At 35.9% G+C, this 60,948-nt stretch overlaps 4 protein-coding genes across 4 annotated transcripts; 2 read left to right on the forward strand and 2 right to left on the reverse strand.

Moving 5' to 3' along the window:
• The first annotated feature begins 6,325 nt into the window (after positions 1-6,325).
• Positions 6,326-12,009, forward strand: il7r (interleukin 7 receptor). The gene is given in 13 exon segments (XM_056447016.1): positions 6,326-6,507; positions 7,212-7,277; positions 7,280-7,322; positions 7,447-7,595; positions 7,799-7,932; positions 8,029-8,189; positions 10,712-10,761; positions 10,764-10,812; positions 10,887-10,924; positions 10,927-10,958; positions 11,059-11,151; positions 11,154-11,328; positions 11,331-12,009. Coding segments are annotated over 13 exon segments (1,122 nt in total). The 5' UTR covers positions 6,326-6,437; the 3' UTR covers positions 11,393-12,009.
• Positions 12,010-15,646: 3,637 nt separating this feature from the next.
• On the reverse strand, positions 15,647-18,656 carry capslb (calcyphosine-like b). Its single transcript, XM_056446692.1, is given in 6 exon segments — positions 15,647-15,805; positions 15,998-16,154; positions 16,156-16,205; positions 16,288-16,465; positions 16,540-16,698; positions 18,578-18,656. Coding segments are annotated over 5 exon segments (627 nt in total). The 5' UTR covers positions 16,677-16,698; positions 18,578-18,656; the 3' UTR covers positions 15,647-15,700.
• Positions 18,657-19,059: 403 nt separating this feature from the next.
• lmbrd2b (LMBR1 domain containing 2b) lies at positions 19,060-44,225 on the reverse strand. Its single transcript, XM_056446298.1, is given in 19 exon segments — positions 19,060-20,760; positions 21,610-21,736; positions 23,847-23,961; positions 24,057-24,103; positions 31,315-31,418; positions 31,581-31,678; positions 31,777-31,882; positions 31,979-32,112; positions 32,814-32,995; positions 33,072-33,089; positions 33,092-33,254; positions 33,326-33,439; positions 34,772-34,846; positions 36,769-36,979; positions 37,066-37,233; positions 39,443-39,541; positions 39,626-39,738; positions 39,825-40,042; positions 44,146-44,225. Coding segments are annotated over 18 exon segments (2,112 nt in total). The 5' UTR covers positions 39,999-40,042; positions 44,146-44,225; the 3' UTR covers positions 19,060-20,696.
• A 1,791-nt stretch (positions 44,226-46,016) lies between these two features.
• Positions 46,017-60,512, forward strand: si:ch73-112l6.1 (uncharacterized). Its single transcript, XM_056446621.1, has 10 exons — positions 46,017-46,179; positions 47,670-47,754; positions 47,831-48,291; positions 49,416-49,731; positions 51,458-52,223; positions 52,307-52,489; positions 54,994-55,358; positions 56,080-56,330; positions 57,499-57,699; positions 57,791-60,512. Exons 2-10 carry the CDS (start codon positions 47,701-47,703, stop codon positions 58,263-58,265), a joined length of 3,072 nt encoding a protein of 1,023 aa, XP_056302596.1. The 5' UTR covers positions 46,017-46,179; positions 47,670-47,700; the 3' UTR covers positions 58,266-60,512.
• Positions 60,513-60,948: the final 436 nt, after the last annotated feature.

Below are 60,948 nucleotides of genomic sequence, written 5' to 3' on the forward strand. Positions count from 1 at the left end.
TTTCTCCCCTTTCTCCCCACCTCGTTTTCTCGTTCTCACATGACGATCGCTGAGCTACGGTGTGTTAACCGCAGTTTAATCGCCCACGGACGCATTCGAAAGCAAGGCTGAAAACCCTCCTCTTGCTCTCACTGATGCTGCGCCATCCTACTCTCTCAAAATCTCTTCAGTGCGTGGGACCTTTCTGCGTTTTAACACCTTTTTTTATTAGCTTCTTATATAACTTGTTCTGGCTGAAGCATTATGTGTCAGTAAGTTGAAGGTCAAAAGTTAAGTTTTAACAGAAGTAACAGAAGTGAAAACTGATAATATTGTATTCTCTTCTGAAGTTTTTTTTTTTTTTTTTAACATTTTAGGTTTTTATTGGAGGGATAGTTCTTACAAATGTACATTTAATTACTATTTACTCACCCTCAAGTGTTTTTTCAATGTGTTTCTTCCTTCTTTTGAACAAAAAAGCAGTTATTTTGATGAATGTTAAACGCCTGTAATCATTCCATGGTAAGAAACACCATGAGTAGATGATGACAAAATTTTCAGTTTTGTCTGAATTATTCATTTAATTTAGTTTGATTTTATTTTTAAAAGATTGGGCTGAACTAATTGAAAATGAGAAATATCTCCTTGGCAATTAGCTTAAATTAAATTTAAATAATAATGTTTTCATATGTTTTCTTTAATTTCAGATAACATTTATTTTAGGTAACATGTTAATACCCCTACAATGTAAAACCCCACAGTCATCTTTATCAAATGAAATGAGTTTAGTTGACCTTAAAATGTACTGAAATTTAATTCTACTCATTTGAAAAGAGTTTTGAAGTCAGTGTTAAAGGTAATGAGTTAATTAAATACCTCATAACTTCAACTTAAATGGAGTAAGTTCACAGTACTCATATAAATTCGTTTTTAACTCAAAGGGTTTGTAGCAATCAGTTTTCTTAAACGGTTTGAGTTGCCTAAACTTATTGGGTTTTACAGTACTCAGTTAGTTTGAGTTCTCTTAATGTATTGGGTTTTACTGTGCTCAAATTGCTTCGTTTACTCAAATGGATTAAGTTCACAGCACTCATTAGGATTAGTTTTTGAACTTAAATAGTTTGTTGCAATCGAGTTCCTCAAATGGTTTAAGTTATCTTAACTTTTTGGGTTTTACAGTGTACAGTTATTTTAAATAATTTATATTTTATTTTTCCAACTGTTAAGATCATGTATATAAAAATATATAAAAAAGGTGATTTTCAAGCATTTTACATAGTTATCTTGCCATGAATTAGCCATAAGTTGCTGAAGTGACAATAATTAAATAAATACAAATCTTTTTACATAATACAATTGGACAAACTTTTGCACTAGAACTTATCTATACACTGATCTATACATCTATATAAGAAATGCATGATCAATTAGTCATGATAGCATGTTTTTATTTCATTGTAACTTATTAAACTAAGTATTGTTCTAAACTAAATTAATAGTTTAATTAATAATGTTCTAACTTAATTTTATAAGTTATGCAAGCTGTTTTAAGTCAGTTTAACATAATATGAGTCCAATGGACTCATAAATTAATTTGAAATAAGATCGTATTTATTTTTGTTAAAGTTTTAAGAACTTTGTTGCATATTATTTATTGTCTATTGTTTGCATTGGAGGGATAGTTCATACAAAAATATAAATTTGGAAAAAAAAAATGCCAAAAATAGTTTTAGTTTGATTTATTTTTAAAAGATTGGGCTGAAGTAATTGAAAATGAAAAATATCTCCTTGGCAATTAGCTTAAAATAAATTTAAATATACATTTTATCATATGTTTTCTTTAATTTCAGATAACATTTATTTTAAGTAACGATTTAATAGCCCTACACTTATTTTTAATTGTTTATATTTTATTATTCCATTTATTAAGTACATGTCAAATATATAAAAACGTGATTTTTAATCATTTTACGTAGTTATCTTGCCATGAAATAGCCATACGTTGCTGATGTGGCAAAAAATAATACACTATACACTGTAAAAACAATTATATGATCAATTAGTCATGATAGCATGTTTTTATTTCATTGTACACTGTAAAAAAAAATCCATAGTTTTACAGTTTATTTTATATTTATCTATATTAAAAAATGTAAAATAACGGTCATTAAATTACAGAAATTTACCGCAAAATAACAGACATTAAATTACAGAAATATCCTTAAATTTAAGTTTCTGGTAAATCTCTGTAATTCAACCTCTGTTATTTTACAGTAAATTTCTGTAATTCAACTTCTGTTATTTTACAGTAAATTTCTGTAATTTCACGGCCGTTATTTTATGTTGTTTTACCGCATGCCAGCTGCCAGAAATAAATCGTAAAATTACGGATTTTTTTACAGTGTAACTTATTAAACTAAGTTAATCATGCTCTAACTTCATTTTATAAGTTACACAAGCTGTTTTAGATCAGTTTATCATAATATAGGTTCAATTGAGTCATAAAGTTAATTTGATTCAACTTAAAAATTTAAGGCAACCAGGATTTTTTACAGTGTGCTTTTACCTATTGTAGTTATAGCATTATGTCAGTATATGAATAGTCAATTTTTTTTATGTTGAGCTGAACATTTGGACTTGGTAAATTTGACAAAAAATCCTTAACCTTAGATGAGAGGTTTCAGTGTTAATACTGAAAATAAACTGGTAACAAATGACCTTTGTCCTCGTTTGAAGCAGAAGATGTGACTACTCTACTGATAACCCGATTAAACCACATGTTTTCTGCCAGATTCAAAACAGCAAGCTGATTTTACTGCCACACCACATCCATTTATGTGGTTATTCGATGGGTCAAAAAATGAATTATGGACTATTATCGGTTGTAAAGACCTTTCTTTGCTACTTTACAGAAAGTTTGCCAGATTACCAAGTTTTGCCAGATGTAGAGTCATAGGATATTGCTCATAGAGTCCTGCAATTTTTGCATATGTGAAATCCTTTTAAGTTTGGAAACTACTTGAATCACATCTTCCTTTTTATCATTTGACTGTTGTATTACAATAAAAGGAATCAATGCTCTCTGCATACAGGATATATGCAGATAAACAGCTGAGTAACCACAGTCTCTCCACAACACAATCACACCAAAATAGACAACACTAATATTGTTGAGTATCTTCAAGACTTGAAAGAATTTAAATTTTCAGTAGGTCTTGCGTAATGAAATCCACACATGTTTATGGCAGGATTCATTCAAATGACTTTTAAAATCAAACCTTTGTGTCAGTCTGTGTTAGTGATTAATCCAGTGTCATGTACACTGTAAAAATTGCACACAATTTCTTCATGTTGTCACAACACAAATCGTTTAAGTTAACTTAAACTTTTTCACAAATTTAAGTGGATTGAACATAAAACAATTAAGTTGTTTATCAAACTTAACAATTGGGTTGTTTCAACTCATATTAAAATCATATCAAAAGTCATTTTGAGTGTAGTTTGTATAGTTTGTTTACAGTACAGGTAGCAGTTCAGACCGACGATCTGTCGGCCTCATTTTTTTGCATAAAACCATTCTCGGAGGCGACAGGAAGTGGGTTGTAATAGGTTACCACTTGTTTTTGCTTTTTAGACTAGAGGTTCATGCTGAGAGGGGACTTTTTTGCTTCATATTTACCTGTACTTTTTGCATATAGTCTGAAGACAATACTTTAAAACATGATTAAAGTGGAAAAAACACTGCAAATCATGGTCATTACATCTTAGATAACATCAAAGTAAAAGGAATGGTTATGAAGGCTTTTTGTGCATTAATCTAAATCAAACTGAATCCTCTTCTTAGTCCCCCCATCCTTTACGTGTCATTTTGTAAATTGAGGAAGTATTGCGTGTATTTACTTGGAAGCTGTTTTTCTAAGCCAGTAGTTTCATTCTAACTACTGAAATGGTCATAACGTATTTTTGTCTCAACCACAACCTGCTTTGGTCTTCCATGGTCTGACCTAAATAAAGTGCTGACAATTTTTTTCAAAGCTTGACGAAGCTGCTATAGTAGAGCAGATGTTGTGTATGGTACAGTGCGGTGTTCCTCACCTGGTGGATGGCAGCTCAAAATTATGTTGCAGGTTTGTTATGCTTGCAGACAGCAGCCAGAAAAATAAGTCAACCAATTATTTACAAGATATTTCTATTGTTGTTATCATAAAAGCCTATTTCTGGAATCTGTTATTTTAGACAACTTTGTATTTTATTTGATTTCATTTTGGGTAATTTGCATATTTTTAATGCTTTTTCAAAATTGCAAATTTGACTTGACTCAACTTGTGTTGAGTTTATGTTCATTTCACATGAGCTTTATTTTTGATCTTGTACACATAGGTGTTTACCTGCTTTTCTGCATTAAAGGCATCATGAGATGAGAAATCAGTTTTCTCTTGATCTTTTGACACATAAGAATCATCATGTTATAAAAACATCTTGCAGATTTCCTTGTTACTCCAAAAGCAGCTTTCGTAAATTTACACTGTAAAAAAACACAAAGTAATCAATTAAATTACATTTTAAGTTGAAACAAATTAACCTTATGAGTCCATTGAACTTATATTCTATTAACCTGACTTAAAACAGCTTATAAAATTAAGTTCGAACACGATTAACTTAGTTTAGTACCCTTCAATAAACTAAAAATCAATGTTGTCATGACTATCATATAATTTTTTTACAGTGTAAGCTTCCAAAATGGCTAATTTCAGATTTTGTTGTTCATTATTTATGCAAAACTGTTGAGTGCTGTGCTGAGTAACATGTCTGAATTCGTTGTACCTAGATGACTTAACACTTACACAGAGATTGTTTGCATTCAATAAACATTTTGTTCCACGGGAAAGGATTTGTGAATGAATGTCATGTAAAGGAACTAGTAGTTCCACAACATTTCTCTGGCCCAGAGCTGGCCCACACATTCAGATTATGCTTGGCCCAGATGCCACAGTGAATTACGGTACATGATTGAACCAAGTCTGGCTTCCATATAAAGACCAAACATGGACCATATCTGGGCCAAGTCTCAGCCAAGTTAGTAACACATAATTGGGCCTGAACTGGATCAGATATGTTATTGTGTCACGACTGCAATGAAATTAATAAACCCATGAAGCATTTCGCTTTTTTCTCAAAGCGATTTGATTGGTTGAATTTTTTTCTTTACTCAAAAATAATATAAATGTATTTTAAAAGTGGGTCAAGATAGGCCAAATGAGTTTGGCCCACATATTCAACATCTGGGTCAAACACTACATTTGATAACAGGCCCAAGTCTTATGTGCCGCCTTAAAGGCGTGCCACCTCTGCCAAACCCGGGCTCTGTTTGGCCCACATACTGTATGCCAGTGCCGGACAAACGCCTGCTGTGCCAGCTTTATGCTAAATCTGGGCCAGAATTGTTGCTTCCTGGGGTGTTAATGACAAAATGGCGTATTTACATCAGAATTTCATTCATTTAACAGATATTCATGCTATATAACACACACACACACACACACACACACACACTCACACACACACACGCACACACTTTTCTAACACACTTTTTCTAAGTCGTAAAGTGAGTTCAAATTCAAGACGTTTATGCCATGATATGCAATATAGCTTACGCCTTGAACCATATTAGAAAATGTTGTATAGACATACTTATATTTTCATAGCATAAATAGGCTATTATTTAGATTACACAGTAGACTATTTATTAATATATATATATATATATATATATATATATATATATATATATATATATATATATATATATATATATATATATATATATATATATAATTTTATTTATATTATTTATTTTACACAAATATTTCAATGACTTTGATAGAAGGCTCCTGTAAACATCGTTCCTGTGACATTTTTGTAGCTTGTCCTGTTTGTTATTTTTTCGTAATGTGCAGTTCAGTTAAGTCACATATGAAAGATATTTCTCCCATACAGAAACTTTATGTAACAAACTAAACCAAAGCAAGCACATTAGCAAAACGAGCATGAGAAACATACATCAGCGTGACAAGAACTACCTAAAACCTTGGAAATGATCTTTCAGAAACATATATTTGGACTTTTAATTTGCATAACTTATCTATCAGATTGATTTATGTTTAAGTTCGACTCATGTCTAATTTTTTTAACCTATACTACATCCACCACCAGGGGGTGACTTGGTTTTGACTTCAGAAAAGCAGTGTGAGGCACAGTTGGGGTTCACACACACACACACACACGCACTCTCTCTCTCTCTCTCTCTCTCTCTCTCTCTCTCTCTCTCTCTCTCTCTCTCCCTCTTTCGAAAGTTTCACAGTAAGTGTTGTGAGCTGTAAGTTGTCAGTAAACGCGTGTGTGAGTAATGAAGACGTCTCTCTTGAGTGATCTGTGTCTGTTCTGCTGCTGGATGAGAGATGGCGGGACTTTTGTGGATTATCTTTGTTGTTTTCTGTCCTTTGGGCCTGTCTGAAAGTGGAGATGGCGGTAAGTTCAGATTTAACGCTTTATATAATACACTCAGAAGGCAAAGATTATTATTGCGTTCACTTTTTAAATGATTCATTTGATTAGTCTATATATCTATATAGTCAAATCACTGCCTTGTGACATAAATGTAGCTAGACTTTGTGTAGTGATATATGATTATAATGATAAACAGATCTATGCGTTTGGTGTGTGTGGGGTGGGGGAGTCCTGGGGGGTTGCAGACATTTTAATAGTGGGTGGACAGCTGTAAAGAGCCGTCCACCCAGTTTTAAAATGTCTGAGATCCAAATGTTTACTTTCATATAATTATTAATCACCTGTTTCTAAATGGTCTGTTTCTAAAAATGAGGGGGACGTATCCCCTATCCCCCGGGTTGCTACGCTCCTGGGGAGTCCAGTAATTATCAAAGGGGTAGATGACCCATGGCCATAAGCGACTATTTACATACCATCTATTCACTCTCATGGGATTCCAAACCAATGTGAGGTTTCTTCATCTACATATTTTGAGGAATGTTGGAAATCTGTTGCCACTGAAATCCACAGAAGGAAAAACAATGTAATTTGAAACAATGGCTGCCAGGATTTTCAAAATATGTTTTTTTGTTCATTTTTCATCAACTTTCCCTTCATGCTGACACACAATATAATGCATGAAGACTTAAGAGGTACTAGAGGTTTTCTCCTATTGATTCGTTTAGATTTGCCTGACAAAGAAGTGACCTGCACATCCATTATGACTCTTATGCAGAATAACCTTACCTGTTTTTTAACGATGAACCCATTGAGGAGGTCATATTCGCAACACTCTGGTACTTCTTTACACATATTTATAAATGGTCGAGTAATCTGTTGGTAATTGAATAATTCAACTTTTGTGAATGTGAATTTATGTGAATAAGTGTTTGCTCTAACACTGAACTTTGTTCTATTTAGCAAAATGAAAGAGAAGCGTAAGTGTACGAACGCAACTCTAGGACCAAAATATTTTTCTTTTGAGAATTTAGAAATAATAGTGAAATATGAGCTGCAAGTACACTTAAGAGACGGCATTATTGAAAAGGAAATTGACCTGACAAAAATTGGCAAGTATCTATCTATCTATCTATCTATCTGTCTATCTATCTATCTATCTATCTATCTATCTATCTATCTATCTATCTATCTATCTATCTATCTATCTATCTATCTATCTATCTATCTATCTATCTATCTATCTATCTATCTATCTATCTATCTATCTATTTTTTTGACTCTGCTACTGTCTAATCTGTCTTTGTCTTTGCAGTCAAAATTCCAGCTCCTGAATTAAAAAGTGCCACTTTTTTGAAAGACACGGATGAAATTTTCATATGGTTTGAACACCATCATGATTATGTTCGTGAATGTCAGTTCCAAGTGGAGATCCGGGGTGAACATGAGGTGTTTCTCACAATAGTTTGACCACTTGACCTTTCTTTAAAATTAAGATGGAATCATTTCTTTTTAACAACTAAACGTCCCGTTTCTGTTTTGCAGCCCATCAGTTTACTCGTTGACTATAGGAACATCAGTATGAGCAGAGACAGACTTGGTGGAGATGGTGTTTACAGTACACGTGTCAGAGCAAAACCTATAAACTATTTTGCCGGTGACTGGAGTGAGTGGAGTTCAGATGACAATTTCACTATAAAAAGTAAGTGGGGATCATGGTTTGGAGGTCAAATGTTGGTTACATGAGAGAATACATGAATATTAAATTAATCAGTGGGGTTATGAGTCGGTGGTGTATAAAGGGCTTTAAACCCTGGTTAATCGTTGTTTCAAATCCCACTTTTAACCCTTAGTAAAGCTACAGTTCACAACTGTTATTTAGAAAAGGGATTAATATCCCTTTTACCCAAATTCTTGACACCCTGCTCCAGAGAAGAATTAGCACTAGTTTTGCATTATTATTATTAACATTGCAGTGTAACAATGCTACAGCTAGCAATTGACAACCAGCTTGGGGGACTTCATATTCACATGCTTTGACTAGTTATGGTAGAAATGACTAAACGCATCAATTGGAGATCTATTTAGGATAAAGTTAGCATTTAGCGCATTTAAACCATATCTGAATTACCATGATCTGAAAAATCAAGCATTTATTTTCTTGTGGAACTAATTACAACTTGTAAACTGTTTTATTAAAGTTATGACCATTGTACCATGTGATTATTGTACTGTTGCATTCATGTAATAATTAAAGAATTTTGGGATGACAATAATTGACTTTCTACTCAGACGTGTCCAGCAGGCTTCCAAACTACCAATGCCTAAAATATATCAGAAGCAGTCAGGTGATACAACAGGGTGTCCACGTGGTCTTAAAATTACTTAAACTTCAAAAGCAAAATTTTAGGGATTAAAAAGTCTTAAATTCACTAAAATATTGTGTTGTAGGCCTTAAATCATTTTAAAAAGGCTTAATTTTCCTATGTCCAAGTAAAGCTACCCAATCTGTCACCTATAATTAAGGCTAGACAGAATCTGCAAACATTTTTAGCTATTTCTGTGCAGAATTTTGTTAAAAATCTGCAGATTTATGTGGAATGATTTTGGGAGTATCATTACTAAAAACTTAATATATGAAATAAAAATAAATTTTAAAAAAAATTTATTTAATGTTTACAATGCAAATCCAATTAGAATCCAAGTCTCATATAATATATCTACCAAAAGAAAGAAATATTACTTTACAAGCTGTATTGTAAATAAATCAAATGAACATTTTTATATTTGTTAATAATATTACTGAAAGTAATTTAAAAACTGAATAAATTTAAGTTGACACACATTTACACAAGTAAATAAATAAACTCAACGATGGGCTAAAAATTATGCACAGATTCCGTGTGGGCCTACCTATAATCCATCTCAAATTTATATATATATATATAATATATATATATATATATATATTATATATATATATATATATATTCATATTCAAGTTTTTTATTGTAAAGAGAAACAATTTGCAACAACTGTTAGACATATTTTTACAGCAAATTTTCCAAATTAAATTCCCTAATCAGGAAAGAAAAATGAAGCAACACATCGCTTAACATCAGTGATCTCAAACTCAATTCCTGGAGGGGCCACAGCTCTGCAGATTTTAGCACCAACCACATCAAATCACACCCCTGCTTAATAGCAAAGACTATAAAAAGCACAAGACATGTCACTCGTATCTTTTTAAATTGGGAAAAGGGTAACTGTCAATTATGGTGATAAAGCCCCTGCCTACTAGTACAGGAGCCAATCATCATCGATCGCTATATGGCGAATAAAGCCCGCTTTTAGTACAGGAGCCAATCATCGATCGCTAAAGACTGACTGTACTCTGACGTGAGTTTCTGCAGATTTTGCGTGATTTGGACGCAAAATCTGGTTCAGAAATGAAACTAAAGAAACAGTTGTTTGTTTAATTTTATTGGTGATTCTAACATGAAATGTAATCGTAAGCTTTGCAAACAATTTTGGAGAATTTGATGTTTCCCCATTCAGAGTGCCCGCGCATACTGCCAAAGAGCTGTTTCAAAGATGGCCGCAGAGTGAATTACTTGCCTTTAAAAGGGACTCTCTAGTAGTCTTGAAACTCTTGATTAGTTGGATCAGCTGTGTTTGATTATGGTCGGAGCAAAACTGTGCAGAGCTGCGACCCTCCAGGAATTGAGTTTGAGTTTGACCCATGCTTTACATGATCTTCCATTATACAAAAACTATTTACAGAAGTAACCGATCCATTAGAAAAAAACCTTAGTGTTTAGCCCTGTAAAAGTCTAAAATTTCAGTCATAATGGTCTTAAAAGGGTCTTAAAAAGTCTTACATTTGATTTAAAGAACCTGCAGAAATGCTGTACAAGTCAGAGCTCTCACAAAATTCAGTGTACTGTACAAGCTGTAATTACAAGTTCCATTGACATTGACAGGATTTAGGAAGCAGAAAAAAACAGACGTATGTCTACAAATAACCCAGGCTTAACTTGCTTTTCAAGTATGAAAAACCCTTATGTTAAAAAAACCATCAATCAATCACAGAAACATGACTGGGCCTTTTTGCGTCAATTATTAGGGAAGTGATGAATCAAAAAGCTTTAGGACTCTATGAAAAGTGTTATTAATCATGCCTGATGAATTGAAATGATGACGTATGTTCTGCATTTACTTACCAAAGCAAAAATCCCTCCCCCATCCAAACACCACAAGTTGTCACCGGCATCGTCACATTATTCTGGTTCTCATCATCAGTTTGATTGCCCTGCGATGGAGGACACAGTGAGTGGTTTTGTTTTTGCACATTAAAAAAATGTAATAATATTTTAAACAAATAACAAATTGTTCTTACCCAGGATAAAGAACTACATTACACCAAACATCCCACACCCAAAGCAACTCTCGCTCAAATGCAAAGGGCAAAGGAGGTAAAAGCAGTTTGTTTTCATATTGTTGCATCACTTGATGTTCTGCATGATTAAATCAAGATGTGCTCCATGTCCTCATGCAGATGTTTTGCATTTTCAGGGCCTTCCTTTCACTTTCAGTCCTGAGATATTTACCGACACCTTTATACACCGCGTGGATTATGTTGACGAAAAGCCATCTGAGCTTCAAGGATGAAGCTTCGCTACAGTTACTCAAGTGCGTCAGTGAGTGAATTGGACATTAACGCAGACGAACGGCTTCCGAGAGAGCAGTCACACTTGAAAATTAGATTGTTAGATGAATCAGATTTGGCAAAAGAAATGGAAAATAGTGTCTCTCAGGGTCTGAAGTCCCCTCAACTCGAATGTAAAGTGAAGCCTATGTCACAATGTCCAGCCTGTTCAAACACAATGAACCAGACAAGTTTTTGTGATTTTTACAGACTCTCGGTTGTAAGAAACTCATTGTATTCACATGATAAAGGTTAACTAAGAATATATATGAAGCATTTAATAACCCAGGAAGCCTGTTGCTTAAAATAAGATGCTTTCACGTCACGCCAAGACATGTTCGGTTGTTAAGTATGTACGTATCATAGCAGTTATCCACAGGTTTCATTTTCAACCAAGCATCACGCACACCTGTGATCTCCATTTAGTAGCTGATTTCCTTCTAAATGTTTCAGAAACACTTGCATTAAGGGTGAATCATTGATAATGCACATTGCTGAACTCACCACACATACTCAGACCTCATGTAACTGCTGCTACTCTCAGTATTCTCTACTATAGACATTAATCCATGCATGTTTTTCATATCATATATTTATACTGATTTCTTATTTTTTGCATGTTTGTCACACTTCAATATTTCAGATCATTAAACTAGTTTGAATATGTCAGAGATGACACAAGTAAACACATCAGTTAGTTTTTAATTAAATGTTTGTACTATTAAGGAAAAACAAAATGCAAAACTACACAGCCCTATGTGAAAAAGTGTTTGCCCTGTAAACCTAATAAACTGGTTGGGCCACCGTTAGCAGAACAACTGCAATTCAAGCATTTTTGATACTTTCAAATGACTTTGTTGCAGCAATGTGGAGGAAAACACAGCATTTCAATTGGATTTAGGTCAGGACATTGACTAGGCCACTACAAAGTCTTCATTTAGTTTTTTTTTTTCCATTCAGAAGTAGACTTTTTGGTGTGCTTTGGATCATTGTCCTGCTGCAGAACCCAAGTTTGCTTCAGCTAACTTCACTAACAGATAGCTGGATATTCTTCTACAAGATATTTTGGTACACAGCAGAATTTATGGTTCCATTTATCACAGCAAGTCTTACTGGTCCTGAACGGCTCCCGATGATCACACTACCTCCTCCACATTTTACTGTAGATGAGTTTTTTCTGAAATGCAGTGTTACTTTTATGGCACACATAATGGGCCACACACCTTCCGAAAAGTTCAACTTTTGTCTCAGAGTATTTTCCACAAACATGTTTTCACACAGGGCTATATAGTTTTATTTTCCTTAATAATTCATTTCAAAACTCCCAGATAAATTTACTTGTGTTATCTTTAACTAATATTTAAATTTCTGAATGATCTGAAACATTAAAATATGTCAAACATACAAAAAAAAGAAAAAAAGAAATCAGTAGGGGGCAAACACTTTTTCACACCACTGTATATATCTTGAGTAAAGCTGAGAGTTTTGTTAACCTAACTTCCAGAAGTAATACTTATAATTTAAGTGGCACTTTTTTCCATGATCAGAGGATTTATTTATAATGATCTGAAGACATATTTTTGTACATATAAAAAGTTACCTGCATGTATTTTAATTTTGTAACGCAATTAGCAGTAGCCTATATAGCAATCTATATCAATAAAGGAATGTATACAACACTTTTTTATTATGAAATACTCAGTTGTTACTTAATTATGAATAATTATGTATTCAAGCTGTTTCATTGTAGTTCGGAGGGGACAAAATGTAAATGACAAACCATAAAACTGTGTAAAACATTCTCACATTTCATATTAATCATCTGAAGGGACTTCTGTTTATAACCATTATAAAACATTTATTAAATGTGTCATTCTTTTGTAAAACAACATGATTCAACCACACCTTCAAACACCCTGAACAAAACATGTAAACACTAACAAGGCTAAACACATAATTCAAACTTCTACAAAGCTAGTACTATTTTTCATTTCGTTTCACAGGAATATTGCAGCTTTGATTTTTGATTAACACCAAATATCAGTTGTCAGGAATATCGCAGCTTTGATTTTTGATTCGATTGCCTCATACCTCCATGCAGTCTATCATTAAAATAAAATACAATCATTATCAATAGAAGCACTGACTCCACTGTAATAGTTCCAGAATTCATCCTTTGTCACCTGTAGAAAGATTAAGAAATACTGTTATAAAACAAAATGGTAGCTCTTGCAGAGACCCAAACCAAAAGCCAGAAGGATGATCGCAACCCAGAAAGAGAAAAAGAAGTTTCAGAGTAATTTAATAAAAGATCTCATTTGAGTTTTTGAGTGTTTCTCACCTTGGGATCTGAGCAGGTGCAAATTTCATTAGCCAAATAAAGAGAATGCACACAATCACAAGACTCAAAGTCTAGAAACATTACCACACCACCTGTGTTTGTTAGATGGTGTGGCTGATTCTACAATAAAACAATATATGCATTGGTGCAGCTGCTTGTCTGCAGTGAGAAACACTGTGTATGATTAGTAAGTGGTTATTTTTTTTTTGATTGTGTAGATCCCAAAACCACAAGAATTGGTAGCTGTTAAACACCTAAAAAGTCAACTTGCCACCTTATTTTTAGACTCAACTTTCAATACTTGCCCGTTTTTTACCACTCACTTTATTAGGTACCCCTATTTATCTGCCTGTTGATGCACAAGTATCTAATCAGCCAGTCATATGGCAGAAATGACTTTGGAATTTGAATTTGGGACTTGGATAACATGATCTGCTAAACTTCAAACCCATTTGACTCCACCTTTTTGGAAATTTTGCTCATTTACAACCCCACATCCCCCCCCCCCCCCCCCCCCCTAAAAACAGTTTTGTTTTAACCATTTTTAGTCAATTCAGCTGATTTCCAGGTCTGGCGTTAGAACTTTTAGCTTAGCTTAATGTAAATCACTGAATCGGATTAGACCATGTAGCATCTCACTCAGATTATAGTTCCTAGCCATGATATTGGCATAGAAAATAGTAACTTTACTTTTCGTTTTTCGTTGGTCTTAGAGCACAATGTAACTACAGAAGAGTTGAGCTTTAAATAGGGAAATTATTAAAGCTCTTATTGGAATTTTTTTTTAGCAAGATGCTAATGGTTTAATCTGTAGCTGCGTCCCAAATGGCACACTATGCACTATGTACTTATTAACTTACACACTCAACAGCATAGTATATGTATGTAGTGTCATCTCTGTTTTTATGCTAAGTGCAATTTCAAAACGTTTCCCAGATGATGTTTGAAGGTTGCCAAATTAGTGAAATAAATGACCGAAGTACCAAATAATACCTGCTGTGAGTATAACTGCATTCACCATTGGGAGGCGGTATAATCACTTTTGTTGAAGAATTTTGCTTTTAAAATCCAAAATAAATAAAGTAATCCAACATGTGCCCCAATAGCTCCGCCCCTTCCACTACATGAGCAAAGCAGCGGCTGTTGAGTGCTTGATGTGTTCATCATTCCACACTTATTTTTATCAATTGAATAAGTGCATCATCTGGGTATTTAAAGTGCACTTGATCTTTTTAGAGTTTAGTGTGAATGCACTACTTGCACTATTTATACTTTAAAATGGCATAGAATAGTGCATAAGTGTGCAATTTGGGATACACCTTATGATTTAAGCTAAGCTATGCTAAAAGTGACCTGCCAGACTCTGAGATATGCTGAATGGATAAAAAAAAATGGTAAAACCTGCAGCACAAGATCGGTTACTCACTGAAGATAAGCAGGTCAGTACCTGGATGAGAGACCACATGGGAAAACTAGGTTGCTGTTGGAAGTGGCGTTAGTGAGGCCAGCAGGGGGCACTCAACCTGTGGTCTGTGTGGTTCCTAATGAGTCGGATGAGACGTTAAACAGAGGTCCTGACTCTCTGTGGTCATTAAACATCCCTTGGCACTTCTTGTAAAGAGTAGGGGTGTAACCTCAGTGTCCTGGCCAAATTTCCACCATTGACCCTTACCATCATGGCCTCCTAATCATCCCCATCCACCGAATTGGCTCTATCACTGTCTCTCCACTTCCCTATAGCTGGTGAACGCACTGGCGCCGTTGTCCTGTGGCTGCCGTCGCATTATCTAAGTGGGTGCTGTACACTGGTGATGGTGTGGAGAGACCTCATGACCCTCATGATTGTGAAGCACTTTGGCCATACACATTACATTACAATGTTTAACTCTAGGGGAGATGTAAAATGAGTGTTCCTTTAAAAGGTGACTAGAGGCAGACAGTATTTCATAAACTGTTGGTATCTATACTGGTATTTTGGACAGATTTGAGAGTCTAACCTTGTACTAGCTAAGTGGAACTAATAAAGTGGCTGGTGAGTGTATATAATATTTCATATATTGGGATATTTTTGAACTATTATATACACTTTGGACTGAAGTGAATGTTTGATTGACATGCTTTATATGAAGATAAGACATCTTTGTTTTTTTACCCTAAAATAGTGAAGCTTAGTTAAGCTTCCATGCATTTCTCATCATTAATATAAAGTAGATATCTGTGTCAATGGATGCGCTGACGCCGGAGTAGTAGTTCATAAACTCCTCTTTTGTGACCTGATGCATGAAGACATGTAGCATGATCAAAGAAAACACTTAAGAAATGATAAACAATGGAACCATTGGAAGATGTGAATGGATGGTTAAACCAAATAAAAATATTCTTAAATAAAATAGCTTTAAATCAGCACATTATTATACTCTTTATTGTATATGTCACATAAGACTACAGTGTTTTCACCATCATACCTTTCCATCCTTGTCATCCGGAGAGTCAAAACTGTCCAGGAACTTGCGGAATATTTGGTCTTCAGTCCACTCACCATTTAGATATTTGGGGTGTTTTCTAACATCATACACTCCTTTCAGATCCTCGACTGTAATCACACCGTCTCCAGTTTATCCAGCTTTTGAATGCCTGTAACACCACCTCCTTTCTAGCATTAGACATGGGTGGCTGCAATACATGAATACAAATAAAATAAGCACAATCGGGGTTTAACTTATCAACTACAAACCCCTCCATTTCATGCCTTTACCCTCAGTGTAATAAGAAACTCATCAAAGTCAATTTGTCCACTGCCGTCTCTGTCAAACTGCTGAAAAAGACTGATGGCCTCTTCTTTCTCCATGAGCACACCATAGTCATTCAGGCCTTTCATGAACTCTTTCAAATCCAGCGTGCGATTGTTGTCATCATCCATGATCCGGAAAGTCCTGAGAACATCATGTTGAAGTCAAACACCTGCACTTTTGTCTATAGGAGGAATCGTATCTTATGCATACTGTACCTGCCAAGTCCCTTGATGCCCGCACACCCTCGGGACAAACACTGCAGCCGCAGACGCTCAATGGGGTCTGAACACTCTGCCAGCTGCTTTTTGGCATTGATCATCATCTCTCGATTATGTCGCGATGTACCTGCCATCCTCCACCTATCTGATCTGAAGCTGACAAGGTAACATATGCATGGTTTTTATTAAAATGTATATACAAACCTACTGTCTATTGGTCAAAAAGCTAAAAAGAGAATCACGACAAACTCTCTATTTTATGAGGGAAAGAGCTACAATCACATGAAGCCCTTTGAATAAATAACATTTTCAAATGATGGAGAAATATAAAGCTACTGCTTTCATGTTCTTGGTTGTATCAATTAGAAACAATTTATTGCTTCACTTGAGTGTAGTTTGGTATGCTTGTCTTCCAGTGACTTTCATACAGAGGTTCTGTACAAATTATTTTGATTAACGTGATTGTTTTAAAATAAGATCAAGATATTGCAATGTTAGAGTTTAACAAAAGCATATACAATCTATAAACAACCTCCACGGTTTATAAAGGTGTTTATTAAAAGGTTTATAAGATTATAATATTGCAAAAGGATAAACATATGGCTGTTTTCACTATCTATCTGTCTGTCTATCCATCTGTCTTTCTGCCTATCTATCTATCTATCTATCTATCTATCTATCTATCTATCTATCTATCTATCTATCCATCCATCCATCCATCCATCCATCCATCCATCCATCCATCCACCCACCCACCCACCCACCTGCCTGTCTATATGTAAAACAGTAAGAAGCTTTAATAATATACTGAGCACAACACAATTTCTGAAGGAAGAGTAATGCAATTAAATATTTCATCTTAAGTTTCTCCTGTGAGATTGCTGGCTCTCACATTAAAACATCTACTTCTGTCAAAAGTTTAGGCGTAATCCTTGACTCCACACTCTCCTTTCAGTCCACAGTCTCCTTTCACACTCCTGCGTCCCTTCATCAGTAGCAAGGATGCTGAGACTGTCATCCATGCATTTGTCTCTTCACGCATTGACTACTGTAATGCCCTTTTCATTGGTCTGCCTGCCAGCCTCATCTCCAGATTACAGTATATTCAAAATTCTGCAGCTAGAATACTCACTCGTACCAAACGTTCCGCTCATATAACCCCAATCTTTTACGACCTCCATTGGCTCCCAGTTGCATACCGCATTAGATTTAAAATTCTCCTCCTTGCATTTAGATCCCTAAATAGCCTAGCTCCTTCTTATCTTTGCAACATGCTTGTCCCTTACACCCCAACTCGCTCATTACGTTCTGCTGACTCTGGCCTTCTCTGTACTGCCTCACTTTAATGGGGGGCAGATCATTTAGTGTTATTGCACCCAAACTCTGGAACTCTACCACGCTCACTCCGTTCTGCTAGTAATATCTCTGCATTCAAATCTTTACTTATAACTCACTTATTTTCTGAATGCTTCACTTCTGACCTGCCAAACTGACCACTTTATCTGATCCACCTGCACTCTGCTTATTTGTCTCTCAGGTCTTGTTTTTGTATTTCCAGTTTGTTATATTTGACTTCCTGTATGTTTGTGTCTGCTTGTACTATTTCTTTTTGTCGCATTCTTTGAAAAGTGTCCTTGAGCTCTGGAAAGGCGCTATATAAATAAAAATTATTATTATTATCAACATTACATAAGTTAACGTACATTAAGCAGCCATTATTCCACACTTTTGAGGTCCATTATGTTTTTCGTTTTTCATCCCTTAGATTTTTCTTTCTTTTGACATGAATTTTAAATACAAATAGCCTAGTCCATGTAGTCTATGAGTTAAACAATAAAACATAATGATATAATTATTCAAATAATAACCAGTTTTGGCTATGAGTAACGTAATTCTGACTAATGACTACCGACTCCGTGGTATGATATGTGCTCTGTAACCATTTAATCAAATGCAATCCAACAAAAAGCACATCGCAAGACCTTTTGAAGATTTTATATGTCCTTATTTAATACTCCATTAGCTACATACTCACATGGATAAGTGAAAGAAAGCGAAGATTAATTTCCCGAAATCTCGTATTTCCGTGAGGCTGTTTTGGTCTTTCCTTAGCGTCCACTGTTTCCACAGCAACGCGCTCCTGGGTTTGATTGGTTAGCCTCGCTTCAGGTGCTTGATTAGGTCATCAAAACGCAAAACTGAGTTTTAAATGTGAAACATGTCGGACGTGACTACTTCAAATTGGTAAGTACATCATTAACATTTGCAGACAAACACAACAGAGTTTGTTCCTGAGACGTAATGTAAACATAAACAGGGATAGTCCCTAGCGAAAATTAACCATGGTTTTTACTACGAATTCAAAAAAGTATTCTCGTTAACCACAAATTAACCACAGTCGCTACATTAACCTTAGTTTAACCATGGTGTTTAACGTAGCCCTTTAGTTGTGGTTATACAAATGGTAAAACAATACGCAAAAAACGTATTTTAACTAAAAAACAAGCACTGAGACAATTGTGAATGAATTAATAATTTATTAATAACTGCAAGATTACATGTTTCTAGCCTATTTTGGAAAATAGCACATTTCACTGACACTAATATACAAATCAACAGATTCCAGCATCAGATTCCTGTTGGCTTTCATCAACACAATACTTGAGTGAGGACCGACCATATAAAAATTACCTCATTGGCAAAACACTGATTTCATTTTTCATAAACACACTAGAAATAAATAACTTTATCAGTAAATCAAAGGTATGAATGGAAAAAATGGCCTTCTGGTTTCTTTAAACCAGACGGTTTCATTTATTAAGGAAATGCATTTATCTGAGATGAAACCATGATGCTTAGCATTTGTAGTGTGAACAACACTATATATACAGCTGCTGCTGCATTTCCTGTGAGAAACAAGAACTAGACTCCTCTGCAAATTCAGTAGAATACATGCAAAATGGATATGTTAGATGACCCAATGCACAAGAATTTCATAAAACAAAATTCTTCACGTCTTCCCATGCACTCTTGTTTATATGCTTGGATTAATATCCTCCACACATTTGAATACTAAATGTATGTTTTCTTCTGTGCATGATAAAGAGATGCTTGCAAGTCTGTAAAATCTTGTTTAAAACAATTTACTCTGACCCTATAAACAGAAAATGTCCTTAAAGCTATTTCAACAGCCTTGCCTATTTTGACAAAAAAAAGACAGTTCAAAGCACAAATGGCCTACAAGACATTCATCCACCAGATTACCGCTAAAATACAGTGCCAAACGTAACGTGATTATAAATAAGAAGAAAGTCTATAGAGTAACAATCACAGATGTGTCAATAAATAATAGCTTTATGTGCCACTTAAACATTTGTGAAAATAAATAGGTTAGTTTAAGCGGTTATTCATTTACATTAAATGATACAGGAACAGGTTTATGGCTGGAATGTTAAGATGAACTCCGCTTAGATAATCTAGGAGATAAGCAAGATGTAAAATTTAATAAAAGTGCAGAAATAAATAATATAAAATAAAATACTTCAAGATTCATTCAGTAACCACTAACCAGCTTACATAGACAATAAATAGACATAAATTCATATATGTCTGTTAGATCAGTTGAAGCCAAATTAATATAATAATAATGTTTTTTGCCAGATTAATTTGGCTTTTTGCCTAAAAAAATGATCACATGTACAAAAAAGCACAGTGTTCTAATCTACACCTACAAAATCTCCTCACATCTACAACTTACACAGATTGGCCACTTTCATATCTTTTCTCATTCACTCGACTGCTGTACACGCTCAAGTACATTAGATGTGTCAAGTGAGTCTAATGTCTGTAGTACATTTCATGACTGACTGTTTGACTCATTTCTTAAAATGAAGAAGAATAAAAACACAACTGTGCAAAAGAGAATGCTCATTTGTCACATGCAGCAGTCTGACTGTTCGGCACTTCAAATCTGTGTGTACTTTTTGTTGCGTGTTTATCAGGACGCATGCAGATAACTAACACTGCATTACAGGATACAGGAAGTCAAAGAGGTTTAAAATGACAGGGACAAACCACACCTGTAGACATGAGTGTTTTAGAGGTAAAATTCAACTCGATTTCTTGTAGAGACAGTGTTTTTGACTTGGCGAACATCAAACGTCATCAAAGATTCGGTTTCGAGAAGATGACATCGAGAGGTACCTTCCACCAGCATGTCTGTGGGAAAAGAAAAAAAAGGGCACAAATTAAATGCACGCAGACAAATAAATCTTGTGACATCAGTGCTGCAGAGATCAGGTTTATTATTTTTTTGAAAAACCATAACCTGAAAATAGGTTAGCATTTTGAACACTTGTGTCATCGCAGAAGCTGATAGATTTTAGTTTAAATGCTTAAATTGTGCTATTTACAAAACACCATTTTCAGCTAAAAACTAAAATCCTTTAGTTCATCTTCACAAAAAAACAGCACAGAAACTACAAACCGAAAATGATTTTAAAACCTTTCAAAAAACCTGTTGGGTTTTTATAGAGGAACCAAATGTGATACAAACTTGTGTGTTAAATACAGTAAATACATGATGATTGCTTTAACTACCCCACCAAGTAAAAAAATGTTTGGATTGCTTGTCTTAACTCCTAATGTCGCTAGTTAACACACTGAATGCATTTTTTTTTTAACACATCCCATAATTTCTAAAATATTAACCTCTACCAAATGTTAGATATGTCGGTTTATGGTAAAAGTACCGGAATTAATGCATATACTATGAAAAATAAGAAAATATGAAGTGTAAGACCGATTTATAAACAAAAAAAAGTCTGCCATAAAATGTCAGATTCTCATTTAACATGTTTTCTTGTTTGTTTTTTTTAACAATAAAACAAAAATCAAGTGTAGTGGTGGAACACGATGTTGTTTGATTTTTCTTGTAAATCAACAATGCTGTGTGTAAACCATTATTTAAAACATTCTTTAAACTACTTAATCAGTCATCATTTAAAACAGTAAAAACATGGTCAACCGTTTGGTAGAGCGGCAGTCAAGGGTTAATGTCAATCTAACCTGCCAGTGTCAGACTGCAATGGGTCATCAGTAAGTGTTTCAGCATTAAAATCCAGAGGCTCGGCATCTTGTAACAACTCAATGCTGTCTCGTCCTGATTGGCTGCCACTTCTTGTGTACTTGGCTTCTGTGGGGGAAAAAAATAACTTAGGGTGCTTTCACATTTGTTGTTGGGTAAGTGTGGCACGGGAGAAGCTGCAAAACTGCTGTATACCACATCTTGCATGTCTCTAGTTTGAACTTTGGACTTTAAAAATGTAGTTTCATTTTCTACATGCTAACACATGCATCTGTTTATCATGACTGTCAGTACAAATAATGAAAAGAGAGTTGTTTTCTGCTGAAGTAGAACAGAAACCAGATAAAACAATTAAACATTCTCTCTGCTTGCAGAATTACAGAGTTGCAGTTACACTTGTCAGAAAAGTCATTAAATGCACTGAAAATATTCATTCAAAGATGAGTCCCTAGATTTACTAAATTGTTTTAAGTTAAGTGGTTGTAAACAATGTATTTGGCCTGAATTTAAACAAACAAATGAAGTCGAACATTACTAAATTTAATTTGTTTAATTATTTAATTTGTTTAATTAAACATATAAATTGATTTCAACAATTTTGCAGACATCATTTTTTTCAGTGTGCATAAATGCACAATTCATACCTGATTAATAGCAGCTCGCTTCTGGCATTTGTTTTGATTGTGTTCATGTTTAAAGTGAAATGTACCTAAATTAGCATGAACCGGACTCTGATGCAGTACACCGGTGCACACATGAGTTCAGAAGACAGCATTCACATTAGCCAGACAAATCAAACTCCGACATTAAAACCAACCCAGATGTGCACCAAAAGTGCTAGTCAGTAGTATGTTTCATCCAAAAAAAGCGAATTAACTTTGTGCAAAAACTGGATTATTGATTAAAGACATTGACTAAAGCAGTGTTTCCATCTAACGAATCAAGTGAACAAAATCGCCACTTCCTGGTATCTGGCGCCAAATATCAACAGTAAAAACAGAATTTGCTGCGATAAGAGAAGCTGCAGAATCTTTTCTTTGTTTAATAAATGACTGTGCCTCAGGAGGCAATCCTGACATGCGGTGAAAGCGTGGTGCCGTTGGAAGGCGTGAGACGTGGAACACAGACACTCTTGATTCTGGAGGTCATTACTAATATAATAACACTAATTCTGAGATGGTTAAGGCATTTTAGAATGGCCAAAACAACATTTGAGATGTTTTACAGTGTGCTCAGCCTGCATGATGGTTTATTCATTAGCACACATTTTTGTCATCACATGATCTCTTATAACAAAATCACATGACCTTTTTTAATGCGCATACTGAAATTTGCTCTGTAAAAATGATTCCATCGTAGTTTATGCGCATCTTTTCTCATCAATTAAAAAGTTTATTCTACTCAGTTATGCGCATACATTTTTTTTTAATGCGTATTTTCAAAATTTAAACCCATCTTGGTGTTTCCATCAACCGTTTTTTATGCACATATTCAAAATGCACTTAAAAATTGGTGGATGGAAATGTAGCTAGTGTTAAAGCACCCTTAAATTGTCTTCTCAAACTAGTGTTGTCCATATGCATTTGCATAGAGCCCCAAAAGGTTAAAAAAAAGAAACTATTTTCCAGAGGAGTACGTGATATGATTGATCACGGCTGGTCTCTTATTTGTAATCGTTAGTAAGCCAATTGGATTATTTCAAACTCACTGTAAATAGCTCGTCTATCATTACTCTCTTATCTTCGTTTTTTGAAGAACCCACCACATCTACCTATTTTCCTCCTCGAGAACTACCTGATCTCGTACTCCCTTACATGCTCATTGACCAGGCGGGAGCCCTGGGGCTGAATTCTCTCCCAGGACAAGATGCCAAACCTGCTATTATAATCAAGCAATATCTAAGTGTGAACTCTTGAAACAACTACAATCACCTGACAGGTCTCTAATGTCAGTTGACCATAAAAATGACCAGTTTTTGTATTTGTCAATTGTTACTTTAAAACCTCCAGTGCTTGTCACTATGCACTGCCATTATACTGTATGAATTAGTAAAAGCAGGTCATTAAATAAAATCTCCTATGTGGTATGAAAAGGGCATACATCATTGGAAACAACACAACTGTGATTGAATATAATGATGATGAAGATTTAGCATTTTTGGTTGAACTAGCCAGCAAGAGTACAACAGGACACAAGTGTTATTGGGCACAAAACATACGTCGGTTTGTGTTAGCATTTAGAGTTTCCCCATAGTTGGTTTCCTTCATCTCAGACATGGAGGTCCGATTTCGGGCAGCAATTTCATCTCGCTGAGCATAACGCTCTCTCCATTCCTGTTAAATGTAAAAAAAAATAAAAAAAAACATTTACACACCGGAATAACCATATGCTATTTAAATACATACTGTATACAATTATATAAACATACTCTTCGTCTGTTCTCCCCATCTTCTATTCTTTGCCGTTTTCTTCTTTCTATGCAAAACACAACAAAATAGATCAAATAAATATTTTTTTTACAAGATGTCATTTAAATTTCATGTGTGTCCCAATATGCTTGTGAAGTTTTGGCTCAAAGTACCCTAGAGATCATTTATTTAGATTCTTTATGTCAGTGTTTCTCAACCACGTTCCTGGAGGACCACCAACACTGCATGTTTTGGATGTCTCCTTTGTCTGTCACACCCATCACAGGTCTTTTAGTCTTTGCTAATGAGCCGATGATCTGAATCAGGTATGTTTGGTTTAGGAGACATGGAAAATGTGCAGAGCTGGTGGTCCTCCAGGAACATGGTAAGGAAACACTAATTTATGTAGATTATTAAGTGGTTTTGTAGCTAGAGCTAGACAAAAAATACAGTTTTTAGTTCATCATTTTTGAAAAATTGGTTAATTTGATAGATTCAAAATGTTCTGTATTCCAGCGGGTTTCTACATGTGAGATGCAGCTCAGGTGCACATCTGAGGAAGAGCAGAAAGGCATGGGTGATGTCACTAGGCCTGTCACAATATCTATTTTTATGTACATCATATTGCACCAAAATATATTGTGATAACGATATTATTGTCATTTTGATATTACAATATTATAGTTAATGGCAATATTATAGCATCACAATGCAGTACACTCTTCAAAAAAACACATTTTATTCTTGAGAATATGTAATTAAATTATAGTCCTTTTTAACAATTGAATAATTAGGCATTGGAATCAGAATGTGAAAACGTATATCCTAAGCAAATAAATAATTATAAATGTTAACAAAAAAGTACAAGGTAAAAAGTAACAGGCTCTGACATTTGCTACCAGATCTAATTTTAGTTGTCAGCCACCCACATGAAAATATACTATAGTAATTTATAGTAAATACTACAGTGTTTTTTTAACCATACTGACACTGACTAGGTTAAAATGTTGCTATTTTTTATGCATGGGCGATATATACCGCATCACCAAAAAGATCGAGGTCATGTCTAGTGTTGTGCGACATGTCGATATATTGATTATTGTGAGACAGACTTTTCTATATAGTTTATCTGTAAACATATGCAGCGCAGTACTGTTTATATGCATTACAGAAGCAAAAAAAACACACATCAACGTGAAGAAATAGCCAAATTCTGTGAAACATACATGAAGCGTGTGAAGCATCATATAGAGCAGAACGACTTCTCTTTTGTGGCTTAATTTGCAACTTGAACTGTCAAATATACACTGGCATGTTGAAATGGCTTGCTTGAAATCTTGCTGAGCATTCACAATGAGAGTAATTCGAAGATATTTTACCTGTATAATGAGCAATAATAAGATGCAAAGCAATGTGTGCTCATGCTTCACTTGTAGAAAATCACATTATTTTTTCATATATCTTTTTTTATAAACAGCTACTCAGCTAACATGAAAATTAATGTCATATTTGCTTGTTCCTCTAAAAGGCTCGATTGGTAAGATAACATCATGGCTCCATGTCACTCCCCTACAAGCGTTTACTTTTGCACTGTGTAAACAGTCCAGTCAGAGCAGCAATGTTAGCTGCCTGAATCAGACAGAAATAAACAGCACACAGCTAACTTCTGCTCTCTAAAATAAAATCTGACAAGTGTCTTTTACATATTTTCAGAATAAGCATGTGTAAGTAATATAAGACCTTCTCATATCTTTTGCGAATTTGTTATTTGAGATGTAGAATGCATGGTAAGCAGCAGAATAAAAAGACACGCACAGAGAGAGAGACACTGCACGTGTGCTGAAGATTGTGGCTGTTTGATTGATAAATATGAATTTGTAGCTAAATTGTTAGTGGTGTCAAACAGCATTTCCCGTTGTTTACATCCTTGTTTACATCCTTGCTACAACATACCATTAACGCTGGAAACTGTGCATGTAATAGACCAATTTTAACAAATAAAAATACTTACAGGTTGTGGCTCACAATCGTAAAAAGCTTTTAGTCGAATCCAGCACTGGGAGAGATTCTGGAAGTTCTCTTTTGTCAAATGCTAGCACTATATCTTTTTTAAATACATATAATTCTCTGGAACATAATTAAAATGAATTGTTAGCACTTCTCTCTTTGTGTCGTGTCCTTTGGAAGCCCAAATACAGAAACAGAAAAAGCTCTGTGGAAATAGCAGCATTTGGACGGCATTTTAGCTTTCACTGCTTTAACATTACAGCACCTCAGGCCACGGCCCCTTCGCTGCACAGGGGTGTGTGCGTGAGGTGAATGCACGTAACCGGAAATGCTTGTGATCCCACTTGCCCGGATGTATTTTTTTTTGTAGTCCCCAAATTCGTTCGTGTAGGCTTTGCTAAGCTAACTCTGTAAAAGCCAATGTCTCCCTTTGCATTGAACTTTGAGCATATTACATTCAGAGTTGTTTATGTTCACACAGCTACATTACGCATCAACTAACGTTTAAAATATCATATCATAGTGGACCACCCCTTTAATAATCAGGTATTAGAGTCAGAATGTGAAAACGCATATCCTATATTAATAATAATAAAGGTTAGCATAAAAGTGCAGGGTAAAAAGTAACAGAGGCTGCGCTATCTGCAACCAGATCTATTTTCAATTGTCAGACACCCACAAGAAAATATACTAAAGTAGTAATACTAATTACTAATAGTGCTTTTTAACCATACTGCCACTGACACCTCCAATAGAGAGGTTGCACAATTAGCTAAAATAATGCTAGAATAGGTTTTATGTATAGACTATATATTGCATCACCAAAAGTGATTGAGGTCATGTCCATGTGTTGTGCAATAAGTCGATATATTGATTATTGTGACAGGCATATTCATTGATTTAAGATTGACAGGACGTGAAGTGGGAGAAAGAGGGGGACAGGGTCAGATTTAGGGCCACAAGCAGGAAATTTAACTCGGGATGTCCGGAGCGCTGTTGCGCTATATGTCACCACACTAACCACTAGGCTATCGCACTGACCAGTGTTTCATAGCTTTATTAATATATGTATTATATATTTAGCAGCGATTCATCTAGATCTACTGTATGTTCAAAGGTCAGATTTTCAGTCATCATGGGTGGAGATTGTGATGTGACAATCTGCGCATTTTCACACACAAATTCTGATTTATGGAGATTATTACCATTATAGATTGGTTGTTTGTTTGTCGTAAACACATAAGCATTCAGTCATTATGTAAAATTGTAGAGCTGTAGCAATGAGCAAATGAGCGATGCTTGTCTGAATATTTTTTTAGCGTCACAACTTCTCATATCAACCACAACTTAAGTTATTTTTATACTACCGGTCAAACCGTAAGCTTGCAGTGAAATCTTTATCATGATTATACATCTGAAATTACTCGTGTAGATGGATATAGATTGTGCTTGTGGTAAATGTCTGTATGCACAGTTTATATTTAGGCACTAACATTTTCAAGCAACAAAAACAGCGTAATAGAATGTTATTATGTCTTGAATTGTTGTATTTTTCATTTTATTTTGACATCCTCTAAAATAGCTTGTATAGCAAAAGCTTGTCAGACATATTAAGAACAAGAATCATGATATATTGAAAAACAAAATACTAATTAATTTGTTGTATCTAATTGACATGCATATTAATTAATTGACACATCTTTATACTTTACTACTATCCTTCAAATCACTAGCCAGAAAATAGATTTCCATTATTGAAAATATATTAAATGTGTGTGATCACTTTTCTTTATATAATTTTAGGTGAATAAAAATATATTAATTATATATTAAATAACACGTTATAATAATTGTCATATTAAAGGTCCCGTGCAGTGCTTTGAAATGTGCATTTTTATTCGATGTTTGATGTAATCTCAACCGAAATACGAAGAGAGTTGGACATAGTGTAGCTCCTCCCCCTTTTTTAAAAGCTCTGTGCTCTGCCAGTGAGAGTGGTTGAGCTCAAGCTCATCAAATGAAAAGTGAATGGCTGTTTCTCAATTCCAAGAATGCAGAAAACGGACTTGCGTTCTTGTAAAGACCAGTCTTGCCAGGTCACCTAGGAAGAACGAACTCGGGAGAACAGAGAACGCGTCCTGTGAGAAATGAGATGCTGCTTTCTTCCTGATGGTCACATGACCTTCACGAATTTTTAATGGAAAATTATTTAAACATTACGGCATTCATACAACGATTTATTGTTTTCCCCTTTTCAAAATATATACTCTGCATAAAACTTTACAAATATACATTGCACAATATAAATAAAACAGATTTTATTACGAATTTCTGCAAATTTTTGCATCCTTAATGTGTTTATTCCTTTATTAGAATTTTCATGGTAATATTTATATTCACCGTCTCATTTAGGGAAACTCCTGAGGTAAATCAGTTATATCTCTGAACTTTAATAATAAACCTGTAAAAAATGTTGCGCTTCCCACCTCCAGTCGGAATGACTTCTGGGACTTCTAGAGCGAGTTCGGTGCTCAAGTCAGCATCGCTGCATCCTCGATATCCATAGATATATACACTAGATATCGCATAGGGACCCTGAGCATGCGTCAATAGAGCCGCCACATTTGTACAGTGCTCCCAGGACAAATGTCATTCAACCGCACTAGTCAAGACAGTGTTACTACGTAAAGATGCTGGACTTTAGTGCAGTCTACGGGTGTAGTAACAGGCTAACAAAAAAACAGGTAACGTTATTGATGGTAATACAGTCACTTACTCCATTCACCATAAGGCAAAGTAGCACCAATTCGCACTAAATACTCTGCTTATGCTGGTATTGTTGAATAAAATCAGCAAACAATGTAAATGAAATATGACAACGAGATGCTGCGGTGCCAGAAACTTGTATTGTTATCGGCTAAGTGAACGAGTCGTTCATAATGGAGATTCATTCACAAATGAATCGCTTCCTCCGTCAGTATGAGAAGTTAAAGTGGGAGAGGGGGTGTGTTTCAGGACACAGATTAGATCAAATTTAATAGGAAGGGAGGATAATAAATTTCCATGCACACAAACACAAGCTTTTTGTCAGGAATGCCCGTGTGGTCACTTATCCATCAATGTAGAAAATTGATGTAAAATTATAATTTTCATAATTAAAAAAAAAAATTGCATACTAACCTCCGGGAAAACTCCCGATCATAGATATATGTGTATATGTCTCGCTTTGGATGGCCACAGTCCTCCACTGCAGCTTGGTCCCGCATTCATTTCAAAGGAGCGCAACCCTGTACTAAAATGGCGGCTCTGTTGACGCATTCCTTCCAATAGACAACAACAGGGTAGGCGACATCTAATGTATATATCTATGCTCGATATCAAGAACACATCCGGGAACTTTCACGTGTCCTTCGTTCTTGCAGTCTTGAGTTTTGAAACAAAACTTTGGCAGTTGATGATGACGTTACACAAGAACAGAAGGACGCAAGACCGCTGAAGAACACATATTGAGAAACAGCCAATATGAAGCATCTTGAAAGGGGCTGGGCATGTCAGATACTAGAGAGCATTTGATTGGTTATGATTTGATGAAAAACTGAAGTATGAGATGACATCAATAAAACTGTTTATCGGTAAAGCTTGTCTTCTCCCAAATGCAACTAACAAATCAATCCGTGCACTGTTTCAGAAAGAAGTTGTCTCAAAATCATATGTTATTGCTTATTGGAGCAATTTTACTAATATTTCAAAGTGAGGAAAAGTTTGGCTTTTGCCACACATATATCTATATTGTGAACAAAATCAGAGAAGTGTCTTTTAAATTAATCCACAGATTCTACCCAGTAGAATAGCTATTACACTAGATATAGAGTAGTTATTTAAAAAATTTTAATCGGATATTAACGCATTGTGCGCTTTCTGTAATTTACAAAGTGAAACAAACATACATGTATTTTGGTACTGTACCTACACAAAAATATTTTGGGGTAACTTTTGCAAATTTGTGAGTTTATATATTACAATTTTTCTTTGTTTTGGGAAAATGTGTTATTTGGTTTTATTGATACTAATACTTAGAAAGCGTTCTACTTCATAAATATTTTTCTTTTACTTGCTAAATACCACATCCATGAATGCAAATTCATCAATAATAAACTGCTTTTTAAGGTATTCATAATAGAATTGAAACAATATTTTGAAACACTTTCTGGTTCAGGAGACACTAAAAACACTAAGGCTAGGAAAACATTATATTGTCAAGCCCTATTTAAAATTCCCCTGTAACATCTTCATTTTAAATTACTTACACTCTTAATATTTTATTTTTATTTTAAGCTTTACTTTATATGTATTTCTTGTTTAACTTATTGCATTTTATTTTTATTTGATTGCCGTTTTTTTTTTTTATTATTATTTTTTTTTATTTACATTTATATTTTTCTTTACTGCTTTATTCCCCTGGCTTGCTCTGTTCCTTCTATAGTTCACAATGTTTAATTATACTGTAATAATTACTGACCATTTACTGTTCAATAAAAACAAAAAGAACTGTTTATCCATTTAAGCCAGGGGTGCCCAAACCTTTTCTTATGAAAGACCAAAAAACAAACATAGCTGAGAACTGTGGCCCGAAAGTTAATATATCTAACTGTTACAAAGTTGCCATGGGAAATTTCCTAGTTTAAAAGAATAGTATTTAATTAAAAATAAATAGAAAGCTTTACTTTAATCTTATTAGGCTAACTAGTGCATTATATATATTTTTTTACATTTTATAATTAACTTATTACAATGAAAACAAACAATTCTATTTCTAACACGATGAACATTTAAATAAATCTGATTCATTTACAACATTTCATTAAAACATTTGATTCAAGTTTGCTTTTTTGTAGCGCAACAATAAAACAAACAAACAAAAGATTATGTTAAATTAGAAATGACAATCTCTATAAAAGGCATGGGATGGCAGAGCAAATCAAAGGTTATCATGGAGCCTACTTTGGGTATCTCTGATTCAGGCGGAAGTGACGAGCTTTACATGTTTATATCAGTTTTATATTATCTAAATGTGAATTTTGTCACTGTTTTGGAGCACACTAGCTTATAGATATCTTAAAAACCATGATACTAACATCTAAAAAATTTAATTTCATGGGACCTTTAAATCTTAAATTTACACTTTAACAAGTGCACTGAATGATTATGAAACATAACATAATTTTCAAATATATATAAAAAAAAAGTAATATATTCTTTATAAATGTATACCTCTGCGCAAGAGTTCTCTGCCTTCATCTATGAGGTCTGAGGTCATTTCGTTTTCTCCCATGAACTGCTGAAAACCCAGGAGATTCAGACAGCGTGTGCCAAGACTGGACGGTAATAAAAAAAGAATTACTATAAATTAGTCAGAAATTACAGTATAACATCTGACACGTAATACCCATCAGTCAGAAATTACAGTATAGCATCTGACACATAATACCCATGTTACATGAAACCGTTGGATGATTCTAAGAAAAGATATTAGACACCTGAAATATGTAGCAATGCAGAGAATGACGATCAACATCGGGTAATAGATGTAGAAGCCATTGGCAATGAAGGACAGGACTCGCATGGAACCCATGATCTATGACATTCAATTAATCATAGTAATTAGACATCTCAAAAGGCCCATTGCTTTTGCTTGCATATTAAAATAATCATATATATTGCTGAAAGACTCACAGAGGTGTATGCCGTCTGCTTCTTTGCTTGGTGGGATATGGCAGAATCCATGTGAATCAGTCCCAGGAAGTTTAGACATAGTGGTGGAGTCAAACGGCAAAAAAGCCTTGCAAACATCACACAAGGTTTGTGCTTCAGAGAAAACATTAACAATACAATTCAGTTCAATTCATACACGATACTGTTCATTTGTGAAACGTACATGCCGCTGAACTGCAGGCTGTAGGCGTCAGTTTGGTGATGTGAGGCCAGGTAATAGTAGTTGAAGACTCTAATGCGAAACACAGTGGAGTAGACGCAGGTGCAGAGGAAAAAGATGGTGATGAAGCACGCCATCTACAGGCCAAAATCAGAATAATATAAACAACAGGTCAGACTCTAAGCATTGGTGTTTTGTAATGAAATAAAACAAAGGCCAAATTAACAAACTTAAATAATTAAAATATCCAAAAAGGAAAGATGTTCAAAATTCTTTATCAAACTTCTATATTTGTAAGTAAACAATGCAAACAAATGCTGAAAAACAGTCCTGAAAGAAACTCAGTTTACAGTTTTCGCTAAAATATTAAGTAGCACTGTGATGATGATGATGATGATAATAATAATAAGAAATGTTTAAGTATCAAAAAATCATACTGGAAAGACTTCTGAAGGATCACGTGGCACTAACATCTGGATTATTGATGCTTAAATTTCAGCTTTGGCATCACAGGAATAAACTGTATCATATAAATGCAGCCGAAGTGAGCATAACAGAATTTTCCACAAATAAACGTTAGCTAATAACAAAGTTTTGAATGGTATTATCAAAACCATAATTGAGTTTATTAATTATCATCTCTCTGCTTTATTTTTTCTATTTAATATTCACTTTCCCTATTTTTTTACCTATTTACTTCTTTAATGATCCAAATCCTTGTATGTGAATATTTAAAACCAGAGTTAATGTTTGATTCAATAAAAACCTTGATCCTAAAATATATATATTTCCATCATAGATATTCCTGGAATAGATTACAGACCTCCAGCAGACTCACCTCAATGTACAGATAGTTGTAATCCCTCTCGGCAAGCTGGATGAACACAGCAAAGAGTGACAGAACGGGACGAGTACTGAAGAAAGTGCACTCAGACCAAACCACAGCCACCGAAAAGAACGCCAGAACCACTGCCAGAACACGGTAAAACCACTGCTTCAGCAAACACTCCCAGTACCACTCTGATGAAGGAAACAATGGATAGTAAAGAAAGGGTCAACTGGTTTTCGTTAAATCTACTGTTTATCCAGTTTCTACCTGCTGTAGGAGTATAATGTAGCGTCTGAACCAGCCTATTGGTTCTGGAGGAGCAAAACTGTGAACAAACTGGTGAGAGGTGCTAGTTTCGTTCTTGGCGACGTCCTCGAGATGGATAGCCTGTTCCAGCAAAATCTGCCACTGAACACGAGTGCGGTTGTGCCGCTGTACAGCGTAGATCACCTAAGAAACCAGCGGTTACTGTTTTTCTGTGTTTAAAACTGTTCTAAAACTGTGAAAACACTGAGTGGTACCTGCTTGTGTAGTTTTGAAAGGCTTCTTTCAGTAGGATATGTGTTTTGCTTATCATCAAAATCCTCAAAGTCGTCCATATTCCTGCCCATTTTCTCCTGATATTCAAGTGGACACTAAAAGTAAAGTAAAAGATATAAATATTTAATATCATTCAGTAAAACTAAGAGTGTGTTCATTCTTGATTCTTTTGGACCAAAACAGAAAGTTACATATCATATGGTCATTTTTAAGACCATGCTAAAGATACAAAAATATGAAGTAAATTGTGAAACAGAACTTCCTGAGCATCCGAACAATTCTATATGGTGGTCTCGACACTTTAAAGGTGCAGTATGTAAGTTTGACACCCAGTGGTTGAACTAGATATTGCATTCCTGGATCAAAACAAATGCAAGCGCTGGTTGCCAGATTGAGGACAGAGGAGCGAGCCTGATGATTGAGGCTACAGGCTTATTTAAATGGTGTTCTAATAAAAGCAACAGCAAATATAGAATGAGTATTTTCCATATTAAAAGGGGTTTTTGTTCTTGCCAGCACCTTGAATTGATGTATAAGAAACGGCTTCTGTTTCTTGTACAACTGTTTTCTTCTGAACAACAGAAAACTGACAATGATCACCTCAGGTACACCTCATGTGCTTTATTCAGTGTTAAATGCAAACAACATTTTACATGACATTTATTGCCATACTTCTGAAAGCAGCAGTGACTAGTTCACCTCAGATCTTGAAAATAAAATAAACTGTTTGAAATTGAACTTTAGAACTTACTCCACAACACAGTGATTCAGCTATACGTTAATAATGTTAAAGAGGGTTTAATATGCATTAATTTAATTTCGTGAGTGAGTGCATATTCTAAATTCTAAATGGCTCTATTTAAATTTCTGTCATGTTTCATCTGGTGCAAACAGCCCAATTGCTTATCACTGCAAGTCTCATCAGGTGGTGTGTTGTTAGGACACCGAGTTACAATGTAACCTGCTAACCTAATGCTTGCATCCGTAATATTTATATTAATTGCTAATTAATAACCTCACGTGGAACTCTGAATATGCGTCTCATGTCTGTGTGTGCTACTGCCCACCGGAAGTCAAATTTTGTTAATGGACACATGCTTTGCGAGCCTTTCTGAATGAATGAATGAAATACGCAGTTTTCCAACAAGGCAACCCTGGGTACTGAAATATAACTGGCTAAAGTGGCATGGTTAAAAGAACCAAAACATTTTCAAAGCAGAATAACGGAGTTCAGCATTGTTTTTCAGATAAACAAGAATATTCACTTAGCATGTTTCTTAAATATCTGCAAACAAATCATGGTATTTTTATGCTTTAGAAGAGTCAAAAACTTACAGCACCTTTAATATTGAACTCTATGATTAATAACTAAAATGCTTACAAGCACATAAAAACACCAGCAGGGATTTGTCAACTCTTCCTCTCACCTTTCGGAGAATGGTGTCTACGTTCTTTCTCAGTGGATGGTTATATTTGATGGATTCGTTGATTTTTCTCACTTCCTGTAATAAAAATACAAATATTTAAGTCACAATATTGGCTAAACCACTTTTATTTGGAGCCGGTTGTATAAACTGCTAGTTAAAAAGTCATTAAAAAAGCAATACTGGTCAAACTGGTTTATAAGATTCAGTCTTAAAGGTCCCATGAAGTGCTTTGAATTGTGCATTTTTATTTGATGTTTGACGTAATCTCAACCGAAAACACGAAGAGAGGGTGGGACATAGTGTAACTCCTCCCTTTTTTTTCAAAAACGGCCAATATCGTTTTGTTTAATCACATCTCTGCCAGTGAGAGTGGTTGAGCTCAAGTGCATCAAATGAAAAGCAAATGAGAAGCATCTTGAAGGGGGCGGGGCATGTCAGACACTAGAGAGCATTTGATTGTGACGAACTACAAGATTTACATGTTTATATCAGTTTTATATCTTCTAAATGCAAATTTTGTAACTGTTTTGGAGCACACCAACTTATAGATATCTTAAATATCTTAAAATATCTTAAACAATACTGATACTAACATCTAAAAAAGCTTTATTTTATTTTCATGGGACCTTTAAAAATCAAAAGAAACAAAAGACTAGAATCAAAATTTACAATGTTTATTTTGCTAGCTCACATTGTTAATTTTAATGAGAACAATTAATCAATGCAAATTAATCTACTGACGAAAACAATTTGTTTTGGTAATCTTCAATCAAATTCTGACCATTTGCTTTCTGTGTTTGGAGTGGTGATTCTTCTCTGTTGATGTCAGTTTGATGGATTCAGCCAGTTCACATGGACTTTAAAGGTCCCGTAAAATTAAAATAAAGTTTTTTAGATGCTAGTTTCAGTCTTTTAGTTTTAAGATTATCTATTAGCTAGTGTGCTCTAAAACAGTGACAAAATTCATGTTTAGAAAATATAAAACTGATATAAACATCCAAGGCTTGCAGTTTGTCATTTCCGCCTAAATGGATCAACGATTTTGCACAGTTTAGCTCCAACTCTAATCAAACACACCTGCGTATAGATTTTTAGTGATCTTGGAGACACTGATTAGCATCTTCTGATATGTTTAGTGTTGGAGCTAAACTATGCAGGACACCGGCCCCCCAGGAACGAGTTTGTTCACCCCTGCTCTAGTATCTGACATGCCCCGCCCCCTTCTCATTTGCTTTTCATTTGATGCACTTGAGCTCAACCACTCTAATTCCACGATCACATTTTGAGTATGCGAAATTCTGTTGTACGGCTTTGTGAGAAGGGGCGGGATTAAACAAGATTATTAGACATTTAAAAATGTGAGCGATTGGTCCATATTTAAAATTTCTGCCCAAGAGGTCATATTTCAATTGGTCTCAAGCAGTCATGTGATGCGATTTCGCAGGTCAGAGTTCACCAAGTTTGAACTTTGCAATGCAGCGAACTGCGAAACTTGTCACACGAGCTTGCATTTCTGGACTGACGCATTTGTGTGCGTATGAATGGAGGTCTATGGGGAGAAAAGTTCAGAGTGACCACCAGGGGCGTTGCTAAACATAAAGCTCTTCTGGGGCACCACTCTTAATAAATATACTTGCATATGAAGTAAATCAATTCTCAAAGCATTTACTGGAGCACGTGCCACAGTAAATTGGGTCTAGCGATGCCCCTAGTGACCGCTGCTTAACTGGCAGAGCTGTGATGAAAACAAAATGCTGTTGGCTGTTTTTTTAAAAAGGGGAGGAGCTTCTCTCTGTCCCACCTTTTCTTCATTTTTTAGTTGAGATTAGATCAAATATCAAATAAAAAATTTACATTTTAAAGAATTTCACGGGACCATTAACATATTATGTTTATCCTCCTTGCTCCAGATGTTAGCTTTCAAAGACCATCTAATCTGAACTAATATATCACAAGCTAATGTTTATCTGCAGCATATAAACTCGCATGTCCTTCACCTCCATGACATCTTCTAGGTTCTCCTCTGAATCTGCCTTCTCTGTCATGAGCTTGGCTGCTTTGAAGTAAGTTTTGATGAGGAGGTGACCCTGGCGCGAGGCCTCCCAGTACGAGCGAGGGATCTCCACCAGGCCGTAACCCAGCAGCAGCACCAGCAGAAACAGACCCCAAGTGTTGGCCGCAGTGATGCCGATGGTTTGCAGCTCATACCTGGTGAAGTGATGCAGAAAAGAGGAGTCAGTATGAACGGCACTTCTTGACCAAGATTAAAGAGTGTTCTGGATTGGTCTACAGACCAGGAGAGGTGCCACTGCGGATGCACAGCCACATAGATGAGAAGAGAGCCGAAGATGAAAAGGTATGTGCCATAATAGATGGCATTTTCAATGAGGGCTGTCTTGATCTTTCCTGTAATGGTGAATCCGCCAGAGCGAGCATACGACTGCATGAATGGCAGAAGGAGCCTTTGAAGATAAGACACTGTTGTTAAATACACTTCTTATAGGATCTACATACATGAGCAGGTATAAAATGGCATTTAGGCCCCATTTATTAACTTTTTCTTAACATACGAACCATTGGAATCTTTTTGGCTCGAGACTTCGGGTCTTATTCACTTCCATTGATTCTAGACGTCAAAACGGTTCATTAAGCTGCTTGATGTTGCAAACTAATATTTTCCTATTATATTATTCTAGTTTTTATCTATAGTTATGAGCACACTTGTATGTAGAGCATGTAGTTTGACTGGTTTCTGTTGTTTATTACGCCTAGTCATTTCTCCCATGGGGTGACTAAATCAGAAGTTCTAAAACGAGCGCACTTCTGCATTACAGAATAAGGTTAATACCAGGTAAGTGTAACTGTAAGATTTGAATATATCTTTCAAATACAAATGTTGCCATTGGTTTGAAGCATGCTAGCATTTAGATGAAACAATATCCGTAACAAAAGTTTTCATGTGGACTTTAAAGTACTTTGAAGTCTTTAACTGTGGCTTTACCTAGGCATTGTGTTACCCATGCATTAATAGATAGGGATGCATACATTGTTTATTTAACTTGTTTATTTATTCTATAAATGAAGATTTGCCCAATTTTGTGCCCATTTTATGAAACAGAATTTGTGTCCTTTGTTGTTTCAAAGCACATTAGAACAGATTGGTGAGGCTAATTCTGTTGCTTTCATGGCTGGATCTCACCTAACCACACTAATATCAGATAAAGACAGCACTATTCATGCACAATTTAAACCAATTTTTTTCAGCTGGTCTATATTTACTGGAAATAGAGCTATGCAATAAATAAATAAAATAAACGAAAAAAATGTTTTTCTTCAGGTTTCCAAATAAAATTTTGTCATTACGATTTTTATACAATAGAAACCATTTTAAAAAGTTAATTTAAAATGCATTTTTTTCACACTTTCTGTTAACCATAATATGAATTGGTCTTTATTTATGCAAATATACAGTAGCAACATATGCATACATATAGTTAAAATCAGAGTTATTAGTCCCCCTTTGAATTTTTTTTTCTTTTTAAAATATTTCCCAAATTACGTTTAACAAAGCAAGGACATTTTTACAGTATGTCTGATAATATTTTTTCTTCTGAAGAAAGTCTTATTTGTTTTATTTCAGCTAGAATAAAAGCAGTTTTTAATAAAAAAAAAAACATTTTAAGGTCAAATTTATTAGCCCCTTTAAGCTATATATATTTTATTCGACTGTTTACAGAACAAACCATCATTATACAATAACTTGTCTAATTACACAATCCTACCTATCCTGCCTAGTTAACCTAATTAACCTTAAGCCTTTAAATGTCACTTTAAAGCTGCATAGAAGTGTCTTAAAATATCTTGGTAAATATTATTTACTGTCAACCTGGCAAAGATTAAATAAATCAGTAATTAGAAATGAGTTATTAAAACTATTATGTTTAGAAATGTGTTAAAAATCTTCTCACCGTTAAACAGAAATTGGTGGAAAAAATAAACAGGGGGCTAATAATTCAGACTTCAACTGCATATATAAATGACAACTTTAAACTTAACTTTAATTACTTGTATGATCTTTTTAAAGATTAAGTTCGATTTAAAATACAAAAGAAAGAGCTTAGACTTTTTTGTAGTTTTTTTGAGAAGGAAAACCTCTAAAGGTATGTGCTTGGTTGTAGGGGTCCACAACATTTGTATAAGTATTTATCAGTATGGCTTGAAATAATGCAGTGTGACTACTATAATTATTTGTCTTAACACATTAAACATATAATAATATTATTGCAACATTTGATCTAAAACACAGAACTTTATTATTATATTAACATTGTGATTTTACTTTATAAATGTTAAATGGATTTGAAAAAAATAATACAATTTTATTTTATGATAAACTGAAATGTCGATACTTTTAATTGCGTAAGTCATGTTTAAACTATTATGCTTTTATTTTGCTGAAAAGTTTCTCTTTTTTTTTTAACAGTTTATGGTGTATGTTGTGTTCACAGATGCACTCAAATTCAGTGATGAGTTCATGTAGAGCAGCACACACACACACACACACACACACACACAATGCACTATGTTGTATTAGTGTAGTAACAGTGACATAAATTATCTGGAAGATTTAAGATGCAATTATCAATTCTGAAAAGGGCAAAGCTTTCTCACCAAGTAAGACACTGTGAGGTCCAATAAACAACTCTCCAGAAAACAGGCATGATGCCATCTGGAATGTAGCTCCATGGTTTATAGCACACACGTTGAGTGCTTTTGGATGAAGAAAGAAAATATATGTCCATAAGCAATATAACACAGTCTTTATTTGGACTGACGCCGAATTGACAGGCTTACCTTTTAGCGGGTGAGATGGAGGCATTTGCAGTCGTCTGCTCTGAAAGGACAGGGCTCATAGAGGGCGTCTGAGTTTGTGCTTCCTGATCAATTAAACACTGGTTGTAGATTGTCTGAAAATCAATGGCACAGGTTGGCTGAGTTGCATGAGGAATGAACAGCCCTGGACACTTGATTTGAGAGATTGAGCCACACTTACCGTGCTGACGTCCAGAGGAAGAATGAAGACGATGAGAAAGCACAAATACCAGGCCAGCAGCGTGCCAAAGAGAACCATGCGCTGCTGCTTTTTGAAGTCTCCATAGCGATGCAGGAGGAAGAGAGCCAAGAAAAAGACCACCACAATCTCTATTCCCAGCGCTGCCCCACTCATAGTGCTGACCGCACTCCACTCACTCTTCCTGGCACTGAGAGCAACTGCAGACAGACAGAAAGCAAAGAGCCAATGACAGACAGCTATTATAAACCACATGAAGGACAAGTTGGCATGGGAGATTGCAAAGAGCTCCTCCCTTAAGAAAATAGCCACTTCATGTCATCCTTTGTTGGAACATCAAACAATCTCACGTCAATTCATAACTTTATTAATTAATTCATTCATCTCCTTCGGATTAGTCTCAGCGGAATGAACCGCCAGCTATTCCAGCATATGTTTTACACATTGGATGTCCTTCCAGCCACAACCCAGTACTGGGAAACACCCATACACTCAAATTTACACACTCACTTATACACTAAGGTCAATTTAGTTCATTCAATTCATCTATATAGCACAGAACTTTGTACCGTGGGGGAAACTGGAGCACCCAGAGGAAACCCATACGAACACAGGGAGAATATGCACACTTTACATAGAAATGCCAACTGGCTCAGCCGGAACTCGAACCAGTGACCTTGCTGCGAGGCGACAGTGCTAACAACTGAGCCACTGTGCCACCCAACTTCTATTCATTCATTAATTTTCTTTTCGGGTTAGTCCCTTTATTAATCCGGGGCCGCCACAGCGGAATGAACCGCCAACTTATCCAGCACGTTTTACGCAGCGGATGCCCTTCCAGCCGCAACCCATCTCTAGGAAATATCAATACACTCACTCATACACGGACAATTTAGCTTTCTCAATTCACCTGTACCGCATGTCTTTGGACAGTTGGGGAAACCGGAGCACCCGGAGGAAACCCACACGAACGCAGGGAGAACATGCAAACTCCACACAGAAACACCAACTGACCCAGCCGAGGCTCGAACCAGCGACCTTCTTGCTGTGAGGCGACAGCACTACCTACTGCGCCACTGCGTTGCAATTTTTATTTATTTAGTGTCTAATTTGTATGAGTTTGTACAACCTCATTAATACATTTTAGTATAATTTAATCATCCCCCAATGAGAAGTAGGTTTACGGGTGGGATTTGGGTTCACGACTTAAAAATCATATGTTTCCATACAAATTAAATCATATGAATTTTTCACGAATTAGCCATGACATCTGCCAATATGTAAAATAGTAACGTTTCTTTGTGAGATCAAGCTAGCATGTCCATGTGTATTTTTAGATTGTACACAAAAAGAAATTAGAAACACTAAATGTGAGGGTGGTGAACCAATAATTCCAAACAAAAACTAAAACATAAAAATCTACGCTGACTGAAGATAATACACCTCTAAATATCCAAACAGTAACCAGAAAATTATGTAATTATTTCCAGGGATAGTTAGCTCAAATTTTAAATTAGTTTCAGTTTTAGTTCGCTCATCCACATACCATCAAAGACGTAGGAGACCTTTGTTATTTTAAAGTCTGTGTGAAATCAAAATTAACAATGACTACATTTACATGGACATCAGTAATCGAATTATTTGCCTTAACCTGAATAAGACAATAATATGATTAAGGTGTTTACATGAGTTGCTTTTTGAATGTTCCATTCATGATCCTGTTTTACATGTTATAGCACATAATTCAAATAATTCATAATTTCCTCTGAAGTTTCATGTATTTTCGGGTGTTTCTTTTTAAATTTGTCGACTTTAACTGCAGTTTGGCACTTTCACTTTCTTTTAGGAACATTTCATGCATGCCCCCACCGTGACAAACAAGATATTGGATGCGAGAAATTGCTGGAAGAGTGTAGTTTTAATGGATAGTATACCGCACACTGTATGGAAAAAAATGACCTCCGCATTTCACGGTGTCTGTGGTCCTTTACTGACTCTGTAGAATCAGAATCAGAATCAGAAAGAGCTTTATTGCCAGGTATGTTCACACATACTAGGAATTTGTTTTCGTGACAGAGCTTCTACAGTGCAACAGCATTACAGAGACAGGACAAAAAACAGATAATAAATATATTAAAAAAAAAAAAAAAAAAAAAGGTGCAGGGATTAGTGTCAAACAGCCATGTGTGTATAGACTATCCTGTCACAAAATGTGGCGAAAATCCTCCACGACGGAAATAGTTTAATTAAGGTGTTTACATGTTTGTACTTGTACTGTACTTCAATAATGCCACTAAAATCGGTATACCTCACATGTCTTTCTGTTTTTTTTTCTGGTTTCTGTTTAGTTTGATTATGACCTTAATCAGATTAAATTAATCAAAAATCACTTTACATGCTGTACTCTTAATCCGTCTTAATCGGATTAAAATCGGACTATTGGTGTCCATGTAAACATACTCAATGTTTTATTTGCTAGCACACATTGTTATTGTTTAGGTGGACAATTCATCAGTGAAAGTTCAAATGAAAAACAAATGTTTGTTTGGTAATCCAAGTGTGCATAGTAAATCAAAGCATTTAGACCTACAGTATATAAAAAGGTGTAAACCATAGGTCTCAGACCCAATTATCACAACTAAACAAGCTGTTCAAGAGTGCGTCCATACAGGAATTGAGTTTGAGACCTATGGTGTAAACAAAAAGTGTCAGCTCTCGTGTGTGTTTAAACCAGGAATCTCATGCTTCAAAATGTCTCAGATTAGTTCAGGATTGTTTGCCTGGGCTGTGGATCAAAGGTAAGGATGTTGCAAATTATGTTTAGTTTCTTGCACAGATTGGTTGTTTCCCTTCATAAAACTACTTTGTATTTTTTGTTTTGTTGTTGTCAAAGTGCCGATTACTGGTGATTTTGAATTTTATGAATAAACCAAGGACCATGGTTTCAGCTAAAACAAACTTCTTTAATGTTCTACTGTAGTAAAAAATGCACATCTACATCTTGGATAGCCGAGGCAGAGTTAATGGAACACCAAATAATCATTTTAGGGACAAAAATAGACTAGTGTTAAAAATCAAGTTAGTCACCAACTCTTTATTTTTGAGACTGGCTATAACATATTAATCTTGGTCACAAAATGAATAATTGTTTTGATTACCCATTGGCTAACTGCAAGTTTGTCAGACAGGTTTTTAAGACAGTCTTTAAACAACTTGCCTTAGGCTGATTACTTCAAATACTTCTTAACTATCCTTTTTTCTTTTGATGGTAAATAATAATGATTTTATCAAGCACAAATTTTATATTAATTTATTCAATTAATCTAATGTATTTGACTTGAATCGAGTTTTATGTGGTTACAAAACAAACGTGCTCTATAGTTCAAGGGATACGTACTTGCAAATATCTGACAGGGTTATTCAGCCATTCGTGACCGCTGACAGCAAATTGCATCTCAGAGAGTCTTTTGTATTTTCCTCATTTGAGCATAATGAGTAATTATATGCAATTCATTGATTCATTCAGGCCTAAATAATGGTACTATGCAATGCAGATAATCAAGTTATTCTGCTGGGCGTAGGGAAGTAGCGATGGGAAGTTCGGCGACTCGTTTCTTTTAGGACAAACTCGGTTCATTTCCACTTTGTTTCATAAGTTTGTTTATAAACAAATAGTAAACACATTTTAACACATGCATACTGAAAATCAGTGACTCAATCAGTCAATGAATCGAAAACTGACTCATGAACAAGTCGGACAGGGCTGTGTTTTCCTAGATCGTACAGACCAGCAAGAGATTCTTACGATGCTTTTGGGAATCGGTTTATCATTATCATCATCATAAGACAGACTCAGAGATCACCTTTAAACCAAACAATATATAAAGTCAAAGGCATATTATACGCACAACATTAAAACGCAAAGAATATTAATACTGATCAATGTTTTAAAAAATGATTAAACGAATTCGTCTAAAAGATCCGACTCAAAAGAATGATTCATAAATCGGACACCGCCAGTAACAAAGCATACGCATAACAAGACACAAACCTAATAGCACCTGCAATGCATTCCTAATCGTACACAATCGTTAGATGTCAACGCTTTGTTTCAGCTTAAATGATCTGACAAGCAGCTGATCTCTCGGGCAGAGCCCTTGTTGGATCTGAACTGAATCATGAGATCTAATGAACTCACCTTACATCAGATCTGCTGCAGACAAATATGTGACGCAGCATACATGTGTTCTGTTTCATTCCTAAATTAAAGAAAAATCTATAGCAGTGGCAACGATACAATTACCTGGAAAAAATCCACATTTCACTGATTTCCAGAAAATCACAAACGTCACGCCTCTGACGCGTCTGATGGGCGGTGGCCTATTTTCTTCTGGTGTTTACAGACTGGAGGCAGCTGCTTATCGCCAACTACTGTACTTAGGAGTAAATAATGTAAAAGGCAAAGTAAAATACTTTTTTTTTATTATGCAAGAAAGAAAATTTACAAAGATACAATATGAACAAAGTGACCAAAAGGGTTACAAAGATTCCAGGAAATTAAACAATATGATTTAATATGATTTACACCAAGAAAGAATTTAACATGCAAAATAATTGTTAGTTGTTAATATATATATATATATATATATATATATATATATATATATATATATATATATATATATATATATATATTGGTTGTTGACGTGACGTTGTTTTTTCCGTCACACATGACAAAAATGAAAATAAGTAGTATTATTTTATTATTTAAAATGCAGTAAATGATTAAACATTTCCTCCATGGACCCTTTGTAGTAAAAACTGTTATTATTTTATTTTTTTACATTTTGAGCCAAATCTCAAAACTTTTGTCTTTTGTTGTGACGGTCTCACAGCACAATTCAATAAATTACAACTTTTATCAGTTAAAAAAGGAAATCGTAAAATATTAATAAATAACTTAGGCTTAATTTTACAAGTGGCTATTGTAGTAAATGACAAGCATTGTTATCACAAAACTATATTTTAAAAAGCATAGTAAATGTATATTTTGTCACTGAAAACCATGTCCTCTGATGTGACACGATATGCTTGTGTTAAATCAGGCCAGAAAACTTGAATTAGTTGAAAATTATGTGACTAAATCTCCTGTGAAGTCCATGACATGTACCTATTAAGTTTTTGTCAGTGAATTTTTGACATATTTATCCTTTTTTAAGAGCTTTCTAAAATTAACTTTTGTTGTCTTTTGCATGTCAAAGTGAAAAATTAGTGGTTCCTTTTGTTTCTGTTGAACACAAAAACAGATATTTGAAAAAATGCTAGAAACCTGTAATAATTAACTTCCTTAGTAAGAAAAAAACAATAACATGGAAGTCAATACTTGCCTACATTTTTCAAAATATCCTCTTTTGTGTTCAACAGAAAAAGGAAGTCAAGCAGATTTGAAACTAGTTTAGTTTTGGTTGAACTATCCCTTTAAGCAATGCCTGTTTGCACAATAGTATTGCAGAATACAGACTTCTACAATTAAATGTGTAATCAAAGGAAAATAAAAGTGCTATTCAGCCCCATAGGGGGAGCCTATATGCTTAACAGTAGAAGTGAATGTAAAAATAAATAAATAATAACAACAATTATCATTCATGCATTCATTTATAACAACTCATTATTAACTCAATGATAACAATTCTCATTCATTCAATCATAACATCTCATTCATTCGTTTTCTTTTCGGTTAAATTCCTTAATTAATCAGGGGTCGCCACAGCGGAATGAACCGTCACAATTATTATTATTAATATTATATTTTTATTGTTATGCTCATCATTGCTTTCCTTCCTCGTTGTCCAAACAATGACGATTTATTATACACAATTTTAACTTCTTCTGTAAGAAAAACATATAATAAAAATGAATCCTCCGAAGTGCACATCATAAAAACAAGAGTAACGTCTCACTGTAGGGCTGAAGAAGTGCGCATTCGCAGTACAGAATAAACAAACCCGACTATACTATGAAAGAAGTGGTTGGCCCTTTTTAACAGAGAGGTGGGACTTCCAGGCCCGAGTCTAAAATGCTATTGGCTCTTTCAGGTTAAGGGCTGGCCTTTACGTGCTGAGCGCTACGCTACTATTTTCCCCATTCACTCCTATATAAGTGGAAGTCTCCACCTTCTGCAATATGTCTCTGCTCGTGGTATCGCTGCATGTGAGGTCCATAAACACGACTGCTCGTGCGCTACATTAAATTGTCGAAACACATTTGCTTAAAAGACAAATTTAATAGTTATTTGCGTGAGCTGGTAATATCTGGTTTGGTTTTAGGCGTCCTCAAGGTAAGACTTGTTCGGTTATTTTCACCCGGTTTTGTTTCACCCGTATGTTCGGAACACTGTAACGTTAGTGTAATAAGAAATGTGTGTGCTGTTTACTTATCATGGCAGATTGTTGTATTAATGGAAAGAGTTCGCCTAGGCGTCCACGACCGTGTCTCTTTACTATAATTACAGATAAACTATTAATGAATGAGCAATATGCTTTTGTAGTTTAACGTTAGATAATACAATATGCGGTGCTTTTGTAAACTGTACTGTAACTATATTGGTATTGGATTTTGTTTTAGTTGTGCTTACTTTTAAAGTATACCAACAGTAATAACATGCCCTAAGCAGTTATGATGTGCAGTTGGTAAATAAAGTGCCCCTAAAATCAGGTTTGGCCATTCCAGTAATTCTAGTGAAAACAAATCTAAGTTCCACACTACACACTATGTCATTCCAGAGAATTCTGTGCTCCTAACTTAGCTGTAATAGTTTAGAAAGACTCTTTTCTTTTTCAGCATGACAATGTCTTTGAACACAAAGTGAGGCCCATATGGAAATATTTACTTAGTCTGGTGTGGATGAACTTGACTGGCTTGCAGAAAGCCCAGATCTATAGCCTACCAAACAGGGCTGCAACACCACCTACAGCATTTGACCTCTTGGAAAATGTGTTCATGCATTAAAAAAACCTTACAAAATGCATGAGTCACATGAGCTTCACATGTTCTATCACATGTTAAAATCACATGTGGTACACATGTGAAACGCATATGAAACGTGGTTTTGGAACTTTCATGTGAAAAAATGTGATCACGCTCATGTGGTTTTTCTGTAAGGGAACATTTTCAAAATGTCTGTGTGTGTGTGTTAAACATATGGTTGCCAGGTCTGTGTCAAAACCAGTTCAAAGGCTAAATAAAAATAGCCCAAAACAAGCCCAGTGACCTTTTCCAAACATCAAAACTCAAAATATCATAAAGGAAAGTCAAAGTTTCCACAAAAAACGCTCATAATCTAGCACAGCTTAATTATCAGTATAAATAAAATATCAATACATGCATTTCAGTCAGTTCATGCAACCTCACAAACCTTAAAGCCTCAGGGGAAAAACGGTAGTTTACAAATTGCTTACTTCCGCAGTAATCCAGGAATATTAACAGCACTGGCATTCAGTTTTGCGGGTGAATAAGTTATGACCGAAATGTTCTGTTTTGCATAATCATACCTGTCATGATTCTGAAATGTTCAACACAGTCATAACAGAAGCTCAGTGTTACTTTAGAATCATTAGTATTTATTAGTTATAAATACCTAGTATTTATATTGTTTATTCATATTTTGAAACACCTTATCAATTCTGGTCCTCGAGCCTCCCAGCCCTGCACAGTTTGTATGTTTCTTGACTTTGGGGGGTTGACTTTAGTGCCATGTGTCAGTAACCGCTAAGCTATTGGTGCTGACACATTCAGTAATTTTTAATTGATTTTGTTCTTATATGGCAGATTGAGCAAGACATCCCAGTCTTCATCACAAATGGATGACCAGAAGACACAAGCAATCAAAAAGCTACCTGATCCCAACGAAGATGTAAGTCAAGTTCTAATTGCAGCCCTTATTGAATGATAGTATAGAATGAACAGTATTCTCTCTCTCTCACCTACAGCTTTTACTACCAGAGGGCTGGAAGCATACGTTGCCGAAAGAGCAGCAACCCTGGGTCAGTAAGGCTTTGTTCAGCAGAGATGCATCTGGAAAGCTGTTGTTGACTGAACCGCTACAGCTGTGGTGGTCGAATCCTGGACCCCCATCAAAATATTCACAGCCTCCTCCTTCTCCTGAGCCGTTCTTCCACAGCAGGCTGTTCTTATGGATGCCCTGTCGCATGTGGGCATATAGACTGTTGTGCACAAAGCCAAACTGTCGCCGTCTTGGGAATCATTTGAAGCCTTGTGGGCTGCACAACACCGTCAGAAAGGTTTTGGACATCAGTGGCTGGTATTTCATGGTCACAGAGTATTTGGAGTGCTGTTCCTGTAGGAAGAAGGTGGCGGGCTGGTCGCAAGATATTATGGATCAGTTGGATCCCATTCATTGTGATAAATTTCCAGCAGTCCTAACCTACAGGTTAGCCGAGTTTAGTTAAAACTGTACAATTTATTGTATTTTGTGATTCATGGGTATTTTTAGTTAATTTTACTTTCAAATTGCATTATGGGGCCTTGATTTTTGCTTTGACAGTTTCAGATTTTGAAACATTTAACAAACTGACTTGAATTTACATTTTCAGTAGCTTATTGTGAATTATGTAACATAGCTGACAGTACTTTTTATTTAATATAATTTTTCATTAATTATTATGTCTTATTCAATAAATTATTATTCTACAACTGTTGAGTTAAATTTTCTGTAGCAAAATCTGACATACAGTAGCAGAGATAAAGCTCCGAAAGTATGATTCGAAAGGTTAAATAAACAAAAAAAATCTGGGAATCACAAAATATTGGAAAACTTTAAACTAATAGGCATTTTTCAGTGTTGTTTACCAATAAAAGGTAGAGATGACTCAAAAAAAAAATTTACTCAGCCTTGAGTGGTTCCAAACCTTGATAATTTTCCTTTTCTGTTGAACACAAAAGAAAATGTTTTGAAAAATGTTGGAAAACAGTAGTCACTGACATCCATTGTAGAAAAAAATACTATGGTTACTGGTTTTTCACATTCTTCAAAATAAGTGAAGTTTCATAAACTAATTTCGAGAGGAGCACGCGATATGATTGAGCACGACTGACCGCTCATCTGTAATCAGTAATAATCCAATCAGAGTGATCCTAGTTTACTATAAATTGATAATTTCTCCCTACTGCTCTATCTTTGTTTTGAAAGAATCCCCCCTTCCACCCCATCTCCTCCTTTTCCTCCCTTTTCTAAAGGGGGAGCTCTCGAGACCTACCTGATCTCGGATCTCCTGATGTTTATTGACTGGGCAGGAGCCCACTGGGCTCAAATATCTCAGAACTCAGGGTTCTCTCCTGGGACAGCATGCCAAACCTGCTATAAATGCTAAGCATATCTAAGTGCGAACTCTTTAAATGATTTTGTGTTTAACAGAAGAAAGAAACGCAAGTGTAGAGTGAATAAATGAGGACAAAAGTGTACTTTTAGTTGGATAAACTATGCGTTTATATTTTATTGTAATACTCCGTTAAAAGCGAGTGGTTCATTTATTTTTGTTTGTGTTTTGTTGAAAGGTTGTCATGTGATAAGGAGCTGGTTCGGATGATGCAGTGTCAGACACCAGGGAAGAGTGCAGCGGCACTGTACCGCCATCTTTGTGTTCGGCACAAAGAGCGGTGGGTGGCCCAGGCTGCCGAGTACCTCTCTGTACTGCAGAAATTTCAAGATCTCAGTGCTATTATGGTCAAAGTGCCGCAGATGATACCAGTGCCTTCTTCATCAATGCTTTTGGCAGTCTATGCAAAAGATGCACTTACACGGCTCGGAGAGTTGAAGGCCAGAGTTACTTCAGTCTATGGCTCCATCCTGAAGATGACCTCCGTCAAAAAGGTGAGCAGACACCACCAGATTTAAAGCCTGTGTGAAAGTCAGTGTTCATTTTCTCACATTGTTATTAATTAAGATCAATAAAATAATCCATGCAAGTTATTCCACTGAAAATAAATGTTTGTTTTCTGAACATCTGAGAATTCTTTCACATTTGGAGTGAAGGTACTTCTGTTGAAGTCAATTTCTGAGCTTCTATAGCATCCTTAACCATTGTCAATTTCAATAGCGTCCTTAACTATGCATCTCTTAACAGTAGTTTGCTACGAGGAAATGATGCACAAAACAAAGCCACCACTCTTTGTGCCCCCACTCAATGTTCTGTTTCACTTGGAAGTACATCAACAAACTGAAATAACTCTCACTTCTAACTGACTGCTCTAATGTCTGCGTAAACTGGAAGCAAAATATGCTGCTTTACACTGCTTAAAATAACTTTTATGTTTTTGAAACAAGTTTCTTAAGTTCATCAAATTCCAATAATTTGGTAAAAAACATTGTCAAAATAATAATATTCACTATATAAAAAATAATATAATAAAACAAAATTAAAAATAATAATAATACTCTGAAATATTATTACTGTTTAAATTAACTGCTTTCTATAGAGGTGTATTAAATAAATGGAAAGAAAATCATAATTTGCTGGATTAAGAGTCTGTGGAGGAAATAAATGACCTAATATGGCTTGTGTAAAGGTAATTTTTGCATATTTACAATATACACTCACCGACCACTTTATTAAGTACACCTTACTAGAACCGGGTTGTACTCCCTTTTGTCTTCAGAACTGCCTTAAGTCTTCGTGACATAGATTCAACAAGGTACTGGAAATATTCCTCAGAGATTTTTGTCCATAAAGGGATGGACATGGTCAGCAACATTACTCAGGTAGGCTGTGACATTGACACGATGCTCAATTGATACTTATGGGCCCAAAGTGTGCCAAGAAAATATCCCTCACACCATTACACCACCAACAGCCTGAACCATTGATACAAGGCAGGACGGATCCATGCTTTCATGTTGTTAATGCCAAATTCTGACCCTACCATCCGAATGTTGCAGCAGAAATTGAGACTCGTCAGACCATGCAACATTTTTCCAATCTTCTATTGTCCAATTTTGGTGAGCCTGTGTGAATTCAACATCGAACCTCAAAGTTCGATGTGTTGTGCATTCAGAGATGCTCTTCTACATACCTCGGTTGTGACGTGATTATTTGAGTTACTGTTGCCTTTCTGTCAGCTGGAACCAGTCTGGCCATTCTCCTGTGACCTCTGGCATCAACAAGGCATTTGCGCCCACAGAACTGTCTCTCACTGGATATTTTCTCTTTTTTGGACCATTCTCTGTAAACCCTAGAGGTGGTTGTGCGTGAAAATCCCAGTAGATCAGCAGTTTCTGAAATGCTCAGACCAGCCCATCTGGCACCAACAACCATGCCACATTCAAAGTCACTTAAATCTCCTTTCTTCCCCATTCTGATGCTTGGTTTGAACTGCAGCAGATCGTCTTGATCATGTCTACATGCCTAAATGCATTGAGCTGCTGTCATGTGATTGGCAGATTAGAAATTTGCGTTAATGAGCAGTTGAACAGGTGTACCTAATAAAGTGACCGGCGAGTGAACATATTACAGTATTTTAATGTCCTTTTAATAACCCATATAACACTGAAATTCATCCAGTTTTATAGAATTTACATTATTCTTTTATTTCATCATTAGGTCACCAAGAAACAGGATTCAGCTGTGTGGACCACAACTGTAGGAAATGAAAATGAGCAGGTCCTAATGTGTGTACTGACCCAAACCGAAGATGAGGACCTGCATCCCATGTGCACTGGCTTGATGGAGCGATACCAGCGAGCCGGAAAACATCCTCCACAACTCCTCTATGTAAACCGTGATTGCTGTTCCACCACGAACAAAGGAAAAACGGCAGCCATGTTCACCGAGTGGGACCGGCTCATCATTAGGCTGGACGCTTGGCAGTTCATGCAGCATATTTCAGCAGGCATTACATCAGAAAACCACCCACTTTATGGCACCTTCATGGGACGGCTATTCTCCTGTATCTTTGAATGGGACCAAGGAGATGTTGAAAAACTCCATGAAGCCAAGCAACAGGAGATGCATCAATCTACAGATGGCAAAGTATCCAACAAGCCCACTGCTGAAGAGTTAATAAGACACTGTCGACACCAAACACGAGGAGCTCAAGTGACCAGGCAGCTCATTGAACAACTGTTGAAGGAGTTCATGGAAGCTACAGACTTCACAGGGAACAAACTGATGGACCAAGAGAAGATGGGGGAAATCTGGCGAGCTCAACAACGCCATCTTTTGTGTATTCAGGATCCTCCAGGCATACAGCTTTACAAGAAGGTTAAAGAGGTGACCAGAGGAGGGCTCAGTCTGCCCATATACAGCTGCGCACGTGGTGTCGGATCAGTAGAATTATTTCACAAACACCTGAAACATTTCATTCCAGGTTTGTCACGTTAATAATGTGTGAATTGTGTCAATGTGAATTCAAAATGTTTTATAAGTAGGTCTTTTCTATTTATTTTTTAGGTATAAGTACAAAGGACTTGCACTTCCATATTTACTTGGTGGATGGGATAGTACAATGGAACAAGTCCAGATCTGTTGCTGCTGAGGAAGTCAGTCCAATGCAGCGCTATGCTAACCAGATGAGCCAAAAGCTTCTAGGCTGTAAACTAGTTGAGGATCACAACAGCTCAGAAGAGTACACTGGTATGAGTATGCAAGAGACGTTCTTCTTGTTGCCGCTGATGATCTTCTGGTTTTTCTTCCAATGCTCATCTGCAGTTTGTGTCATATTAAGGTCACATTGAAACTGACTAAACTTTCATTTATTGTGCATTTTATATTTAAGTGCTGTTTTAAATCTAGGATGTAACTGAGAAATCTAAATTCCTTAGATTCTCTTGAAGTGAAGTTTGTTTATAGACCAATTTCAAGAGAATCCCATGCTTATGATTGACCACGGTTGGTCTTGTATTAGCTATCACATTATTTACCAATCAGATGTATTGAAACTCACTATAAATAACCAGAGTTTCTTTACCTTAGTTATCTTCATCTTGAAGAATCCCCCATCCACCCCTACTCCTCCCTCTCTTTCCTAGATTAATCCAGGACAGTATGTCACGGCGGCTCAGTGGTTAGCACTGTTGCTTCACAGCAAGAACGTCCCCTTTTCAAGATGGGCTAGTTGGTGTTTCTGTGTGAAGTTTACATATTCTCCCTGTGCTCGCGTGGGTTTCCCCCGGGGTACTCCGGTTTCCTCCCACAGTCCAAAGACATGTGGTATAAGTGAATTGAATAAACCAAATTGGCACCTTATATGAGCATTTAGTACTAAGCTTTCAGTACACAAACTAATAATCAAAGAACAGGCCGAAAATGAATACAAAGGGATTCTTGAGACCTACCTCCGCTCCGACTCCCCTCTTGCCCTACGAAACGGGAGGGAGTCCCGGGCTTGAGGATCTTCTGAGCTCAGGGCTCTTATCCGGGACCGCATGCCAAACATGCCTTATTATCAATCATCAGCTAAGTGTGAACTCTTGAATGTCATTGTATTGATTAGAATCTCAGTTCTTACAGAAGTTTCAGGTCTCAAAGCTTTCTGATTAATCTAAAAAAATCTTTTATTGAAGATGTTATCTGCCAAAAACTTGCCAAAAGGACAGGTTGTGGAATGCACCACTTTATTATTTAAGATGTCGAAACTCTACCTTTGCAGAAGATCAACACCTGCTTAGCTCTGCCCACCAGTTCACAGTTCACACATTCTGTTGATCGCAGGTGTCAAACTCAGTTCCTGGAGGACCGCAGCTCTGCACAGTTTAGTTTTAACCCTTATTAAACACACCTGATTAAACAAATTGAGACCTTCAGGCCTCTTTGAAACCTACAGGTCAAGCTGCGGTCACACGAGTTTGATAATGCGAAATTCTGTCGTGCGAAAAGGGGCAGGATTCAACAAGATGATTAGACATTAAAAAAAGCGAGCGATTGTTCCATGTTTTAAATATCTGTTCATAGAGGTCATGTTTTAATCCACGATTGGTCTCACGCAGTCACATGATGCAATTTCGCAACCTGCGACCTGCGAAACTTGACGCATCACCTTGCGTTTCCGGCCTACCGCATTCACGTGTGCATGAATGGAAGTCTATGGGAAGAAAAGTCCAGTGTGACCGCAGCTTCAGTGTGTTGGAGCAGGTTTGGAACTAAACTGTTTAACACCCCTGCTGTAGTTTGACACCCCTGCTGTAGATGAATAACAAGAGATGCAAACACCGATGCGTCAGTAACATGGTCTTTTGTTCACGTCATATTAATGTGGACTGGTTTACAAACAAAGCATAACTTGATGCTTGATTTTTAGAAAGAATGAAAGTAAAAGACAATATTCTGCCAACTGCATTGGATCAGACATTGTTTTCGCTTCTGCTTTTGTCTATTATTACACATATGTACTGGATATATAGGTATTTTAAGATAAATCACAGAAGCATCTGTGTATGCTGTCAAAAAAATATATAGAAGTTTGCATTGGTGGGCACAGCAGTCCTTTCAAACTTTCAAAAAGTTTTAATATGCATACTGTAAGCCAATCATACCAGCAGTTGTTTGATCTAGAGCAGTGTTTCTCCACCACGTTCCGGGAGGACCACCAACACTGCGTGTTTTGGATGACCCCTTTGTCTGTCATACCCACTACAGGTCTTTCAGTCTCTGCTAATGAGCTGATGATCTGAATCAGGTGTGTTTGGTTTAGGAGACTCGGAAAATGTGCAGAGCTGGTGGTCCTCCTGGAACGTGGTTGAGAAGCACTGCTCTAAGTCTAGCGTAGGTCTCAAACTGGATTCCTGGAGGGCCGTAGCTCTGCACAGATTTGCTCCAATCCTAATTAAACACAGCTGATGCAAATAATCAAGATGTTCAAGATTACTAGAGACTATTAAGCTGGTGTGAGTTGGAAGTGGTTGCAGCTATGGTATGCAGAGCTGCAGCCCTCCAGGAATTGAGTTTGAGACCATTGATCTAGAGTCTACAATCTTCAACATTTATTCAATCTGTGTAATTGGACAGAAAAAAAGGCATTAAAACAGGACTGAAAATGGCCTATTGCATGAAATTTTCATTTGATGTAAATAAAACCTTCATACCATTATAAGTGGACCTCTCTGAACTGCAGAAGATAATTAGTCATACTGTTTTTGCAGGTGAGCTCATCGGGGTGGAGTATCTGTACTCCCAGACCAGCAGGGTGTTGGAGGTGGATGAATTCATGGATCCCGATGCTCCAGACGAGAGTGATGGACAGATGGAGGGAGACCTGGATGATGAGGATTCAGACATCGATCACCTCAGATCACCAAAGTTCCTGGAGCTCAGCCTGAAACCAGTTTACCCTGTTCAGTGTCAGGCAGTTCTTCTGCAGCCCACTTCCTCCGGCACCCCCACATCCCAGCCGGATCCAATCGTGTCTTCCACATCTGGGACCATAAAAGATGAGCCCATCACTGAGGACCAGTTCATGCCACAGAGCATCTTACAGGAGGAGGAGGAGGAAGAGGAGGAGAAAGAGGTGAGTGCTGTTCTGTGTAAAAAAAAAAAAATACTAAATCAGCCTTAAAATGCTTAAATCAGCCTTATGCTGCATGGGTATATTTTTGGCAATAGCATTTGATGGGTCAAAATGATCTAGTTTACTTTTATGGCAGAAAACATTAGAATATTAGGTAAAAATGTTTTTTTTTTAACATTCTACTGTAAATTTATCAAAAGTCAACATTTAATTAACAATATACATTGCTAATAACTTAATTTAAGTAACTTAAATTAAGTTTAGATTCCACATGTTCAAGTAGTTGTATCTCGACCAAATGACCAAACCATACAGCAATGGAAAGCTTATTTATTCAGCTTCCATGTGATATAAATACGAGTAAGAAACTCACTTAGCAGCTGACCAGTAAATATAACATTTTTATAATATCATATGCTGAGGACTGAGATATTTTTATTTAAATATACTGCAAAATGATGCTAATCGGCTCAAATAGTACAGAATCATGCTAGCAAATTATTGATTTACAGTGAAAGCAAGATTTCACAAAAAGTTTTAACAAAAGTTACAATTCTCCCAAATACATAAATGCAAAAATGAAGCTCTCTTGAAGCTCTTTAACCACATCTTCCATGCAAATTGCCTTCATTTATCATAGATTTTTTCTCTTCAACAATGTGTTTGTTCTCATTTAAGTTTATAAGATTTAAAATGGGTCATTCTGTTTTTCTTTCCTCAGGAAAAGTGCGTTGGGCCTGACGGTGTTCCAGGTTATAATCATGTTATTAACCTGGCTAACAGTCTGGTTGAGCTTAGAAATCAAGGATTTGTCACACAGCGAAAGGTGGATGAGATCATAGCTCTCTGGGATAAGCTGTCAGATTATGATAAAGGTGGAGTCGTCCTCCCCATTCATCCAGAAGATGGACTGCACTTCAGCAACCACCACACTGATGCCTTTGTGACTCCATGCACCGATGGTCTGAAGAAGTGAGTGTGTCAGACAAACACTATATTATCACCCAAAAAATTTGGATTCTTTTTATCAATTATTCTTTGAAGAGAATATTTCACCCCAAAAAAAGGCGTTCGTTTAATTAACATTGGGCTATACAAGATGGAGCTGTTTTTTTTTTTTGTTTTTTTTTTCATTCATTTTTTTCATTCAGTTTATTATTGGTGAGCCATAAAAAGCCATAAAAAGTTCGGCACTTTGAGGTGCTATTTACACTAATGTGTTTCAGTTTTAGTTTTGTTATGGTATCCACACAACTCCAGCATCTCTGACCAGCGAAAACGGAGCATTTTGAAAATAACAAAGATCCTGTTTTACTTTGGAAATGCTGGTGTTTAATTTAAGTATAGATGGACTGAAACAAAAACTTTTTTGAAAATGGAGGCACTGCTATTTATAATTGCTCTCTGCATGGTTTTCTGATTCATCAAGCCACTCTCAAATGACAATTACACAACCGGTTAACTGTAGGTACAGATGCTGCCAAAATATGTGCATGTATAGTGATCGTGAATGGTCATGTATCATGTGTTTTAGGCTGAATTGTCTGGACTGAAATAATTTTTCTGAAACGCAGTAAAAACTGCAGTATGGACAAGGAGCTAGAATGTCATTTTAAAAGGAAAACGCAATTGTGTAAAAAAACAAATGAGGCAAAATAATAAAACAACACAACAGGAAAGACTATTTTATTACCCCTAGCTCCTGATGATGCTTTGAGGTCTTTTGGACCAAAACAATAGGTCTGTGCAAGAAATGGAAGAATTTTTATAACATTATTTTCTTTAACCACAGCATTGGCAAACGGTGATAGAATTTGATCTTCCTGTTGCACAGTGACATGTGCGAGTAACAAACTCAATCATTTACATTTTTATTTTTAGGTAAACTATCCCGTTTCCTTCACTTTTGGAATTGACTAATTGTATGCTTGTTAATTTAATGCATCAGATATTTATTATCAGGTGCCAGATTAAAACCAATAGCTGTGAGGTTTACAGTTATTTTATAATCAGCGTTCTTCTCAGATATATTTTATTTCTTGTCTTTCGAATTTCTAGAATAACTTCAAACAGGACTGAGCAATAACCTTGAAATGTAGGAATTTGTAGGCTCTAATCTGCTACTCCACTTCTCTCTCAGCCGACTTGTTGCAGCTGTCTGCCTGGCTCTGTCCCACATCCACCCTGTGGATCAGACGGTTGCCGGTGTGAGGGTGAGCAGGTGGACGGCCATCCTTCGAGACTACAGCATGATCCGCGACATCGTCCAGGACAGCCCTGCCATCTCGTCTCGTACACGGATACAACTCCTGGAGATAAACCAGAGAACACTGTGCCAGTGGTGCGTCAGTACTTCAGGCACTCACTTACTAAACATATCAACTGTATTTGCATTCATATAAAAAGACTGTTTCATCTTTCTGTATAAATAGGTACAGTACCAGGGAACAGTTGGTTTTGCACCAGTGGCTTGACGGCATGAAGACTTCTGAGGCTTTACTTCCTCTACCACACAACATTACAAATCCTGTTCATTATGGACCTGCAGGTGATGTGATTAAAGTAGTGATCGGGGTTCCCAGTCCTCCTCATGCTGTGCCATTACAGACAGAGCAAAGAGCTCTCACCATCAGACCTGCTTGTCCGAAGGTGCCCAGGACCACTGCTTGGCGCCGGAGAAAGGCAGAGGAAGAAGCTGCCCAGCGAGGTTTACCTCTCAAGCGGCTCTTTGAACAGTATCTTTGTAAAAAGTGCGGCAATCCGAAAACAAAAGAGTTTGGGCACAGCCAGTTCCGCGGGGTCCACTTTTGTGCTAGAACTTCAGGGAAAACTGTAGAGCAGTGGATGGAGGAGATGAGGAGTGTACAAAAACAAACTGAAGCCACACTTCCGTTCGTAACAAACTGAAATAAAAAAATCCACTGACTTTATAGTCTAAAATAGATCTATTTTTTTTCTTAACTGATATTGTTCTTAAAGTAGTATGTGGTTTATGAAATCGCATTAAAGGCCTTTTTATTTTAAGGTAATAAATAAAGGGCCTTTGCTATTGTAACAGAGGCCAGCTCAAGTAGGACTGGTGGGTTACACAAGGGGGCTCGTCCGGGATGGAAGTAAGGTTTAGGGAGTGAGTGTAAAGGAGGCCAGCAAGTGAAGTGCTATGCAGGTAAACCTCACTCCTCTGACCTCAATGTGCTCTGGTGATGCTAAAGGCCATGGTCGTTAGCCTCCTTGTTAGAGCAACCGACTCCTATGCAATCGCCAGTTCGATCCCAGATCAGACTGGGTTGGGTGCAGTAGGACTGGTGGATTACATGTGGGAGCTTGTGCAGGATGGAAGTGAGGTTTAAGGGGGTGAGTGTAAAGGAGGCCAGCTAGTGAAGTGCTATGCAGGTAAACCTCATTCCTCTGACCTCACCTAGGACTGGTGGGTTACACCATTAACATAAAAAGGAAAAATACATGCCCAAAAGAAAAAAAGAGGGGTTTATATATTATTTAACGTATTATTTATATGGCCATTGAAAAAACGTTGCATGTTTTGTTTTTACAGAGAGAGAAAAAACACAATACCATCATTGTTGCTTGGTCAAATAAATACAGATAATATTAAAAACAGATAAAATGTCAAAATTCTTGTTAGGTACAGTTAGTTACGCTATGAAAACAGATTAAAGTAAAACTTGCATATTATAGACCCTTTTCACAAGACGGTGGTCGTCAGCATCTTAAATCCTCAAAAGTTTTTAATATTTAGATTTTTTATTTTTTAAGTATGAAGATTTATAAAGCTATACTTTATGATAATCTTTGCATCAGATTGCAATAAACTAGTTGTAAGGTGTTTGTGATACTCTTCCATTCACTGCTCTTTAAAGTCCCCGTGAACCAGAAGCTGTGATCATTATTCTTTTCGTAATGTGACGCAGTTCTTAGAGAAACAGAATTTTGAATGAGCAAACTGTAGGCATGGCTTGTTTTTTCTACCGCAGGCTGAATGGACGTAGTAAAGTAGGTATTTTTTATTCAGAAAGAAGAGTTATTAGAACCTAACTGACTCCTCCTACTCCTGTTTGTTGTCAAAACTGACAGTTGGAGCATCGTTAGCCACGCCCATTACCACAAAATCAGGTAATCTGATACATTGACTGAAAACAAACAGGAAGTGCTTTTTCAGATTTCAAATAAAACTTAAAAGGCCAAACTGTTTTTTTTCTTAATGACATGCACAGATGAATTATTCAATTATTTCTTGGGGACTTTAAGTTAACTTCTACTGCTGAGAAACCTGGACATGTGAAAAGGGTCTAATATTAAATATTGGTTCGTAGTATCAGACATTAAAGAAGTAATCAAATCGCTTCTAGCCGATAACAAACAAATGAGCAAAACTGTTTATAATAAAATATTCTATAGTTTTCTATATAAAACTATACTCTTCAGTCTTGTCAAGGCCTGCAAAAACTGTGAACAGATATTTGACACTCTGGGGCCACAACACTCACTCAGGAAAATATGTAGGGCTAAAAACTCCAGCAAATTCTCCCTTTTTCCCATGTCTTCATGTTTTGTGGACATAACAGGAGTCCATTTTGCGATGCCATAATAGCTTGTGGAAAGGTTATGCAGGTCTCTGAAATCAAACTGGTCAATATTTCACTTGTTCTCAGGGAAATGGTTGCACAAGGGAAGATTGGCCTGGATTTTTGAATGTGAAAAGCCAGTGCTTATCAATTCTTCAGACTCACTACTTGAAACCTTTGCGGGACATTCATTCTCTTGGAGCAAAATTTGACTGTCCTGCACTAACCTGAAAAAATGTGGAGATGATGGATACTCAGGACATTTTTTGTGCAACACATACAAGGGGAAAGCATTGGCACTTTGGCTGGCAGAGCAACAAACTCTTATTCTTACTGATATGAAGTCCTTTTTGACATCAACTTTGTATTTGCATTAAATAGCCTTCTATTTTATACTTTTTGCTTTCATTTCATGTATTTAAATTGCACTTTTTATAAATAGTTTTGTGTGTGAACTATTCAATAAAAACAGAATAATACATTTATTAGGGCAAAACTTCAGTTAATTAAATGATATTTAGTACCTGCTTTTATAATCAAGTTCATTTAAAAATGTATTTAATGATTTGTTAAAAATATTTACTCACTATATTTAAACACTAACGCATACTGAACGGAAAATATGTGAGACTGTTTATGTGACCTCTTACATAAATTCATGAAACAAGGAACCATTTCTTTTATGAAACAATAATAATAATAATAAAAGGACAATTTGGGACCGTTTACGTGATTTTTGTTAAAGTGTTGTTTTTGTGACATTTATAAAAGTAAATAATACAATTAAAAAATTATCAATAATTTTTGAATATTTACATGACCTTTATAAAGCCAAACCTTTTTTCCATTGTTTTATGAATCGGTCACTTTCACAAAAGTTAAGTCAATTTTCAAAACTGACAATAGTTTAGAACTGTTAACAGGACATTTATTAAAAGTATAAAATGTGCAATTAAGAATAAGGCATTTTAGATAGAAAATAGATAAAGAATAAACTGCCCTTTTTT

The sequence above is a fragment of the Danio aesculapii genome, chromosome 21 (genome assembly GCF_903798145.1).
Source record: "Danio aesculapii chromosome 21, fDanAes4.1, whole genome shotgun sequence".
Classification (NCBI taxonomy): Eukaryota; Metazoa; Chordata; class Actinopteri; order Cypriniformes; family Danionidae; genus Danio; species Danio aesculapii.

Bases quoted from the DNA above. Each gene is read 5' to 3' on its own strand.
- si:ch73-112l6.1 (XM_056446621.1), top strand. From the start codon at position 47,701: ATGGATGACCAGAAGACACAAGCAATCAAAAAGCTACCTGATCCCAAC. The intron at 52,224-52,306 runs GTTTGTCACGTT...TTTATTTTTTAG, and splicing joins CCTGAAACATTTCATTCCAG to GTATAAGTACAAAGGACTTG. The intron at 52,490-54,993 runs GTATGAGTATGC...CTGTTTTTGCAG, and splicing joins CAGCTCAGAAGAGTACACTG to GTGAGCTCATCGGGGTGGAG.